The 72,089-nt window shown below is 36.5% G+C and overlaps 5 protein-coding genes and 1 non-coding gene across 6 annotated transcripts; 4 read left to right on the forward strand and 2 right to left on the reverse strand.

The window, feature by feature from the left end:
* Positions 1-11,752: 11,752 nt before the first annotated feature.
* LOC148581133 (small nucleolar RNA R71) lies at positions 11,753-11,859 on the forward strand. Its single transcript, XR_015896996.1, has one exon. It is a non-coding gene; the product is annotated as a small nucleolar RNA R71 (small nucleolar RNA).
* A 14,881-nt stretch (positions 11,860-26,740) lies between these two features.
* On the reverse strand, positions 26,741-27,837 carry LOC148581134 (uncharacterized). Its single transcript, XM_088492311.1, has 4 exons — positions 27,775-27,837; positions 27,483-27,601; positions 26,902-26,998; positions 26,741-26,848 (listed from the first exon to the last, which is right to left on the reverse strand). Exons 1-4 carry the CDS (start codon positions 27,835-27,837, stop codon positions 26,741-26,743), a joined length of 387 nt encoding a protein of 128 aa, XP_088348437.1.
* Positions 27,838-28,900: 1,063 nt separating this feature from the next.
* LOC107620777 (ras-related protein Rab7-like) lies at positions 28,901-29,679 on the reverse strand. Its single transcript, XM_088492312.1, has 5 exons — positions 29,672-29,679; positions 29,446-29,545; positions 29,215-29,361; positions 29,057-29,137; positions 28,901-28,981 (listed from the first exon to the last, which is right to left on the reverse strand). The coding sequence occupies exons 1-5, from the start codon at positions 29,677-29,679 to the stop codon at positions 28,901-28,903; spliced, it is 417 nt and encodes a 138-aa protein (XP_088348438.1).
* Positions 29,680-46,176: 16,497 nt separating this feature from the next.
* Positions 46,177-47,755, forward strand: LOC107623399 (RPM1 interacting protein 13-like). Its single transcript, XM_016325637.3, has 3 exons — positions 46,177-46,543; positions 47,168-47,254; positions 47,341-47,755. The coding sequence occupies exons 1-3, from the start codon at positions 46,304-46,306 to the stop codon at positions 47,476-47,478; spliced, it is 465 nt and encodes a 154-aa protein (XP_016181123.1). The 5' UTR covers positions 46,177-46,303; the 3' UTR covers positions 47,479-47,755.
* A 10,086-nt stretch (positions 47,756-57,841) lies between these two features.
* On the forward strand, positions 57,842-59,403 carry LOC107623398 (RPM1 interacting protein 13). Its single transcript, XM_016325636.3, has 3 exons — positions 57,842-58,311; positions 58,764-58,850; positions 58,959-59,403. Exons 1-3 carry the CDS (start codon positions 58,018-58,020, stop codon positions 59,109-59,111), a joined length of 534 nt encoding a protein of 177 aa, XP_016181122.1. The 5' UTR covers positions 57,842-58,017; the 3' UTR covers positions 59,112-59,403.
* An 11,867-nt stretch (positions 59,404-71,270) lies between these two features.
* Positions 71,271-72,068, forward strand: LOC107620778 (uncharacterized). The gene has a single exon (XM_016322902.2). The coding sequence runs from the start codon at positions 71,271-71,273 to the stop codon at positions 72,066-72,068; it is 798 nt and encodes a 265-aa protein (XP_016178388.2).
* Positions 72,069-72,089: the final 21 nt, after the last annotated feature.

Here is a 72,089-nt window from a genome sequence, read left to right on the forward strand (position 1 = left end):
GAAGGTTGAGCTTGCTGAACTTGTTGTTGATTCAATTGCATCTGCTTCAGCAAGTTTATCATTTCACAGATACTCTGAGCTAGAGCAGCAGTCTCTCTGCTAGAGGATACTTCTGCAACGGCTTTTGAATGGCCTTGTTTCTGCCTGTGGTTCCTAGTAGATTCAGCTAAGTCGCTGATCAATTGCCATGCCTCATCAGTGGTCTTGTACTTCTTCATAGACCCATTGCTAGCACTTTCCAATGTGGTCTTATCTTGGGGCCTCATGCCCTGTGTGATATAGCTGAGTAACACTATCTTGTCAATCCTGTAGTGGGGGCATGCTTCCAGAAGATTATTGAAGCGCTTCCAGTATTCAAAGAGAGTCTCGTTGTCATCTTGAACAATTGTGGAAATGTTTTTCCTCAGTTTATCAGTAACTTCAGATGGAAAGAATTTTTCCAAAAATTCTTTTCTGAGTGTATCCCAGTTGGATACATTCGCTAGGGGTTGAGTGTAGTACCACTCTCTTGCTTTTCCCTCAAGAGAAAATGGAAAAGCTTTCAGCAAAATTGAAGTTTCATCAGCACCATCACGCCTGACAGTAGAATAGGCTGCTTGGAAATCTCTCAGGTGCTTGATAGGCTCTTGAGCAGGTAAGCCATGAAACTTGGGCATCAAATTGAGCAGTGCAGTCTTTATTTCAAAATCTGTAGCCACCGCTGGGTGATGCGCTTGAAACGGTTGCATTGTAAAATCAGGGGCTCCTTCCTCCTGGATAGTAACTCTTCTGGGTACCGCCATGTTACCTGTACGTAAATCAACCGAATCAGTAGAACGGGGGCTGGTTTCTTCTTCAAGTGACATTTCAGATCCGCCCTCAGAGCGGACTAATCGACGCCGAGCTTGCCTTATTCATGAAATAGCCCTTTCAATTTCAGGATCGAATATTAGCAAGCTTGGATAAGGAAGTGAACGCGTCATTTGACGAAAGAAATATGCAGCTCATAGTAGCAAAATAAAATAAAATGCAAATAAATAAATTCTAATTAATAACTTTAGCACTCTATTGTAACTCCCCGGCAACGGCGCCAAAAATTGATGCTAGCAGAAATTGGCGAATTAAAAATTGTTAATTTATATACGTTGCAAGTATAGTTCTTAACTCGCCAGAAATATGCCTATCAATTTAGAAAGGTGTCACAGAAAATTGAAATTAAAATACTGGGAGTATGAATCACAGGTCGTCTCCCAACGAGTTGCAGAAAAGTGTGCTATTTTATTAATCAGATGTTTTCAAAAAGGTTTGAGTTGAGTAAATAGGAAATTAAATTGGTGAATTTGAATAATGTAAATAAAAGCCTTGACTGGGAGTTGATTAGTTGGAATCCCTGTTATTGTTGGAATACTCTCTAGATTAATTGACAATTAAAGGTTGTCCTGTTTAGTTATCCCTTACTAGGTAAGGGAAAGTCAAACAAGTTGGAATGCTATGGCTGTTCACAAGTTGCAATCCACTTAATTAAAAGAGATTGGTGTTAGTGACTAGAAGGCAATCCAACGCTAAACCCAATTACAATTTTTCTTTCAAGCTTTCCAACTCAAGGGTTCCTTTCAATCAACTCCCCATCAAGTTAGGGAACTACTCGCTAATTGTGAATGTAAAATTCGTAGCATATGAAAAGAAATTAAAGAAAGACATTGTAAATAAAAATCAAAATAATCAATTAGAATTAAAAGTGATCCTTGTATCAAATAATCCTAAAAATATTCCAATGGTAAAATTAAACAAAGCAAGGAACATGAAAGAGTAAAGCCAAGTAAAGAAAACGGACTAGAATGACGAAGTCTTGATGAGGTAATAACTCTTCTCAATATCCCAATGCAAAAGCAAGAGAAAATTAAAATCCTAAGAACTATGAATGTGTAGAGAGAAAACCTAGAGGAGGAGTAAACTAGATCTAAAACTAAAACTATGTAGAATGAATGTTGTCTTTGGTTTCTGCATGTTCTCTGGCTCTAGTCTGCTGTTCTGGGCCGAAACTGGGTCAAAATAGGGTCCAAAATCGCCCCCAGCGAATTCTGCAGATTATGCAGATCGCGCATGTCACGCGATCGCGTCATCCATGCGGATGCGTCATTCGCGTTTTTCCTTGCCACGCGTTCACGTCATCCACGCCTCCGCGTCACTTGTGCTTTTTCATTCCATGCGGTTGCGTGAGCCATGCGGCCGCGTCACTGCGATTCCTCCTCTTTCGTGCGGTCGCGTGAGCCATGCGGCCGCGTCACTTCTCGCTGGTTATCTCCTCAATTTCTTGTGTTCCTTCCATTTTTGTTAGCTTCCTTTCCAATCTCCAAATTATTCATACCCTATAAAGCCTGAAACGCTTAACACACAGATCACGGCATCGAATGGAATAAAGGAGAATTAAAATGCATAATTAAAAGTCTTCTAGGAAGCAGTTTTCAATCATGTAATAAATTTAGGAAGGAAATATAAATGCATGCTATTTGATAAACTACTATCTTATGGTTTATCTTGTGCTCAATTGAGTGGTTTTTATCTACTCTTTACCCACTTATTCATAAAATTTGCATGGTTTTATATTTCCTTCCTAATTATGTGCTTTGATGGAAAACATGCTTCTTTGATCTTACATTTGCTAATATTAAATCCTCTCTTATTACCATTAGATGCCTTGATATGTGTGTTAAGTGATTTCAGAGATTACAGGGCAGGAATGGCTCAGAGGATGAAAAGGAAGCATGCAAAAGTGGAAGGAATACTAGAAGTTAGAAAAATTGCTAAGCTGTCCAGCCTGACCTCTTTGCACTCAAATGGCTATAACTTTAGCTACAGAGGTCCAAACGACGCAGTTTCAGTTGCGTTGGAAAGCTAACGTCCGGGGCTTCGATTTGATATATAATATGCTATAGTTCTTCTGACGCTAGGCGACGCGACCGCGTGATCCATGCGGCCGTGTCGCAGTGACGGAAATCAGCGCATTAAAATTCGAAACCAGCGAATTCTGGACTGTTTCTGACCCAGTTCGCGGCCCAGAAAACACAGATTAGAGGCTATAAAGTGGAGGAATACATCCATTCATAAGGAGGCTCTCATAATTCACTTCTCATGATTTAGATTAGTTTTGAGAGAGGTTCTCTCTTCTCTCTCTTAGGATTTAGGACTTCTCTTTGTTTTAGGAGTGACTCTCAATCCCAGGTTCTTTATTTTTATATAATTTATGAACTCTTCCATGTTACATATAATTTTCTTAATTAATGTTATTTGAGGTATTTCAATTCATGATTGCTTTCTTCTATTTACATGATTACTGCTTCCCATCTGAAGACATTTTTATTCCAGTAGATTTACTTTTTTCCTTTTGGTTTTGGTTAAGAAATCAGTAACTCAGAAGTTATCCAATTCAATAGCATAATTGTTAATTGTTATCTTGCCAATTGAACTGAACTTCAATAATCCCAACCTTTTCTTAGGAAATAAATAGGATTTGAAGATCAAACTAATTAGTCCCTTGACTTTCCTTTACTTCAACAAAGGTTAACTAAGTGGAATTAAGATCCAACTTTCATTATTGTTGATAAGGATAACTAAATCTGGACTTCCAATTTCTAATACCTTGCCAAGAGTCTATTTTATTATTATTATTTTATTTTACTTGTCATATAACATATTCTCACCTTACTTCCTAAACCCCAATTTACAAACTCATAACCAATAATAAGAACATACCTCCCTGCAATTCCTTGAGAAGACGACCCGAGGTTTGAATACTCGGTTAACAATTTTTAAAGGGGTTTGTTACTCGTGACACCCAAAACGTTTGTACGAAGGGATTTCTGTCAGTTTAGAGACTATATCTACAACGCGACTGTTTTTATGAACTTCTTTACTGGCAAAAATCCCAACGTCAAAAATGGCGCCGTTGCCGGGGAATTGCAAACGTGTGCCTTATTATTGGTTATTGTAAATATTTTTTTGATTTTTGCTTGTTTATTTGTTTTTATTTTTGCTTTTTCATAAATTAAGAGGTTATTGGTTTTTATTTAGTTAATAAAAAAAATATTTTTCAAAAATTTGTTCTTAGTGTTCATCTTGATCTTCAAGTTGTTCTTTGCGTTCATCTTGACCTTCAAGCTGTTCTTAGTTATTTTCTTTGTTTTGATCTAAAAATTTGAAATTTGGTATCATTTTATTGTTTTTCTCTTTCCACATTAAATTCAAAAATATTTTTTATTATTTTTTCGGAAAAAAAAAATTTCAGATTTTTATTTTTAAAATTTTTATCTTATCTTATCTTATTTCAAATTTCAAATTTCAAATTTCAAAATTTCAAATTTCAAATTTCAAAATTTAATTTTCAAATTCAAAATGTAAATAACCTTTTAATTTAAATTTATTTTTATTTTCATTTTTAATTTTTATTTACTACTATGAACTCTCACCCCTTTGGCTATGAGTCTGGTTACAATTATGTTGCAGGAAGAAGAAATTACAATGAGAACAGGCATCAAGGTTGGAATAATCAAAGATGGGAGGAGCCACAAGGACTTGATCAATCCTCATGGCAACAACCACCTCCAATGGACTATCAACAACCACCACCATATGCTTATGAACCCTTTCCTCAACATAACTTTGGACCACCAAACTCACAAGCCCCTTTCCGCCATTCACCTCCATATGACCCTAACCCTCAACCACCATACCAACCACCTTATGAGCCATATGAACCATATATAGAACCACCTCAATTCTAACCCAATTACTCCCAAGAACCACCACTTCAATATTCATCATCTCCATATCCATCAATCCAAGAGCACTATGATCCTACTTATGAAAGCCGAGTGCATCAAGAGACAAAGGATCATTTCAAGGAAATAGTGGATCGATTTCAGGCAACCACTCAACAACTGGGGCAAGCATTAATTCAATGGGCTTCTAGGCGCTTAAATACACAAAGATCAGCCACAGTCCCATGTGGACAGTCTAGTGAAGAGCGTAGCATGAAGGAAATACAAGAAACCCCAGTGGACAAGACAGATAATGAATTCGTACTAGAACAAGTAGAAGACGCTGTCATTGTTCAAGAAGAAGAAGAAGTGGTTGAAGACTTAGGAGATGCAGAACCTCCACGGGAAAGTCCAGTCATAGAACCTCTTTCCAAGACGATTGAATTTGATGCTGAGGAGGGTGTACAACCTCCAAAGCATATCATAGTTGAAGACTTGGAAGAGGTTGATCAAGAGATGGAGATTCAAGAAAAAGAAGTACAACCTCCCATGCCCTTGAAAAGCAATGAAGAGGAGATTGAACCGGAAGAAAGCTACCAAGAGGAAGAGGTTGAAATTGAAGAATCTTGCAAAGAGGTGGTAATTATCAAAGAAGAGCACAAGGGAGTGGAGCTTGCAATTTCATTAAAAATACCTCCCCCTAAGTTGCCATCATCCTTCACAACATTCAAGTGGGTAAAATTCATATCCCATAGCTTTCTAATCCCACTTGAATATGGGCTACTGGAGACGGATGGTCAACTTAGAGCTCTTTGTGATATTAAGAGTAAGAGGAAGATGGCCAGTGGTAAGAATTGTCCTGCAAGGTTCATCATGGTTGGAAGCTTTAAGTTTAAACGCAAAGGTCCCAACAAAAATGGGTGTAAAAGCAAGGTTTGGGATCCTGGAATCTGTTCTGACATCCAACACCCCGGGAGCCTAAGAATCTTTTTAAAGCTGCTCAAGGGTTTTACATGCCTAGTTTGGGACCCCGGAGGTTATTGAGATCACAAACACTGGTGGAGATTCCTGGATGAGTTCAAGCATAAGCCACCATAACAGGAAGCTCATCAAATGTCCAACTTAAGGACATTAACTAAAAGTGCTAGGTGGGAGACAACCCACCATGGTATGATCGTTCTTTTTCATTTTTATTTAGTTTTATTTTTTTTTGAGTTTTATTTTATTTTATTTTATTGAACCTGGAGTTTTGCATCACATTCATATTAACACTGCATTATGCATATTTTTAGATTAAAAAAAAAAAGAGCGAGCACGCGACGCGACCGCGTCAGCGACGCGTCCGCGTCGCAAGGAGATGGGAGATAATATTAATATGAACAGAGAGTTTCGCAGGAGCAGCGCTGGAGGCGTGCCAATGGCACAAATCACCCCCACACGACCGCGTCACTGACGCGACTGCGTCACCTGGGAATAATGGCCTCCACGCGACCGCGTCACCCACGCGGCCGCGTGACCTGAAAATCGACGTCACCCGGGTGCATGGCCGAAAGTTGAGCTGGAGTTGGGCTGGAATCGTGCTGGAAGCCCAAGCCTCACCACGCGAATGTGTGCCCCACGCGTCCGCGTCATATCCCCATGATGGCCACTCACGCGATCGCGTCAACCACGCGACCGCGTCACCCAAGATTTTGGCAATACTAAGTTTTGAACAGAGAGTTGTGCGACCGCGAGGCTGCACTCGTGCCACTAGCACAAATCAAGTCACGCGATCGTGTGCCCCACGCGTCCGCGTCACCTGACCTTATTGCGCACCACGCGGCTGCGTCACCCACGCGACCGCGTCGCCAGCGTCGCACACCTTAGCCTCATATGCCAAAATATCTTGTCTTTCTCTTCCCCAAATCCTATTTTCTCTTTTCCCTCCTTATTTCTTACTTACTTCTCCTCTTTTTCTTTCCCTTCTCATTTTTCTTATCTTTCATTTTATTTTACTTCATTTATTTGCATATTTCATTCATTGCATTATTTTCACTGGTGTTGGAATCTTATTTGGGTCATTGTGGATTATTGCATAATTATTTGACAATTATATATTACCTTTTTTTAAAAAAGGATGCTTGCATGTTCAATTTAATACTTTCAAATAGCTTATTTACCATACATGCTATGTGTTTGTGAAAACGCCCATATGGCATTATGCTCTTCTCTATTATACTTTATACTATTTAATGCTTGCTTTTCATAAACTCCCTTTACTATTTTAATTGAATATAATTGTCAATACAAACATGGTAATTTATTACAATTAATTCTTGGTCTATGCTACTCATGTCCTTTTCCGGCATGCCAATAAACACCCTACATCCACTTATCTTTCGATGCACTGGCTATTTTTCATTGCTGGCTTTTCACATGTACTCGAGAGCATGTGTTAATGTCAATTACATCCTAATGTGCATCCATCACCACTCTTCCATTCTCTTCCTTGCTATATATCTATTTGAATTTAATTTACTTTCTCTTCCCTTCTTCAGGATGGCCACCAAGGAAGGAAAGGAGAAAGCTACTCCCAAACCGCCGACAAGGAAAGGAACAAAAAAAAGAGCCCAGCTGAGAAACCACAACCCCCATCCACTTGCACATCGTAGCATGCACCGAGGACGGTGCAATCTTTAAGTGTGGGGAGGTCGATACTGATCTCCATGGGTTAGTACTTTCTTGTCTCAAACACCAATGTTTAAATTTTCTTCGTAGATTAGTTGTTGTATTTGCATGTTTGTTTGATTTTATGCATATTTTACCACTTGATTGAAGTAATATTTTCTTTTTCAAGAAAATTTTTAGAGAATTTCACTAATTTGAATAAAATTTAATGTTACACTTGTTTGAAGATATATTATTTTGGAACATGGGTTAGAGCTCGAACACACAAAACCTGTGAGATTTTGAGCCTATTTGAATTGGTTGCATTTTATCAACCAAAAATTTTGTTTTAGTGTGTATTTTTCTCTCTAAAATTGTGATCTTTGTCTTGCTTAATTCTATATTTCTATTGTTTAATGTATGCATACACTTACATGATTGAGGCCTTTGTTTCACTGAGCTTACATACCCATATGGCCTTACCTTTCATTATCCTTTGCAAACCAATTTGAGCCTATTATACCCCTTTGTTCCTTACTTTAGCACATCATTAACTCTAAGAGGAAAACAATAATGTCCTTAATTTGAATCCTTAGTTAGCTTAGACTAGTGATAGTACTCATAAATTAAGTGTGGGGAAGCAAATTTGGAAATATTTGGTTTGAGAATTGAGTATGTTAGAATGTTGAGAATATGTTCATGCATTCAATACTTTAATCATATGCATTGAAAAAATAATAATAATAATAATAATAAAAAGAAGAAGAAAAATAAAGGAGAAAAAGAAAAGAAAAAGAGAAAATAATAAAAGGGGACAAAATGCCCCAAAGTAAGTGAGGAAAGCAATGCATATGTGCTGTACTTGAAATTAGAATGCATGAATAATGTGGAAAACATGGTTGATGGATAGTTAGAATTTGTATTGTGATTACATGGATTGTTTAAGTTAGGTGGAAAGTTTAAGTTAATTAAGGATTCAGATTTTAGTCCACTTGGCCAAATACAATCCTACCTTGACCCTAACCCCATTACAACCCTTAAAAGACCTCTTGATTTGTGTATTTGTGCATTAAATTTATGTTGATTGTTAGATGAAGAACAAGCCTTTGAAAGCAAGGTTGGTGAAGAATTGAGAGAATCGAACCTTAAACACTTGAGTGATTAGAGTGTATACACTACCAGTGAGGGTTCGATGCTCAATCCCTTGTTCCCTGCTTTCATGAGCTATTTTATTCTTGCAAATCTATTTGTACTTCATTTTCATGATTTGAATTAGTGAAATCCAGTTCATATTTCCTCTTGAAAGATTTGTTTACTTTTAACTAAGTAGGTAAAAACATTTTGCATGTAGTTGCATTCATATAGATAGGTTGCATTTCATACATTCTTACCTTCCTCTTCATTTCTTTATAGCTTCTCTTGAGCTTAGCATGAGGACATGCTAGTGTTTAAGTGTGGGGAGGTTGATAAACCACTATTTTATGGTTTATCTTGTGCTCAATTGAGTGGTTTTTATCTACTCTTTACCCACTTATTCATAATATTTGCATGGTTTTATATTTCCTTCCTAATTATGTGCTTTGATGGAAAACATGCTTCTTTGATCTTATATTTGCTAATATTAAATCCTCTCTTATTACCATTAGATGCCTTGATATGTGTGTTAAGTGATTTCAGAGATTACAAGGCAGGAATGGCTCAGAGGATGAAAAGGAAGCATGCAAAAGTGGAAGGAATACAAGAAGTTAGAGAAATTGCTAAGCTGTCCAGCGTGACCTCTTCGCACTCAAATGGCTATAACTTTAGCTACAGATGTCCAAACGGCGCGGTTTCAGTTGCGTTGGAAAGCTAACATCTGGGGCTTCGATTTGATATATAATATACTATAGTTCCCCTGACGCTAGGCGATGCGATTGCGTGATACATGCGGCCGCGTCGCAGTGACGGAAATCAGCGCATTAAAATTCGAAACCAGCGAATTCTGGACTGTTTCTAACCCAGTTCGCGGCCCAGAAAACACAGATTAGAGGCTATAAAGTGGAGGAATGTATCCATTCATAAGGAGGCTCTCATAATTCACTTCTCATGATTTAGATTAGTTTTGAGAGAGGTTCTCTCCTCTCTCTCTCTCTTAGGATTTAGGACTTCTCTTAGTTTTAGGAGAGACTCTCAATCCCAGGTTCTTTATTTTTATATAATTTATGAACTCTTCCATGTTACATATAATTTTCTTAATTAATGTTATTTGAGGTATTTCAATTCATGATTGCTTTCTTCTATTTACATGATTACTGCTTCCCATCTGAAGACATTTTTATTCCAGTAGATTTACTCTTTTCCTTTTGGTTTTGGTTAAAAAATCAGTAACTCAGAAGTTATCCAATTCAATAGCATAATTGTTAATTGTTATCTTGCCAATTGAACTGAACTTCAATAATCCCAACCTTTTCTTAGGAAAAAAATAGGATTCGAAGATCAAACTAATTAGTCCCTTGACTTTCCTTTGCTTCAACAAAGGTTAACTAAGTGGAATTAAGATCCAACTTTCATTATTGTTGATAAGGATAACTAAATCTGGACTTCCAATTTCTAATACCTTGCCAAGAGTCTATTTTATTATTATTATTTTATTTTACTTTTCATATAACATATTCCCACCTTACTTCATAAACCCCAATTTACAAACTCATAACCAATAATAAGAACATACCTCCCTGCAATTCCTTGAGAAGACGACCCGAGGTTTGAATACTCGGTTAACAATTTTTAAAGGGGTTTGTTACTCGTGACATCCAAAACGTTTGTACGAAGGGATTTCTGTCAGTTTAGAGACTATATCTACAACGCGACTGTTTTTATGAACTTCTTTACTGGCAAAAATCCCAACGTCACTATTTTAATGAATAAGTGGGTAAGGATCATGATAAAACCACACAATTAAACACAATATAAACCATAAAATAGTGGTTTATCAACCATCCAGTTGAAGAAAAATACGAGTGGGTTTTACCTCCTCAATTTGAAGCTTTTTCATCACTGAAAGTGGCATGAGATTGATGCTAGCTCCAAGATCACATAAAGCCCTATGAATGGTGACATCTCCAATAGTGCAAGGAATTACAAAGCTCACTGGGTCTGGCATCTTCTCAGGAAGGTTGTGTTGGATAATGGCACTACATTCCTTGGTTAACACCACTGTTTCTTATTCCTTCCAATTCCTCTTATGGGTCAACAATTCTTTCATAAATTTTGCATAGAGAGGCATTTGCTCAAGAGCCTCTGCAAAAGGAATGTTGATCTGTAGCTTCTTGAAGACATCTAAAAATTTAGAGAATTGCTTTTCTTTGGAAGCCTTCTGAAGCCTCTGAAGGTATGGCATTTTTGGCTTGTATTTAGGAGCCTTTGGCAATGTAGGGTAAGTGTCAAGAGAGTCAGGGAACGGGATGTCTGCATGCTTTGGAAGGACGTGCTCCACTTCTTCCTTCTTCTCCTCTGGAGCTTCTCTTTCAACTGACTCTTCATTGACCTTGGTCTCAGAGCCCGCTACTTTACCACTTCTCAATTGAATATCCTTGCAATCTTCTCTTGGGTTCACCATTGTATCACATGAAAATGTACTTGCGGACCTCTCAGATATCTGCTTGCTCAGTTGGCCCATTTGTACCTCCAAGTTTCTAATGGAGGCTCTGGTTTCCTGCATGAAACTTCTCATCATCTCCTAACTAGAATCTTCTTGGGATTTAGAGTTTGCCTGCTGAGGTGGTTGTTGTTGCTGAGACTGAAATTGACGGTTATTGTAATTGTTCTATTGGAAGCCACCCTGAGAATTATTGTTAAAATTCTGAGGTCTCTGAGATTGGTCCCTCCACCTAAAATTTGGGTGATTTCTCCATCCCTGATTGTATGTCTTAGAATATGGATCATTATTGGGATTTCTAGGACCACTCCCCATGTAATTGACCTGTTCAGAAGAGGATTGAGCATAATCATAATTATCATTTTGCACAAAATTACCTGTCATGTCATAAGAGACTTCTTGAGGTGGATTTTGGGTGTTGATAGCTGAGACTTGCATGCCACCCATCTGTTGAGTAAGTAGACTTATTTGTTGAGACATAAGCTTATTCTGAGCAAGAAGAGCATTAAGAGCTTCTACTTCCATAACACCTTTCTTCTGAGGAGCCTCAGAGTTCACAGGATTTCTGTTAGATGAATATAAATATTGGTTGCTAGCAACCAATTCAATCAGCTCAATAGTCTCGTCCGGTGGCTTCTTCTTGTGCAATGAACCACCTGCAGAATTATCTAAGCACTTCTTGGATATTTCACCCAAGCCTTCATAAAAGATATCTAGTTGGGTCAATTTGGAGAACATGTCCGGAGGGCATTGCCTAGTCAGTAGCTTGTACCTCTCCCAAGCTTCATAAAGAGTTTCACCATCCTTCTGTCTGAAGGTCTGAACCTCCACCCTAAGCTTAGTCAGCTTCTTTGGTGGGAAAAATTTTGTAAGAAACTCAGTAACCACCTTGTCCCAAGTATCCAAACTCTCCTTGGGTTGGGAATCTAGCCATAGCTTTGCTCCATCCCTCAGAGCAAATGGGAAGAGCATGAGTTTGTACACCTCTGAGTTCACTCCATTCGTCTTCACAGTATCACAAATCTGCAGAAAATTAGAAATAAATTGATTTGGGTCTTCGTGGGGAAGACCATGATACTGGCAGTTTTGTTGCACCAGGGTGACCAATTGTGGCTTCAACCCAAAGTTGGTCGCAGCTATAGGAGGTACCACAATGCTTTTTCCATAAAGATCTGTAGTAGGAGCAGAGTAAGAGCCAAGCACTCTCCTTTATTGCTCATTCCCATTCGGATTTGCCACATTGGCATTAACAGCATTATTAAGGTCCATAATGGATTCTACAGCCTTGTAAAGTCTTGCTTGTTGCAAACGTCGCCTGAAAGTCCTTTCAGGTTCAGGATCAAAGTCTAAGAGAGGTTCCTTGTCTCTATTCCTGCACATAAACAGACAGAAGACAAGAAAAGATGGAACTCTCTACATCAGAGTGCAGAGAATTCCTAGTGAGGTAACATATGTAAACAAATAAAATAAAAAATACTAAATAAATAAAGCAAACAATTCGAAAATTATAAATAAAATTTAAGTGAAAATTTCAAAAAAAAAATTTCCTTTTTTTCTTTAAAAAAAATTGAACAAAAAAATTAAAATAAAAATAATTAGGTAACACCAAACTTAATTTCAGAACTTAAGAGAAAACTAATTGATAGAAAACTTGAAAATTAAAGCCAAGAAGCAAATAAAACTAATAAAATAGAAAATTAAAAATAAAAAACAATGCAAGGAGCAAATAAAACTAAAATGAAATATAAAAAAAAATTAAAAAAAAAAGCTACGAAAATAAAAGACAAATAAACTAAACATGATAACTAAAAAATTATAAGAATTAATAAGCGAAAATAAAAATTGAAAAGGGAAGTAAAACGAAACAGACACACACAGGGGGGTGTGAACGAAAAGCAAGAAAAATAAATAAAAAAAATTGGAACACAAAATAACTAATGCAGAAAGAAAACTAACTAAAGAAAAAAAATATCTAATCTAAGCAATCAAACAACGAGTAGTTGTCAATCATAGTCAATCCCCGACAACGGCGTCAAAAAAATTTGGTGCGGATTTTACAACCACAAACTAACCGGCAAGTGCACCGGGTCGTACAAAGTAGTACCTCAAGTGAATGAGGGTCGATCCCACGAGGATTGATGGACTAAGCAACAATGGTTGATTAATTTACTTAGTTAGGCAAACAAAAAAGAGTGTTTTGGTATTCAAAAGCATTAAACAATAATTCATAAATTTAATAAACCAAGCAGTAAACAGGTTATGAAATATGTATGGAGAAACAGTTAAGGCTTCAGAGATATCTATCTTCCGGATTGACTTTTCGTACTAACTATTTTAATCATGCAAGATTTAATTCATGGCAAACTATGTGTGACTAGACCCTAATTCCTTAGACCTTTCTAGTCTCCTTTAAAATTCATCAACTGCCAATGCCTTGGTCAATTAATTCCAATTAGAGGGTGAAGTTCAATTCTAGTTTATATGCCACAAAAATCCTAATTACCCAAATATAAGAGGATTATATGTCACGTATCCCGTTAAGTCCAGATAATTAGAAATTTAAGAGAATCTGTTTTCAAGCTGTTGTTCAAGTAAAGAGCTTTTCCAAGTTATACAAGAACGCAATTAGAACAAGGGTCATACTTCCGTTCCACCCAAATTCATAAGATAAAGAACGAAAACAATTCTTGAAATATAAATCAGTACATGAATTAAAATACAAAAATAATAGTATCAATCCATACAATAGACAGAGCTCCTAACCCTAATAGTTAAGGTTTAGTTGCTCATGGTAGAGAGAGAAAATAAGGATTCTGAAAAACTGTAAATTGGGCTGAGGTGGAATGAAAAGTGAACTAATGTTGGAATCCCCAAAAGAGAAGTTTCTTTTCTCTTCTATATCTAATCCTAATTACTTTAAAATCTATTTTCTAAAACTAAAATAATATCTTTTCCTATTTTAAAATAAAAATAAAGTTTAAATCAGAATTAATTAAATAATTAACGTTTTCTGCATTTTCTACACGTGGCGCATGTCACGCGTACACGTCAGTCACGCGTACGTGTCGATGGTCTTCTTCACGTGTCATGCGTACGCGTCAGGTACGCGCACGCGTCGCTGAACAAATCTCTAAATCACGCGCATGCGTCAGGTACGCGCACGCGTCGCCCTCGCTGGTCATCTCCTTTAATTCTTGTGCTCCTTCCATTTGTGCAAGCTTCCTCTCCATCCTCTAAGCCATTCCTACCCTATATAGCCTTCTTCTCTTTTTCTGCGGAAGCTCCATCAAATCCAACCGAATGCTACCTAAAATAAACAGAATTGCACACGAATCAAAGTAGCATCCATAGTGGCTAAAAGATAATTAATTCTTGAATAAAACTCAACAAATTAAATGCAAATTTACTAGGAAAAGATAGGAAATATGCTCACGCATCAGGAGATACCTATCCTGTGATTATAAGCTCTACCTTAGAGCCACAGGAAGAAGAAGCACTAATTAAAGTGCTCAAAATACATAGGACCGCCCTTTGGTGGACTATAAGTGACCTTAAGGGCATAAGCCCAGCCCGATGCATGCATAAGATCCTGCTGGAGGATAATGCCAAACCAATGGTTCAACCACAAAGGCGATTGAATCCAGCCATGAAGGAAGTAGTGCAGCAGGAAGTCACTAAGCTCTGGGAGGCTGGGATTATTTATCTCATTTCTGACAACCCCTCGGTGATCCCTATCCAAGTTGTTCCTAAGAATGGAGGCATGACAGTGGTTCATAATGAAAAGAATGAACTGATCCCAAAAAGGACAGTTACAGGGTGGCGTATGTGCATTGATTACAGAAGACTCAATGACACCACCAGGAAATATCACTTTCCTTTACCCTTCATTGACCAAATGCTAGAAAGACTAGCAGGTCATGCTTTTTATTGTTTCCTGGAAGATATTCAGGATACAATCAAATAGCAATGGATCCACACGATCAGGAGAAGACAGCATTCACATGTCCATCTGGCGTGTTTGCCTATAAACAAATGCCATTTGGCCTGTGCAATGTGCCTGCCACCTTTCAGAGATATATGTTATCCATTTTCTCTGATATGGTAGAGAAATTCCTTGAAGTATACATGGATGGCTTCTCTGTTTATGGAGACTCATTTGACTCATGTCTTGATCATCTGACCCGAGTTCTAAAAAGATGCCAAGAAACAAACCTAGTTCTAAACTGGGAGAAATGCCTGGTGCACGAAATTGTGATGTCCAGGCTCAAACTATTCCTGGCACGTGAGCAACTTGGTACGCGTAATCGTGATTACACATTCATAATTTGTCACAACTTCGATACAACTAACCAGCAAGTGCACTAGGTCGTCCAAGTAATACCTTACGTGAGTAAGGGTCGAATCCTACGGAGATTGTTGGTATGAAGCAAGCTATGGTCACCTTGCAAATCTCAGTCAGGCGGATATAAAATAGTCATGGAGTTTTCGAATAATAAATAATAGAATAGGGATAGAGATACTTATGTAAATCATTGGTAGGAATTTCAGATAAGCGAATGGAGATGCTTTTCGTTCCTCTGAACCTCTGCTTTCCTGCTATCTTCATCCAATCAGTCTCACTCCTTTCCATGGCTGGCTTTATGTGATACATCACCACTGTCAATGGCTACTTTCGGTCATCTCTCGGGAAAATGATCCAATGCCCTGTCACGGCACGGCTAATCGTCTGGAGGCATCACCCTTGCCAATGGCTTCATCTTATCCTCTCAGTGAATAATATGCTCACGCACCCTGTCACGGCACGGCTATTCATCTGTCGGTTCTCGATCATGCTGGAATAGGATTTACTATCCTTTTGCGTCTGTCACTAACGCCCTGCAATCGCGAGTTTGGAGCTCGTCACAGTCATTCATTCATCGAATCCTACTCGGAATACCACAGACAAGGTTTAGACTTTCCGGATTCTTTTGAATGCCGCCATCATTCTAGCTTACGCCACGAAGATTCTGGTTAAGAGATCTAAGAGATATTCATTCTAGCTTATTTCATGTAGAACAGAAGTGTTTGTCAAGCACGTGTTCATAGGGGAGATGGTGATGAGCGTCACACATAATCATCACCTTCATCACGTTCTTGGGTGCGAATGGATATCTTAGAAGCGAAATAAGATGAATTGAATAGAAAACAGTAGTACTTGCATTAATTTTTGAGGAACAGCAGAGCTCCACACCTTAATCTATGGAGTGTAGAAACTCTACCGTATGAAAATACATAAATGAAAGGTCCAGGCATGGCCGAGATGGCCAGCCCCCTTGGTCTAAGAACAATGCGTTCAAAGATGATCCTAAGATCCTAAGATGATCAAAAGATGCCTAATACAATAGTAAAAGGTCCTATTTATAATAAACTAGCTACTAGGGTTTACATGAGTAAGTAATTGATGCATAAATCTACTTCCTGGGCCCACTTGGTGTGTGTTTGGGCTGAGCTTGAGTGTTGTACGTGTAGAGGTCCTTCTTGGAGTTGAACACCAGCTTTTGTGCCAGTTTGGGCGTTCAACTCAAAAGCTGGCGTTCAACTCTGGTTTTGGCTCCTTTTCTGGCGCTGGACGCCAGGTTTGGGTAGAAAGCTGGCGTTGAACGCCAGTTTACGTCATCTATTCTTGGCTAAAGTATGAACTATTATATATTGCTAGAAATCCCTGGATGTCTACTTTCCAACGCAATTGGAAGCGCGCCATTTCGAGTTCTGTAGCTCCAGAAAATCCACTTTGAGTGCAGGGAGGTCAGAATCCAACAGCATCAGCAGTCCTTCTTCAACCTCTGAATCTGATTTCTGCTCAAGTCCCTCAATTTCAGCCAGAAAATACCTGAAATCACAGAAAAACACACAAACTCATAGTAAAGTCCAGAAATGTGAATTTAACATAAAAACTAATGAAAACATCCCTAAAAGTAACTAGATCCTACTAAAAACATACTAAAAACAATGCCAAAAAGCGTATAAATTATCCGCTCATCACAACACCAAACTTAAATTGTTGCTTGTCCCCAAGCAACTGAAAATCGAATAGGATAAAAAGAAGATAATATACTATAAATTCCAAACTATCAATGAAACATAGCTTCAATCATATGAGCGGGACTTATAGCTTTTTGCCTCTTGAATAGTTTTGGCGTCTCACTTTATCCATTGAAGTTCAGAATGATTGGCATCTATAGGAACTCAGAGTTCAGATAGTGTTATTGATTCTCCTAGTTCAGTATGATGATTCTTGAACACAGCTTCTTTATGAGTCTTGGCCGTGGCCCTAAGCACTTCATTTTCCAGTATTACCACCGGATACATAAATGCCACAGACACATAATTGGGTGAACCTTTTCAGATTGTGACTCGGCTTTGCTAAAGTCCCCAATTAGAGGTGTCCAGGATTCTTAAGCACACTCTTCTTTTGCTTTGGACCTTGACTTTAACCGCTCAGTCTCAAGTTTTCACTTGACACCTACACGCCACAAGCACATGGTTAGGGACAGCTTGGTTTAGCCGCTTAGACCAGGATTTTATTCCTTTAGGCCCTCCTATCCACTGATGCTCAAAGCCTTGGGATCCTTTTCATTTGCCCTTGCCTTTTGGTTTTAAGGGTTATTGGCTTTTTGCTCTTGCCTCTTGGTTTTAAGAGCTTTTGGCTTTTTCTGCTTGCTTTTTCTTTTTCTTTCTATTTTTTTTTCGCCTACTTTTTTTTTCTGCAAGCTTTGTTCTTTGCTGCTTTTTCTTGCTTCAAGAATCATTTTTATGATTTTTCAGATTATCAAATAACATGTCTCCTAGTCATCATTCTTTCAAGAGCCAACATATTTAACATTCTTAAACAACAACTTCAAAAGACATATGCACTGTTCAAGCATACATTCAGAAAACAAGAAGCATTGTCACCACATCAATATAATTAAGCTAAGTTCAAGGATAAATTCGAAACTCATGTACTTCTTGTTCTTTTGATTTAAAACATTTTTCATTTAAGAGAGGTGATGGATTCATAGGACATTCATAACTTTAAGACAAAGTTACTAACTACTAATGATCATGTAATGAAGACACAAACATAGATAAGCACATAATATAGAAAACGAAAAAAACAGAGAAAGCAAGAACAAGGAATAAATCCACCTTAGTGATGGTGGCGTTTCCTTCTTGAGGAACCAATGATGTCCTTGAGCTCTTCTATGTCTCTTCCTTGTCTTTGTTGCTCCTCCCTCATTGCTTTTAGATCTTCTCTGATTTCATGAAGGATGATGGAGTGCTCTTGATGTTCCACCCTTAGTTGCTTCCAATAATTGTGTGGAAGAAAATGTATCCCCTGAGGTATCTCAGGGATCTCTTGATTCGCAGTCAAATGTTCTACCACTGAGCTATAGACCCTTGATGGAAGCTTTTGTCTTCCCTTTCCTCTTTCTAGAGGTTTCTCTGGCCTTAGGTGCCATCAATGGTTATGGAAAAACAAAAAAGCTATGCTTTTACCACACCAAACTTAGAATGTTGCTCGCCCTCGAGCAAAAGAAGAAGGAATAGAAGAAGAAGAAGATATGGAGGAGATGGAGGGATGTGTGTATGGATGTGAGTGGTGGATGGAAAACAGAAGGGATGGTCATGAATGAAGAGATAGAGGGTGAGGTGGGTGGGGATCCTGTGAGATTCACAGATCCTGAGATGATCCTGTGGGTCCATAGATCCTGAGATGATCCTGTGGGGTCCACAGATCTTGAGGTGTCAAGGTATTTACATACCTGCACCAATTTAGGCATACAAAATGCCCTTGCACACAACTCTGGGCGTTCAGCGCCAGGTTGGTGCCCATTTTGGGCGTTCAACGCCCATTTGTTGCCATTTCTGGCGTTGAACGCCAGAACCATGCTTGTTCTGGGCGTTCAGCGCCAGGATGTTGCCCATTTTGGGCGTTCAGCGCCAGAACCATGCTCTATTCTGGCGTTTGAACGCCAGGCAGATGCTCCTCCAGGGTGTGATTTTTCTTCTGCTGTTTTTGATTCCGTTTTCAATTTTTATATTTATTTTGTGACTCCACATGATCATGAACCTACAAAGACATATAACTAAGAAAAATATAGTTAGATAAATAAAAATTGGGTTGCCTCCCAACAAGCGCTTCTTTAATGTCAATAGCTTGACAGTGGGCTCTCATGGAGCCTCACAGATGTGCAGAGCTTTGTTGAGACTCTCCAACACCAAACTTAGAGTTTGGATATGGGAGTTTAACACCAAACTTAGAATTTGGTTGTGGCCTCCCAACACCAAACTTAGAGTTTGACTGTGGGGGCTTTGGTTGACTCTGCTTTGAGAGAAGCTTTTCATGCTTCCTCTCCATGGTTGCAGAGAGAGATCCTTGAGTTTTAAACACCAGGGAGTCCTCATTCATTTGGAGGACTAATTCTCCTCTGTCAACATCAATCACAGCTCTTGCTGTGGCCAGGAAAGGTCTTCCTAGGATAATGGATTCATCCTCTTCCTTTCCAGTATCCAGGACTATGAAATCAGCAGGGATGTAAAGGCCCTCAACCTTTACTAACACATCCTCTACTTGTCCATAAGCCTGTTTTCTTGAATTGTCTGCTATCTCTAATGAGATTTTGGCAGCTTGCACCCCATAGATTCCCAGTTTCTCTATTACAGAGAGGGGCATGAGGTTTATTCCTGAACCAAGGTCACACAGAGCCTTAAAGATCATGGTGCCTATGGTACAAGGTATTATGAACTTTCCAGGATCCTGTCTCTTCTGAGGCAATGTCAGTTGATCCAGATCACTTAGTTCATTGATGAACAAGGGAGGTTCAACTTCCCAAGTATCAATGCCAAATAATTTGGCATTCAGCTTCATGATTGCACCAAGAAACTTGGCAGTTTGCTCTTTAGTAACATCCTCATACTCTTCAGAAGAGGAATACTCATCAGAGCTCATGAAGGGCATAAGGAGGTTCAATGGAATCTCTATGGTCTCTAGATGAGCCTCAGAGTCCTTTGGTTCCTCAGAGGGAAGCTCCTTATTGATCACTGGACGTCCCAGGAGGTCTTCCTCCTTGGGATTCATGTCCTCCACTCCCTCTTTGGGTTCGGCCATTTTGGTTATGTCAATGGCCTTGCACTCTCCTTTTGGATTTTCTTCTGTATTGCTTGGAAGAGTGCTAGGAGGGATTTCAGTGATCCTTTTACTCAGCTGGCCCACTTGTGCTTCCAAATTTCTAATGGAAGACCTTGTTTCATTCATGAAACTCACAGTGGCCTTAGATAGATCAGAGACTAAGTTTGCTAAGCTAGATGGGTTCTGCTCAGAATTCTCTATCTGTTGCTGAGTGGATGATGGAAAAGGCTTGCTATTGCTAAACCTGTTTCTTCCACCATTATTAAAGCCTTGTTGAGGCTTTTGATCCTTCCATGAGAAATTTGGATGATTTCTCCATGTTGAGTTATAGGTGTTTCCATAAGGTTCACCTAAGTAATTTACCTCTGCTATTGCAGGGTTCTCAGGATCATAAGCTTCTTCTTCAGGAGAAGCCTTTTGAGTACTGTTGGATGCAGCTTGCATTCCATTCAGACTCTGAGAAATCATATTGACTTGCTGAGTCAATATTTTATTCTGAGCCAATATGGCATTCAGAGTATCAACTTCAAGAACTCCCTTCTTCATAGGCGTCCCATTACTTTGAGTTTGTGCATTTTTGTACCATTTCAGGTATTTTCTGGCTGAAATTAAGGAGCTGGAGCAAAAGTCTGATTCAGAGACAGAGAAAGCACTGCAGATGCTATCTAGATCTGACCTCATTGCACTCGGAAGAGAGTTTCTGGAGCTACAGAAGTCCAATTGGAGCATTCTCAACGGCTATAGAAAGCTGACTTTCATATCTTTCAGCAATGTATAATATTCCATAGTTTGTTTTAAACTAGAAGGCCCAAAACTGGCATCCAACGCCAGCTTCCTGCCCCCTTTCTGGCGTCCAGCACCCAAGGAGCAGAGCCTGGCATCCAAACGCCCAGAGAGGACTCCCTAGCTGGCGTTCCACGCCCAAAAGACCTCATAGCACATGGATCTCATCAAAACTCAGCCCAAACACTCACCAAGCAGGCTGCAGAAGTGGATTTTAGCACTAAAAAGATTGTTTTACCCTTATTAGTCATTAGTTTAGTATTTAAGAGTTATTTTACATGATCATTCAAACTTTTACATCACTTTTACCATCATGCACTTTTTACCATTGTATTACAGATCAGTATGAGTTTCTAAACCTCCTAGGTTGAGGGGAGGAGCCCTACTAAGTCCTAAGAATTAATAAAAGTATTACTGTTTCTTATCCTATCCATGTTTGATTTATTTCTATGATGCATACTCGATCTTCATTGTGGTGAATAGGATGATCAGACAATCAGCTCTGTTCATCACATTAAGATGAACGTGCCTGACAAACACCCGTGTCTACTTGGGTTCGTGTGAATACGTGACTGAAAGCACGAGCCAACAGCTATGTTTATGCATCTCTCAGACGGCTAATCCACGACTTCGTTGGGGACTTCTCAAGACACTAGTTCAGCCGATTTCTGAGGAGATTAGGGTCTCTGTGGTATAGGCTAGAATCCTAAGAAGCAGCATCCTCTGATCCGGAAGATTCGACCTTGTCTGTGGCGTTTTGAGTAGGATCGCCAAGAGAATGGACTACTAAGTGCCTCACCCTTTGTCAATTGGATGACCACGACCAATGGCGTTCGATCTGTAGCAGAGAAGATCAATGACCACGGCCTATGGTGTTGATCACATACAGTTTGCCATAGAAGAAGTCATTCACAAGCAGAGAAGACAGTGATACTAGAATTAATTCAGAAAGACTAAGCATCTCCAATCCTTTACCTCATTCCTATCCCTCTTTTTATAGTTTATACGACTTCTGAGTTCTAATTATTACTTTCCTTTATTCCTTTTTATGCCATTAAAAATAACATACCAACATCTCCTACTCTTTCATCTGCCTGACTAAGACCTGCAGGATAACCATAGCTTGCTTCAAGCCAACAATCCTCGTGGGATCGACCCTAACTCATTCAGGTATTACTTGGACGACCCAGTGTACTTGCCGGTACAATAGTACAAGGGTGTGGAGATTCGTGCTACCAACAAAAACAAACACTGAAACTGCAAGAGACAAAATCAAGAAAAAAAAGCTATAACTACTAAAACATAAGTATAACAAATACCAAAGTTATTCTAAAATCTTCACACTTGGAGTACCTTCTCTGTGGAAGGTATAACTACTAAAAGCTATAACATCATGGATTTGCTCAATAGGGATACCTTGTCATAGAAAGAAATGAACCATGTTAAGCAATCATCTTTTCAAATGTTCTTCTGTTAAGAGTTTGGGCATCAAAATCATCCTTGATACATTTTAAACACTAATTTAAACATTTGAATAGCAATAAATATTTTAATAAAAGAGAATACATTAAAATAAAAAAAGAGCCAAAACACAGAATATTCTTTGATACTTTTGTTTGAACAACTAGAGCATCAAATTGAATCCATTTAAAGTAACCAAATCTTTCAGATATTGAAAACAAAAGTCATCATTGCCAAAAAAAATATAAAATAGTAAAGGTTAGCACCATATGTTTAGATCATGTCTTGAAATGACATAAAAAGATAACTTTTATAATTGCATCTACCTTTGAAGTTTTTGTAGTAATTTAATGCACGACAGTTACATGTAACAAAATGAGTAGATGATTTCAAATCATAAATTATGTGAGATACCTTTTTTGTTAATCATAAGGTGCAAGTAAGGAATATCCTTATGCAATCTCAGGAACTATGTTTGTCCTCTATCAAGCATTTCTTCTTCATCATGTTCTGCAAAAGTATTTGTGTAACAGAGCCATGAAAAACAAATTCTCTTTCTAACTTTGTCTGCATAATTGTTTTAATAAAATAGATAAAACATCTATTTTGTAAAGCAAATATGCATTAAAAATACAAAGTAATTAATTTCTTTCATAATATTCCATACTTTTGAGAGGAAACAAAGTCATTCCCAAATTATTCCAATACAAAAGCCCCATCACACATATCCAATCTAATCAGTATCAGTTTTGCTTTTTTCTTTTCTTCCACACGTGCATCACTTGCTGAAACATTTAGCTGAATTCCAATAAGATAGTAACTGATTGTCAAATTTAATTGAACAAATCATGAACATTTTTATATCAATACAAATGGGAGTTCCATAATATTCAATCACCAACCAATTTCCCATTTTCATTCAAGAAAAAAGAAATGAAGTCAACATTGCATAATACTAACTATTGAACTAAACTAGAGACGATAAAAAGAACTCAGGCAAATAAGAAAAATCCTGATCTCAGGCGTCGAAACCACAAAAATTCATCTAACTTTTCCTATTGTTCCTTTTTACTAGAGAGACCAAAAAACAAAGAAATAAATTAAATTCATCTCAGATTACAAAAAGTGAAAGATTGTAAATTTAATGGACAAAGAACATTAAACCAATTAGAATCAAAATTTACGGAATACAGTGTATAAATTAGCTAAACTCTGATTTTGGATCTCATGTTTTGTATTAAATAACTACTACTAACATGCATGCAAGAAATAGCTTGGAGAATATTCTAAGAAAAAACAACAACAAAATTTTATGTCAAAAAAGACATTAAACATTAGAGAAAAATAAAAAATGAATCAATAATTAAATTCAAACAGAACGAAAAAATTAAATCCAAAAAGATTAACAAAGAAACATATGAATTAATAAGAATAGTAAGTTCAAATTACACTAACACATCAGCATTCTCCACCTACAGTAACAACTGACTAATATAACCTATCCCCTTACAAAGATACTTATCATTGATGAAATAAAAACAAATGCAAATGAACTAACCTTCAATTTCTCATGTGTTTCATTCATAAAATTTTTCAGCATTCCTTTATTTGATGAGTATTATTCATGTAAATGAAATATTGCTGATAGAATGCTAATTTATAGAAAGTAGTAACAAAAGAGTAAGAATAATAACACTTTTTTTAGATTAAAGAATATTGCTGCATTGTTACTTTTATATGGTGGAATTCATTTGCTTATTTTAAGATTTTAGAATACTGAATTACAGAATCATTTAAATAACAGCTGTCGCTAGTATTCAAATTTAATCTAAATGAATAAAAATAAATTAATATAGCAACTAAAAGATAGTATAAATACTTACATCAAATACCTTGGACTCCAATTGTTTTCATTTTGCATTTCTCATAGATTCACCAATTGTTTTCATTTTTCATTTTTCACAACAATAACAAAAGAAAAAGGTGTTTATCCCACTACTGATGTAGTTGATTTGCCCTTTACACAATTAATGCAAGAAAAAACTTGTTATCAATTATTTGCACAATAATAATATTACTAAAACACAACTAACCGCTTAATTTATTCATTTATTTGTTTACTAAAAAACAAAGGTTTTAATGAAACTATGAAAGAGATTATTACATCTGGAAACAACAATATTACTGCAAGATCCAACCTCATTTTTCACTAAAAAGGCAAAACACAAAAAAGAATCATATACTCTATAATCTAAAAACCCATATATAAAATATTCAATTGATTCAAAAGACAAAACAAAAAGGTTTACCAATTTAAGATATAAGTGAGTTAAAAACTTACACAATTGATAATCGCTGGACCTCCTTGGCCTGAACATATAGAAACATTTGTAAATTCTCAATTTAGATACTGCACATTACATAAATGTTTTTCACTATTCTCATATGTCAACTATTGAAACTAAAGAAAAATTATTAAAGCACAATAATAAGTACCATTCTTTAATAAATATATTGTTAAAGCACAACTAAAGAGATAATCCCTTGTAGGAATTACCAAATGACCAATTCCATAGCCTAAAACAAATCAAACAAATAAATCTAGAATAAAAAAAGTAACATATTAAATCAAAATTTCAAATTGAACAACAGGAAGAACATGTATGTGTTTCCTTTAGTCAAACTTTTCAATAATAATTTTATATTTACACACAGATCAAACAAAGCATGGAATGCTTATTAAAGCAAATCATTAAAGGATCTTAAGAAGCACCAATATTATTGCCTATTGGAATGCTTTACTTATAATGATAACTTTTCCAAAAATCTATTGATAGCTAATTCTTTGAAAATACCATTAATATAAAGTAATTCGCTATTGATCACAATGTATATTTTCTTTGAATGTAATTAATTAAATGATGCATATTCAAAGAAAAAAGAATAATTAATTCATTGCATATACATACTTGTAGAATGGAAAAAAGAACAACTTAGTTGGAGTTTTTCTTAATTCTTTTAAATTAAGATTCAGCTATTACATGTTTACATTCATAAACTGAAGTGGTGTAGTGCAGTTGATAAACCACAATTTTATGGTTTATCTTGTGTTAAATTTGGTAGATTTTATCAACTTTTCTCACATTTATTCAATGAAATAGTATAATTTTATGAATTTTTCCTAATTGTGCTTTATGGTTGAAAACACGTTTTTTAGGCTTTTAATTAGTTAAATTTAATCAACTTTGATTCCACTCGATGCCTTGATGTGTTTGTTAGTATTTCAGGCTTAGGAGGCAAGCACTACAAAAAAACCTGGTAATTACGACGGTTTTTTAGGGTTATTACGGCGGTTTGAACCGCCATTATTACCTTAAATGGCGCTCAAGAAAAACCGCCATAATTTGAAGCGCCATTTGGTTATTACGGCGGTTTTTAAAAAACCGCCATAATTACCTGGTTAAAACGGCGGTTCTTGAGTTGGGTTAAAACGGTGGTTCAAACCGCCGTTATTTCCAAATAAAATAGTTTTTTTGTTGGTTAAAACGGCGGTTCAAACCGCCACTATTTCCAGGATAAAACGGCGTTTTTGGTTAGTTAAAACGGCGGTTCAAACCGCCGTTATTTCCAGGATAAAATGGCGTTTTTGGTTGGTTAAAACGGCGTTTATGAACCGCCATTTTTACCTTGGCAGAATGGCATTTTTGGTTGGTTAAAATGGCATTTAAAACCGCCGTTTTTACCGGATTAAAACGGCATTTTTAGTTGGTTAAAACGGTATTTTGAACCGCCGTTTTTACCCTGATAGTGACATTTTTATTGGTTAAAACGGCGTTTAAAACCGCCATTTTTACCATGTTAAAATGGATTTTCATGTTGTTTAAAATTACAATTACAAGTCGCCGTTTTTACCGGATAAAAGTGACATTTTTTATTGTTTAAAAAGGTAGTTTTAACCATCATTTTTACCGTATTAAACAAATAATTTTTTGTTTAAAATTTCACAATAACAAGAAATCATAGCCTATAAACAAAATATTACGTAATTCATAAATAAAGTATTAAATATAATATAGAATTTTTTAGTATTGAAAATCAAAAGTAATAATTTCAATACAAATAAAATATAAAATATAACATATAACATGATTTTTTTAATTCTAAATGTCTTGACTTAGATTGGCTCCAATTTCTAACAGTGTCACATACATCTCATACATAAAACAAGGTAACTAGCTTGGCTAATACCTTGAAAGTAAGAAAAATAACATAATATTATGATCTTGCTGGCTGCCCAATTTCAAAATATCTTCCACCAAAATATCTTTAAACATCTGCTTTTATATGCTCTTTTCCAGAAATAGAGCTTGATACATGTAACTCTTGAAGCAACTTTTTGAGTCTTATCACAGCTTCTTCAACACTTTTCAATGCCTGAGAAATGGCAGAGATAAGGCATAAATTAATTTGGAAGCAAGGAAACATACCTCATCAAATGAATCTGAATCTTTTGCAATTGACTTAACTGTAGATCTTTGTCTATCAACTGTTTTCTTGATCTCTTTTTCTAATGCCTTCTTTTCCCTGCATTTTACATTTTCACAAAGATAAAAATGAAACAATTTTTGGATTAAGAAAATCTAGGTAAAAAATCAGCTTCACAACCCCTGCAACTATACAGTCTCTTTCAGTTGTTCTTACAAAGCTTTCAGCTAAAAATGATTCCAATATCCATAGTTTAGCCCAAACATTTAATTGAAATTTAAATGGCTGATTTTTTTCCAATGAATATGCATATGCATCTACTGGAACACGATTGGAAAAGCAGACAGACAGACACAGGAAAAAAACTAAAATATGTAGAATTTTCCTTGCATCTTACGTTTTCTTAGAACTGATGATACAATGTTCGTAAATACTAACCAAAAATACCTATTAATAATAATTATCTTGGTCAAGTACTACAACAAAACTACTAGTAAGCTCAGCACAAAGCTACTAATAATAAGATTCTTAGAACTGTAAGAAACCTGACATTCTAAAGGAATAACATCAGTAGAAGTTAAACCTGATGAAATCTTCCAGTGGATCATCAAGGGTATCAAAACCATTTGCCAAAAGGAAGGACCGTGTACTTCTTCCTAAAGCAATAAAGAATCCAAATATAGCCAAATCCTTCTCCAAAACCTGCACCATGAAAAAGTTTTATTAAAGCTCTCTGTTACGACAAAGTAAATACATGACAGGAAGATGATTTGGCTACTTTTCTGTTTCAAAATCTAACCAAAATAAAAATTTCAAAAACAATGTCATGAATTGTGGATCTCAACACAATTAAACTAAGGTCAGAAACATTGGACCATAACAAATATATTAATGCCCATCATTCTGCTTTTCCTCACAGCAATATTTTGCCATGCCATTATACTAATAACTTCAAAACTTGGCTGCCAAATTGTCATTATCTTCTATGTTTCTAGGGTACTTGGCTGTGAGACACTACTTTGGATCCTTGTAGTCCTGTGAAGGCAATATTCATAGCACAAGTGAGGGTTTCAACAGAGCTAAGAAATTTGCAAACATTGTTTCTATTACAAAGATTTGAACACATTAAAACTCCTTTTGGAGTTTCTACAACCAATGATGATTTTATATGTAAAAAACAACTGAGTTTCCGGTTGTGAAATAAGAATCATTATTATATTGTGATTTTGTACAAAAATTCTATTTTATATCTGAAGATAACATATAAGTTTTTTGCTGATGAGTATACAGTGAAGTAGTTGTTCAATTTTAGTCTTCATTTTATATAATATGTATTATTAGAGCACTCTGTCTAGTTTGAAAGAAAATAATTTCCTAATATCTTTTGGAGCTTAAATAAATGCAACTTTTCTTTTTGTTTGGAACCAGCAAACCAGATAAAATTGGAGCACTCAAACTGCATATATGATAAATAATGATAAAAAAATAACTCCCATTATTCAAAAAGGATTGAGCTAGTTGGGAGGACATTAATTGATTAGTACTGGTTTTGTTATCTATGATAGATAGACTAACAAGTGGAACATCACCCTCGCTCTTATCCTCTTCTTCGTGCATGATGAAAAAAAACATATATATATATATATATCATGGAAATTGATATAAATCTGTAAATGCATGCGCATATATAAGATATCATTTTAGAAATGCAACTTGTGAAAGAAGTATATACTACAGGTATGCTCTTTGTGGCATGTTTCAAAGTTTGAAGAATGATTTTTCATAGATCTTATGACATCATCTAGAATGGATGGAAAGAAAAAAGACATAAACATAATAATTAGATAACTAAATTAAAGAAATTATTAAGTGCTTTCAATGACATAATCTAATATACAAATTATAGCCCTCATAAACGACAAGTTACATATATATAAGTTGAAGAGTACAGGAAGGAGTCCATGAGGATAAAATAATATGTTTAGATTATCAGGGTCACACCTAAAATGGGATTGAATGAAGAAAGGGGTCTCCAGACTTGCCTCTAGAAGCACACCATTCCCTAGCTTTCTTCTCAGTCACCTGCAACAAGTTGAATGAGATTTCAACTTCAAAACTATGCATATTAATCTCAAAGGCCCAAACTCTTTTTAATACCTTTCTACTGTTCCCACCATCTACATCAACCTTGTTCCCAAGTAACACAAAGGGAAATGCTTCATGATCATTCAAATCTGCCTGAGGCCAAACACCAAAACATATAAGATATAATCTTCATGTATTGCTCATTTAGAAAGGTGCTAAATAGTACACACCTGTTTAATGAACTCATCATGCCAATTGTTTAGTGTGTCAAATGTGTTGTGTGCATTTACATCATACACCAAAACACAACAATCTGCACCTCTATAAAATGCAGCACCTAAACTATTGAACCTTTCTTGTCCTATTGTATCCCAAATCTGCCAAAAGAGTCTCATTTATTGTTTTGACTAAAATAAGAATGTGTTAGTTAAAAGTAAAGTTATCAGATAACTTAAAATTACTGACCTGTAAAGTGACGAGTCATCTACTTGTAGCTCCTTTGTGACGAAATCAGTACCAATTGTGGCTTTATAATGCTGGCTGAATTTTCTATAAACGTACCTAAATTCAAGTGAACAATACTAAAAATTAATAATAATAATAATACCTAAACTTTCGCTCTTTAAAAAAAATTAATAATAATAATGATTATGAACAATACTGAAAATTCAAGTGCCAAATGGATACTGGTTCATCAAAGAAGTCTTCCTAACCCCTGAAATAAGATAGATGAAGAAAAATGAATTGTCTGGAAGAGGCAAGGCAGAAAATTCAAGGCATGCATTTATTTCATCGATTGTAGAACTTATTCAGAATATGTTATAACAATGAGACCTTTTCATTTCTAATATCCTCTGCATCCAAACTAACAGGGGTTTTCATTGCAAAGAGGGCTAGTATTTGAAGTAAGTGATTCTGCATAATATCTCTTATTATACCATAATTGTCGAAGTACCTGCACAGATAAGTAAATAAATGAGAATCCCTTCTATATATTAGAAAGTGTGAATGAAGCTAAGGAAGAATCGTTACCCTCCACGCCCTTCAGTGCCAAAATCTTCTGAGAATATCAACTGTACATTTCTTATGTACTGCCTTCACCATAATGGTTCAAAAATGAGATTTGAAAATCTGAGAACAGAGAGATTTTCCACAAGCTCTTTCCCAAGATAGTGATCAATCATGTATATGATTCTCCATGATTTTAAGTAGTGAAACTTACAGTTTGTAAAGTAGTAGATTACATAATTGGTTTAGGTAGAAAACCTGAAAATTTGATCCTCACGAAGATATTGCTTGAGCGATTTTGTTAAAGCAGCTGAAGATTCTGAATCTCGACCAAAAGGCTTCTCAACAATGACTCTTGTCCAACCATTACCAGAAGATGCTGATGAACTGGCACATTTTACAGCATCTATGAATATGTTTGGAGGAATTGATAGATAGAACAGGCGATTAGAAGCTTTCCCATTCTACAAGCAAAAACCAGATGGCTAAATTAAGATCAGAAAGAAAAGCTTAGAAGAGCATACATAGAATGAAAAGCAAAGGATAAGTTCATGCATCCTTCATATGTTGATCTTGAGTTCTTGACACAAATTAAAATGATGCGCCATAATTAAAATTACCTCATGTTCCTTAAGCTTCTTGTCCAGCTGATGAACGAATTCTTGACGGTTTAGAATTTAGCTAATGAAGTCTCGTTGTGAAGTATAGTTTCCAAACCAATCAAGAATCCTTTCATACAAAAAGTTGTTTGTCACTAAAACAAACCCCTAAATTTATAAACCGAAGTATTCAAACCTCGGGTCGTTCTCCTTAGGAATTGTAATGAGGTGGTTTGTTATTGGTTGTGAGTTATTTTGGGGTTTTAAGATTTTGTACAAGAAATATAAATGGCAAAGAAAATAAACTAACAACTAACAAAGCTCTAGGCAAGATATGAGAACTAGAAATCCTATCTTAGTTACCCTCTTCAATTGTGATGAGAATTATTCATTGCTCCCACTTAGTTAACCTCTAACCATGGAGGAAAGTCAAGTGGATGAATCAATTTGATTCCTCAAGACCTAATCAACTCCTAAAGGAAAGACTAGCTTTAGAGGCATTCAAATCAATTAGCAATCTCTAATTATCAATCAACAAAGGAATTAGATAACTCAAGAGTCACTAATCACTCTACCTAGGCCAAGAGAAACAAAATCTATACAAAAATCCAACCAAACATTTCATCAAACACTCGGAAGGCACAAAAGAAAAGTGTAGCAAATCACAACAAGAATGAATTCTAACTACAATTGAATACAAAGAATTAACAACAACAACCAAGGAAATCACAATTATCATGAATGACCTCAAATTGCATTATTGAAAGGGAATAAAAGAAACAACAATCTATTCAAAACAAAGTGAAGAATCACAAGAATTAAAGTACATAACTAGAGAGAGGAAGAGGAGAAGATTAAGAATTGGCAAAGGAGAATTGAATTAAGACATGAATTAAACCTAGATCTAAGAAGAGAGATTAACCCTAACCTAATCCTAATCCTAGAGAGAAGTGAGAGCTTCTCTCTCTAGAACTACTCTAAACTCAAGCTATGACTAACTTCTAATCTAAGTATTATATCTCCCCTTTAATCCTTGATCCTTTTATTCCTTTCTATCAGCAATTGGCGCCAAAAAAATGGGTTCAGAAAACCCCCAAATCGCCAGGCACGTGTTGCTTTAATGAAGTCATGTGCAGACATCGACGCGTGCGCGCACGGTACGCGTGCGCGCACGGTACGCGTGCGCGTACCTGGCTGATTCTGCAATGTGCGCACGAGCGCCTTGTGCGCGTACGCGTGCTTGGCCGTGATCAATTCTTTGGCTTTTTGTGCTTCCCTCCACTTGCATGCTTCCTTCCTTGCTTCCTTTGATCCATGCCTGGCCTATTTCAATCTTGGAATTACTAGCAAACATATCAAGGCACCTTATGGAATCAAGGAGAAATAAAAATTCATCAAAATAAGGCCTAAAAAGCATGTTTTTACACTTAAGCACAAATACGGGAGAGATAACAAAACCATGCTAATTGATAGGTTAAATGCGAGAAAAGGTCATCAAAATACTCTAAATTCAATACAAGATAAACCCTAAAAATGGGGTTTATCAACCTCCCCACACTTAAACCTTAGCATGTCCTCATGCTAAAATAAGAAGGAACTAAGGGGTATGACATTTATTAAATGCAATTAAACCATATGAGTCCTATCTATATGCAAGTACCTAAAGCAAATGGAAATGCTTAGTTCAAACAAATCAATTCCCAAGAGACATGTGTAAGCACAAAAGCTAGGCAATAGGAATTAAGCCCAAACCACAATTGTATTGAAATATCAAAAATCCGAACTTGCAAGAATATAAATAAGATGGGTGAACACATGTATTTGAACTTTCGAACCCTCACCGGATGTGTATCCGCTCTATTCACTCAAGTGTTTAAGGGTTAATTCACTCAATTCTCTTCTAGTCAAGCTTTCCAAAGTTTGATTTTCTTCTAACAATCAACATTTATTCAATGTATGCATAGATTCATCATGAGGTCTTTCATTTAGGTTGTAATGGGGTTAGGGTCAAGGTAGGATTATTTATGGTTAAGTGGGCTAGAGTTTAGATCTTTGATTAGTATAGACTTTCCCACCTAACTATATAATAACCTATACAAATTTAAACTACTCTAACTACCCTATATAATAACCTATACATATTCATGCATCTTATTTCTTGATTCATGACACTTATGCATTGATTCCCTTTTGTTGAACTTCACCTTGGGGCATTCTATCCCCTTTTATTATTTTTTTTCTTCTCTTTTTTTTTTCTTCTCTTTTTTTTTTATATATTTCCTTTTTTTTTATACTCTGTACAAGGACATCAATTGCATAAGGTCTTATACATTCAACCAATACATGAGTATGTTCCTAATTCCTAAATATGGAAGTGTACTACCCCTTTTTATCCCATCCAATGTTCCCAAGCCTCACCAACTTTGAGTAATAAATACTCTCACTAGCCTAGGCTAATCAAAGATCCAAACAAGGACTTTTCGTTAGTTTTCTGCCTTGGGCTTGTAATGTGCTAAAATGAGAATAAGTTGGTTAAGCATAGGCTCAAAATTGGCTAACAATGGAGAGTAAAAAGGTAGGCTAATTGGGTAAGTGAGCTAATGAAATAATGGCCTCAATCATACAAATGCATGAATACAAGAAATAAATGGACATATAGAATCAAGCAAATCAAGGATCACAATCATAGAAAGAGAACAATTGCACACAAGAATGGAAAATAAGTGGTTATAAAATGTAACCACATCAATAGGCTCAAGTCTCACAAGCTTGTGTTCTTAATTCAATACATGCTTCACAAAGTATGAAATTCAAGCAAGTTGCACCAAAAGTTTCCTTCAATCAATTGGGTTGGTGCCCTATGTCCTATAATTAAAATTCTTGGAAAATCTCAATATTTGACTACGCATTGTTGTGATTGAAAAATTCAAAAATTTTCCTTAGTTTACCCTTTTCTTTTTCACTTAAAACCAATTTCCTATGAAAAAAGGGTGACTAAGTTTTCACAATTCCCAACATGGTTTCTAATCACAACCATAAGCTAAAAAGAGAAATATGAAAAAGTATATAAAGAAAAATTCAACTAAAAGTATGGAATCTAGCATCTAAAGTATCTAAAATATCCAAAAGCATCCAAAACATCTAAAATCCAAAATAAGCAGTAGGGGTATCCACAACGAACCAAAATAGTAAGAGTATCCAAAATAAACTAAAAATGCATCAAATATATACAAAAGGTATGAAAAGTAAGATAACTGGGAAAGCAGCCAAAATGTTCACCGGTCTTCTAATGATGCTACCGGTGACCTCCCCACACTTAAGATCAAGCATCGTCCTCGATGCTAAACCGGAGGATCAGTGGAAGGTACAACCATAGCTGCGGAATCTGTCTGAGGCTGTGGAATCGGCTCCTCATGGGTCTGTGGAATCTCTGTAGTGTCAGGAGCAGCTGGAGGTGCATCCTGCTGAATCGGCTCATCCGCATCCTCCTCTTGATGATCCTGCTCATCGGAGGCCGGAGAGTCTGGAAGCGGAGGTAACTCAGCGCCAAGGGAGATGAGTGCCTGATCCATCCGATCCAGTCGGCGTCTGACATGGAGTCTCTCGCACTCCAAAAACCAAAACAGACGCTGGACCAGTAGGTAAGTGGGCTCGGGTGCTGAAGGAGGTGGGGCTGCTGTCGAAGAAGATGGTATAGGTGCCTCGACTGCCGCTCTAGCTCGAGAACGGCGGCTAGATGGGGGCTTCTCGTGTACCCATACACCCCAGGGAATAGTAACTTCCTTGTCATCGTCATCTGGAGGTGGTGGTGTCACGTCATTGTCCTCCCACGGGACATCAGCTAGCTCAGCTAAGCTAGTAACCAGTGTCGGGAACGGTAACAAGCCGCGAATATGAGCTCTCCACATGCTATGCCTAATCAGTCGGGGAAAATATACCGCCTTCCCCTCCATGACACACCCAATCAAGACTAGCATATCCATCGGAATCTCTGAAAAGTGAGTGGTAGGGAAGACATAGTGGGCAAATATTTGTTGCCAAGTCCTAGCCTCCCTAGTCAGATATGCAAATAGCATGCCCTTGGGCTTTGTGTTGCTCGAATCCATCACCCAGGAAGCATCTGGTGTAGCGATCACGTGCCTAAGCGCCTCATAGTCAAAAGTCATGGAGAGGAGAGCTACCTCTGCCTGCTGGTAGGCACATGTCTCAGGAGTACCAACTCTGCAGAGCAGTACATCCTGTAAGGCATCCTCAGTGATCATAATCTCTCTACCCCTCAAGTATACTAAATCCAAGTTTTGTAGGAAGAAGTTACAGTAAAATTCCTTGACCCACGAGATGTTAATCCGTCCCAAGTCCCTATCGACGAAATCCAAGCCCAGCTCAGAAATACGGGCGTTTATGGCACGCCTCACATCATTGGGAAGATTCAGCTTCTTCTCAATATTCAGATTTTTCTTTGCATAACGGGAAAGGCGTAGCTCGTAGTAGAGATTTGGAAACTTGGTTGGATCAGTGGATGGAAGTAACTAATTTTCTTTCTCCTCATCATTCAGCGGATTCTTAGCATAGTTAGCATATGGTGAGGGTGTAGAGGTCTTGGAGCGCTTCCTCTTTTTGGAAGCAGTGGCTATAGCCTTTACTTTATCCGACATCCTGAAAACATAGATAATATAACATAAGCCTATAGCCAAGTAGATACAAAGCACTCAAAGCAAAGCATATTCATGAAGTGAATAAAGGAAGAAGGTTTCTTGGAAAGCAAGCAACAGAATACAGAATTCAAATCGAACTTCAAACCAAGAATGCAAACCATGTCTTGCACATTATTCATTAATTGAGGTCAGAAAGCACCATATCCAAAAGAATGACATAAAGAGTTAGGTTGAAAACCAAAAGAAGTTAGTTGGTTAAACGAGTTAGAGTTAGAAATTAGTTTGAAAATTAGTGATATGGTAATTACTATCTCAATTTGAAAAGAGTGAACAAAACAATGCTGTAAGCACGTTCACAATCATGAATTGCAACAAGTCATTGATGATGAAATATGATATTGCTAGAAAGCAACTAATATGAAACAAACCATCAATCAATGTGAAGGATCACTAGTAATGTATAACTTCCAGAGAACTACAAGCAATGGTCAATCGAAAAGCTTATTCAACCATGCAATGCATAGAAGCAAATCAACATGAATAACAAGCAGGAATATGGAAACATGACCAAAGAACTTGTTCTTGAGGAGTTTTCAAAAACCATATAGGCAACAGAACACTAATTGAACAGAATTCATCAACTAGGGTTGTTACATTCATCCAACAAGATCAATATAAAAACTGTGGTTAATGAAAATCCGGCAGCATTTCAGCAGCAAATTGGCTAATCCCCAAAATTAAACAGTCGCAACAAATTCCATATGGATTCATTAACAATGAAGAACACAAAACCATATGTGAGTTCATATAGAAGCAGCAGACAGTCAATAGTTTAACAACAAAACAATTCAAACAGCACAAAGGGTATAAGCAGTCGCTACAATCAACAATTCCTTCACCAATTCATCATAAATGAGCAGCATTAACAGAATACATGAGCACAGGGCAATGCAGCAGAACAGAGCAGTTTCATATAGCAACAGAAAATCAAACAATGCCTAAATCCACTACTCAGCCCAGATTCGCTAACCACCTAAATCAAACCAAACTAACTAACTAGGCTAATTCTAACTACACTAACGTAATTAACAAAAAGTAGCGAAACAAAGTAAAACAGAGGAGAGGAGGAACCTGGGTGCAGAGATTGAACCGAGAAAAAGGAAGAAAAAAAGTGAAGTGAGGCGGTGAGAGGAAGAACTGGCCGGAGCAGCGCGGCTGTTGGGTTGCACCGGCAGCGATGGTGGTCGCGGCGGTTGGCACAGAGGCAGAGAGGAGGTCAGAGGAGTAAGAGAGAAAGGGAGAGAGAAGAGGGGAAGAGAGAGCGAGGTTATGGCGGCGTTGGCGACGACGGCAACGGAGCGCTCGCCGGAGGATAGCCGGTCAGGAGAAGAAGAAGGTGAAGAATGGTGGGAGAGGGGAAAATGGAACGTTAGAGGAAGAGAGAGTTGGGGTGCGCGAATGCGCTAGGGCTCACGTCTCTGGGGTAAGTGAGAATTCAAATCCACGCGTTCGCGCACTTTGCGCGTTTGCGTGGGTGGAAGAAATGGAAGAATGGCGCGAGAGCGCCCTACGCGCTTGCGCGTAGATGAAGAAATAGGAACGCGCGCGGATGCGCAAGGTGTGCGTCGGCGCGGATGTGCTGGGCTGAAGGCACAAAAGAGGCCCAGAGTTGGCACAACTCTCGGGTCCTTTGGCCTTGGTGATGCTAATACGCATCGACGCGCACGCGCACTGTGCGTGTTCGCGTGGATGGCTTGAACTTATTGGTTGGGCGCGGAGGCGTGAAGTACGCCAACGCGTGGACAGCGAAACAGAGAGGGGTGCGGACGCGTGCAGCGTGCGTTCGCGTGAGTTGAGTTGAGCTAGGGGCTTAAAGTTGGCCCAGATCCAGCGCAACTCTCTAGAATTTGGCCCAGAAGTTATAGCAGCGGATCGACGCGTACGTGGCAGGTGTGCGTACGCGTGCTTTTCCCTATAGCTGTATGGACGCGCACGCACGTAGTGCGCGTCAGCGTGGAAGGAATTGGGCTTAAGGCACAACACTGGCCTAAGAGAGGCCCAACTCTCTGGAATATGGGTGATGATGCATCCGCTCAGGGACGCGTGCGTGTACGGTGTGCACGCGCGTCCTCCCCTTTTTTTTTCATGCAGAAAAAATATGCTCAGGTGCTCCCTATACTGCTCGCAACTCTTTATTCAATCAACCATCATACAATTCACAAAAATGCAATTTGATATTATTCATCTACTACTAAACACAACATACACGTGACTAAGCTAACAATTAAATTGTACAAACAAATTATGTGAAACATCTACCTATAATGGCAACTCAAATCACTTATTAGGCAAATTTAAAAGAGAATGGAAAGAGTTTACCATGGTGGGGGTGTCTTCCACCTAGCACTTTTAGTTTAAGTCCTTAAGTTGGACATTTTGAAGAGCTTATTGTCATGGTGGCTTATGTTTGTACTCATCCTTTAATTTCCAAGGATCCTTGCTTCTCAATTGGTTGACAGAATTTCCAACCAAATTCACCATCCTTGGGCAAAGTTCTACCCAAGAAATGAGCTCCCATAGTTGGTTGACATGCTTCGATCCGGGATCCCATATCTTATTCTCACACCCATCTTCTAGTTGATTGTCATGATTCTTCCATCCGGGTGGTTGAGACATAGAATTCTCTTGAGTATACCAAGTCTTCCTCCTAGACCAACACAAGGTAGCATGCATCCAATCATAGTTCCCACATTTTGAAGCTTTGACCTCAATGAGCTTAATTCCAAACTTCCAACCACTACACAACCCCTTTCTACTCTTGATCTCACAAAGAGCCCTAAGTTGCCCATCCATTTCAATCAAACCATATTCAAGTGAGAAGGTGAAGCTTGAGGGTAGGAGTTTTATCCACTTGAACGGTGTGTTGGATGGTGACTTGGGGAGGAGGACCTCCCCACACTTGGACAATGCAAGGTCTACTTCCTTAAGCTCTTCTTTAGTTGTTTCCACCTCTTCGCAAGCTTTTTCAATTTCAACCTTTTTCCTTTTATCACTTGGTTTGGTGTTGTCTTCAAGAACTTCGATTTCTTGCTCAATGGGAGGTGATTCAATTTTGGATAGGAATTCATTGATGAATGAATCAATCTCTTGATCAACCTCTCCATATTCTTCAATTTCAATATACACCAATTCAACTTTTTCCTATTGGTAGCTCTCTTCCGATTCACTCTCTTCTTCATTGCCCATCAAGGGTATGGGAGGGTGTGCACATTCTTCTATAATTTCAACTCCGTGTCCAATGGGAGAAGATTCCATTGTAGAGAGAAATTCATCCATGATTGAATCCATCTCTTGATAAACTTCTTCCAAGTCTCCAACGACGGTGTGCCTTAGAGGTTGCGCACCCTCTTCAACATCAATATCAAGCTCCTTGGAAGAGTGCTCCATGGTGCTACATTCCCTTGGACTTTTAACATCTCCTAAATCTTCAACCACTTCTTCCTTTTCTTCAATGATTATAGCTTCCTCTAGTTGCTCCAATGCAAAATGGCATTTCTCATCCCCCACCGGAGTTTCCAATCTCTCCTTCATGCTTTGCTCTTCTTTTGCGGTTCCACATGTGGCTACGGAAGCACCTCGAGTATTCAAACATTGGTGGGCTAAAGTGTGCATCACCTTGGTCAAATTGGTCACAAACTCAAGTGTATCCTGCTTCATAGCTTCTTGTCCTTGAAGTAACAAAGTGAGAGAATCGTCTATTGGGGCTTGGGATGGGTAGGAAGGTTCATCATCTTGGAGAGAGGGTTCATAGTAGGAAGGTGATTCTTCTTGGTAAAGGTATGGAGATGGTGAGTATTGAGGTGGTTCTTGGGAGTAATCTTGATATGGTTGTGGTGATTCTAGAGGTTCTTGCTCATAATGGCCATAAGAATATGGTATGGATGATTGGTTATATGATGGATATGGATCATAGGGTGGTGCTTGGTAATGAAAGGCTTGTGAGAATGGTTGAGGTTCATGTTGAGGATGAGATTCATAGGCATATGATGGTGGTTGTTGAGTGTCACAAAAAGAATCATCATAGCCATTGAATTGACATGTATTAGGATGGTAATTATACCTATAAGTATCCGGAGGTTGTTGCCAATAGGAGTGATCGATTCCTTGAGGCTCTTCCCATCTTTGTTGGTTCCATCCATGGTACATGTTGCCATTAAAATCCACATTTCCTACAACACACTTAGAACCAAACTCAAAGCCAAAGTGAGAATTCATAATGAGAGAACAAAATAAAACTAACAAAAATTAAGAAACAAACAAAAGATAGACCTATTCACAATATTCACATATGTACAATAACCAATAACACAACACCATTGCAAAATCCCCGGTAACGGCGCCATTTTGACGAACGAATTCTTGACGGTTTAGAATTTAGCTAATGAAGTCTCGTTGTGAAGTATAGTTTCCAAACCAATCAAGAATCCTTTCATACAAAAAGTTGTTTGTCACTAAAACAAACCCCTAAATATATAAACCGAAGTATTCAAACCTCGGGTCATTCTCCCTAGGAATTGTAATGAGGTGGTTTGTTATTGGTTGTGAGTTATTTTGGGGTTTTAAGACTTTGTACAAGAAATATAAATGGCAAAGAAAATAAACTAACAACTAACAAAGCTCTAGGCAAGATATGAGAACTAGAAATCCTATCCTAGTTACCCTCCTCAATTGTGATGAGAATTGTTCATTGCTCCCACTTAGTTAACCTCTAACCATGGAGGAAAGTCAAGTGGATGAATCAATTTGATTCCTCAAGACCTAATCAACTCCTAAAGGAAAGACTAGCTTTAGAGGCATTCAAATCAATTAGCAATCTCTAATTATCAATCAACAAAGGAATTAGATAACTCAAGAGTCACTAATCACTCTACCTAGGCCAAGAGAAACAAAATCTATACAAAAATCCAACCAAGCATTTCATCAAACACTCGGAAGGCACAAAAGAAAAGTGTAGCAAATCACAACAAGAATGAATTCTAACTACAATTGAATACAAAGAATTAACAACAACAACCAAGGAAATCACAATTATCATGAATTACCTCAAATTGCATTATTGAAAGGGAATAAAAGAAACAACAATCTATTCAAAACAAAGTGAAGAATCACAAGAATTAAAGTACATAACTAGAGAGAGGAAGAGGAGAAGATTAAGAATTGGCAAAGGAGAATTGAATTAAGACATGAATTAAACCTAGATCTAAGAAGAGAGATTAACCCTAACCTAATCCTAATCCTAGAGAGAAGTGAGAGCTTCTCTCTCTAGAACTACTCTAAACTCAAGCTATGACTAACTTCTAATCTAAGTATTATATCTCCCCTTTAATCCTTGATCCTTTTATTCCTTTCTATCAGCAATTGGCACCAAAAAATGGGTTCAGAAAACCCCCAAATCGCTAGGCACGTGTTGCTTTAAGGAAGTCATGTGCAGACATCGACGCGTGCGCGCACGGTACGCGTGCGCGCACGGTACGCGTGTGCGTACCTGGCTAATTCCGCAATGTGCGCGCGAGCGCCTTGTGCGCGTGCGCGTGCTTGGCCGTGATCAATTCTTTGGCTTTTTGTGCTTCCCTCCACTTGCATGCTTCCTTCCTTGCTTCCTTTGATCCATGCCTGGCCTATTTCAATCTTGGAATTACTAGCAAACACATCAAGGCACCTTATGGAATCAAGGAGAAATCAAAATTCATCAAAATAAGGCCTAAAAAGCATGTTTTTACACTTAAGCACAAATACGGGAGAGATAACAAAACCATGCTAATTCATAGGTTAAATGCGAGAAAAGGTCATCAAAATACTCTAAATTCAATACAAGATAAACCCTAAAAATGGGGTTTATCACCAGCGCTGCAAAGTTTTCCTGAGAGTCATACTGACCAGAATGGTAGAAGCATATCTTAAGAAATTCATCCATCTTTTCACCGCAGTTCTCTCTGAAAATCAATAGAATAAGTTTTCATACATTAAACATGTTTCTTAAGCATGACAAATAAGGAAATCCCAATGGAAAATTTATTCTCCATTATGAACTAGTTGACAACTGAAGATGATTATAATCACACTGCAATAGAAAAAACATTAGTTGATAACATAAAGTAAACTTTTAAATAACCAAAATAACCTCTTAAGAAGATCATAGTTATCACCTGGATAACCGGAGAATCAGGTTCCAGTTCTGTCATAAAAGCATTGATAAGGGCAGAATTTAGTTGAAGTATTTCATCGAGCAGGTTGTGTGCTAGTAAAATAAAAATGAATTTTAAAGCAAACAAAATTTAAAGCTTTCAACAAAACAATCCACCACATAGTAAGATATAAAGCATGAGCTTTCATATTAAGAATGAATGAAAAATTGAAAATTACAAGCAACATTAGAAGTACCAAATTATATCACATCAAATGAAATAAAAGAAAAAGAACATAATCATTATCAGAAGTCAATGGTTGAATAGCAAAATTGAACATTTATAATGTAAGAATGGAAACAAATCAATAATCATGGATTCACTTTTTCTTTTCTTTTTTTGGAAGAATTAAAGCAAATTTGATATGGATAGACAAGAATACTCACAGTTAGTGTTGCCATAAATGAACCAAAGAATAACAAATTAAGAAGAAAATTGATGCTTCACTCACCAGGGCTTTCTCCCATAAATTTTCTGCCAACTTCATGAACAAATAGAACAAATTATCAAGAATTTAAAGAATGTACTTTACAATTTACATCTGAAAAGAATTCGATTGTTAACCACCAATTTAGAAGCACAATAGAAGCTGATATACAAAAGTACCAATTTAGATACATTAACCATCACACACACATAAAAACAAACACATGGTGCTCAAAACACAATAAGCTACAATTCCTGTCTCTCAAAACCCTAACAATCATACAATTAAGATGTCATGCTTAACCTTAATTATTAATCAAATTGAACCAGCAACACAAGAACAAATAGTAATTAATTATATTGTTATACCGCAAAAATAAAATAAAAAATTAAGGAAGGTACAAGAGAAAGGATGAGAGAGATCTATAGTACTTACAGAAGAACAGAGGAAGCAGGGGAGAGTTGTGCTTATTCTGTTTGTGATGGCTTGGATTTACAGATCTTCAATAGAGAGATGTCATCGAAAAAGACGCTGAGGGAGGCGCTGAGGATTTTGGCAAAGAAGACGCAGAGCTAGGATGGAAAGGAGAGGAAGCTGGAGGTGACATCACCGGAGGAGATTACCATGGGAAGAGATATGACCAAAGGAGGTCGTCGCCAGAGGATATGTCACCGGAGAAGATCCGAGATCTGAAAGGAGATCCACTATCGTCGTACAATGGGAAAACAAGGTGTGTGGCTTGGAACCTTTGATTCTGTTGAAGAGGAAGCGATGGTGGAGGGTGAAAGTGGCGGTAGCGATGGATTGAGCACGAGGACGAGGGAGAGATAGAAGGGAGATTGAGCGAGCCATCGTGTGTATATGCACAGTGTTTCAGTTAGGGATTGCACTTTTTCCTTTTATATATGTGGGATAATGGCGGTTCAAAACCGCCATAATCACCAGAACTGCCATTAAATACACAGTTAATTATGGCAACAACCAAAAACGCCATAACGTCTGGATATTATGGCGGTTCTTTAAAACCGCCGTAATATAAATGCCATTTTAAACCTTTTTTTTGTAGTGAAGGATTGGATCAAAGAAGTGAAGAAAAATTATGCAAGGTGGAGAATTCATGAGGAAATGTGGATTTGGTTAAGTCATGGCAACGAGTATGTGTGAGGAGGAATTCGCCAAGCCATGCGTACGCGTGACAAGCAGCACGTGACCAACTTAATGAACCACACTGGGGGCGATTTCTGCAGCTGCCAAAGCCCAATCCAACTCATTTCTGAAACTATTAGAGGCTAAATTCAAGATGGGACAAGGTGGAGAGCAATGAGGATAGTTTAGTAACATGCTTTAGGTCATATTCTAGAGAGAGAAGCTCTCTCTTCTCTCTAGAATTAGGGTAGATTTAGGTTAGATTTCTCTTAGGTTAGGTTTAATTCTTGCTTTGATTTAGTTTTTCTTTTAATTTCTTGTTGCTACATCTTTGTTGTTTTAATTCTTCTTGTTAATTTCTTATTTTAGTCACTTTTGTGTTTATGAACCTTTGTTGATTTTGATTTCCTTTAATGCAATTTAATGTTGCTTTCTTGCTTTTGGTTTAGATTTTATTATTTCTTGTTATTTTGCCATGCTTTCCTTTTATGCCTTCTAAGTGTTTGATAAAATGCTTGGTTAGATTTTAGAGTAGATTTTGGTACTCTTGGCTTGTGATTGAGGACTTAGGTCCCTTGAGATTATTGATGTCCAGTTCCATTGGTGATTTAGGGTTGTTAATTGGTTCTAGGACCAATTATGTCCACTTTACTTTCCTTCAATTGTTAGAGGATAACTAAGTGGAATTAACTCTTTGTAATTACCATGTTGTGGTCAATGGTCCAAGATAGGAAACCTTGACTCTTGATCCTTTCCATGTGTAGCTTTTAGCATTTACATTCTTTAGTTGTTAATTTCAATTTCTTGTTCATTAAATCCAAAAACCCCAAAATACTTTTCCATAACCAATAATATGCACACTTGATTGCAATTCATAGGGAGAACGATTCGGGATTAATACTCTCGGTTATTTTGATTTATATTGTGACAACCTTTTAAACTTTGATTGAGGATTAAGTGTTGGTTTGGACTATGCTTGCATGAAATTCCTTTGAGAAATTCTAGACCGACATTTATCCCACATCAAGTTTTTGGCACTATTGCCGGAGAATTGCATATGTGCGCTTGTTATTAGTTATTGTATATATGTTGATATTGTGAATAGCGTGATTTTTTGGTTTGTTTGCTAGTTTTGCTAGTTTTAGGACTTAGGACATTGCTGCAAATTTCTTCAAGAGTTAGGCATCAATTAAGAGAAGTTTGTGTTATTTTGTGACAGTCAGAGTGCTATCCATCTCAGTAAGAATATGACGTTTCATTTCAGATTGAAGCACATAGAGGCAAGGCATCATTGGATACGTCAAACGCTTGAGATGAAGTCATATGCACTTGAGAAGATCCATACTGATGATAATGGTTCAAATATGATGACTAAGAGTTTACCTGCAGTGAAGTTTGATTCCTGCAAAGAGAATGCGGACTTGGTGGAGTAGCCTAACCCCACTTGAGTTGATGAGGGGGAGATTTGTTGGTAGGTCTCCAACCTCAAGTGCGGCCCACACAACTTTAAAACAAAATAAATAAATAAGTGGCAAAAGCCACGAGAGATATAGAGAGAAGCTTTATTCATTTTGAATGAAAGAAAACGAAGCAGGGCTTCGATGGAGAAGAGAAGAAGAAATTTAGGGAAAAAGTGCATGTCATATTGATCAGATTAAACCGGTAAACTTGCTCTATTTCTTATGAAATTTTAGTATGTTATTCCTGTTGTAGAGATAACATTAGGATATAACTTGCTAGTTGTATTGCCTTCTCTTTTGTCTGATTTGAGATACCCACTTTGTGGAGAGTTTATGTTGATTCCATCAGTTTTGATGTATTTTGTTAATTGTTGAGATGTCCTAGTGCTACTAGGAAGACTGATTGTGTACCCATTATTTTGATAGTGAAAGATTTTACTGGACTAGGTCCCGTAGATTTTTTGTCCCTCTTTTCAGATTTTTTCACAATAAAATTCTGGTGTTTGATTATTTAATTTCTGTCATTACATTTGTTGCTTAGAGTATTTTTGGTATTACCTATTTAATTACACAGATTGTGGAAAAATTATTTTTGGTAATTCTGCTGTTAGATAAATTCTTATTGAACCTCAATTTTTCTAACAATTATGAATGCAAAGAAAAATAAAAAAAGCAGCGTTTAAGAAAACCCAGAAAGTAGAAAGAATTATATCAACAATAAATAGTTTGTTAAAGTAAAAGAACACATAAATCTTGTACAGAAAATATTTAAAAATACAAACATATTCAAAATTAAATGAATAATATAAACACATTTAAAATTAAGTATTGACACATCTAAATTATATTAATCTAACAAATTTTAAATTAAACAGAGTAATGCAAAAAGAAAATTATTAACATAAATACTTCAAAAAAACAAAAAACACTACGGACACATTCAAAATTATGTATAGTTAAAAGGATAAAATCTTTTATTAAACGAAAAAAAAAAAGAAAAGATAAAAAACAAAGAACTCTACTAAGAAAATGTGAAGGAAATAGTAGGGAAGAGGCATGTACAAGACGTATTTTTGGTACAGAGGAGGTGGGAAAGAAGAAGAGTGTGCTAAAGAAACGTGTTTCTGGCGTAGAGAAGGTGGCAAAGATAAAAATTGCGTTGACGGATGAGGCGGTGTGGAGGAGGAGTGTAATGATGGAGGATTTGGTGGAGATAAGGAGCTTCTGAATTTTAAAATTGTTTTGGGATATTAGGAATTGTTTGGAATGTATTATTGTTTTGGGATTTAAAACTTATTTGAAGGTAAATATCGAATTTTTGGATTTTAGTTTTTTTTTTTATTTTTATTTTAAATTTTTGAAAAATTAACATTAAATCTGTTAAATGTGTTTGATTTAATTTTTTTAAATTAATATAATAAAAAAATGATTAAAGAAATTATTTAAAGGATGACGTTTTTTTATCTTGTATGATATTGGGCCGAAAATTGTTTTAATAAAGATCTTGCCCAAAAAGTTTAGACATTTCACATTTGTCCAAAATCGAAAGAAGTATCCAGTATCCAGAGACAAACGACCTCCTCCCCTAGCCCTTCAAAAAACAAAACTCGAGCATTCACAGGAGCTGCAACGGCGTCGTATTTGATAGGGACGCTAAAGGACATCAGAATTGAAATTCCCAATTTCGAATTAGTTGCTAAGTTGAGTATCTTCTTGTTCTTGGCAGCCAAATACGCAACTCAAGAAAGCAAGAAAACGAAAGACGGAAAGAGAGAAAACATGGGAGAAAATGACGCTGAGAAAAATTTGGTGGTTTGTTCCGAAGAAGAAGAAGAAGAAGATAGCCCAATAAGGGCCATAGTTTGTCTTAAATGTAAAGACGACATAAAGCGCTTCGAGAAAACCGAGGATTGCTTCATCCTTGACTTTGATCCATCTCAGTCCCTTGACTTCTCCAAGATTTCCCTGCACGATAATGATGCCGCCGTTGATGTCTCCGTTCTTGCCCAACTTGGTCCGGTAACTACAAAACCGTTTTTTTTTTGCCACTTCTTAATCGTTATGCACACTTCTAATTGCTTTCGTTTTTCTTAAATAACAGTTACATTTTAGGATAAGAGATTTAGCGGGCACTTATTAGACATAAAATCATTGACAATGACGTGTGTGTTGTAAACCTGTTTGTTTTAACTGAAATTTGCAACTTCTATTTTAGACTCTGTGTTTGTTTGGCTGAGCTTTTAAGAAAAGATTTTTTTTTAGTTATCTTTTTTTAAAAGATCTTATAGAGAAGTAAAAGTAATTTTATGTTTGGATATCTCATGTAAAAAGGTCTTTTTATCTATCAATTATGTTTGGGTATAACAATATAAAAGTACTTTTTTTTTTTATTTATTACATGAAAAACATCTTTTTTTAAGGAAAAAAGATCTTAAAAAAAAAAAGATGTAAATTACAGCTTCTCAAAAAAGATCTTTTTTTTATTTTACTAGTGCTTTTACTTTTACTACTAGAAATTTGTCAAACACGTTAAAAAATAAAAAAAAAGATATTTTTTCATTGAAAAAAGATCTTTTTTTTAACAAAATAATGGCGCCCAAACATACACTCTATAGTGGCTAATGTTGTGTTGTAGTGATATAGGTAGCTTGCAGGGATTATCCGCACTCAAGGCATCTTTGTCTTGAATTTCCATTCACTACAAAACCTCATGAGAGCTATTGTGAGATGGTAATAATCAACCATAATTATCAATGGGAATTACATTTTTCTGATTCTTGCCTTTGACTTTGTGGAAATCTTTGGTGCAATTGCAGTGCTACTGCTATGTGTGTGATTCAGCAGCTCCTTGTAAATATTGGACCCAACCTTTATCCCCGCATTGTGATGCAGATGGTTCTAGTTACTGGAAGGGCCAGAGGAATGCCATGAGACTGGTAGCTAAGGCTAACTAGTTGTATAAAAAGATTAACTTTGAAGTTTGCTTTTTGGATATACTTGTTGAGTATTAGTAACATAACATATATCATGTAAGCTTACATTTTGGTGAAGGATAGAGGGTACTATAGTTCTGGGGTGTCTGCAATTATCATTGTAAGCATTAAGCACAGAGTATATTGTAATTTTGGAACAGGAATATCCAATATGATGTTTTTTAGTATTTTACTCAGGTAGTTTGCAACTTTGCTGGTACGAAGAGTCTTTTTCAAAGTATACCAAGGTAATTCCTAATTGAATTGGTCTTATTAGCTAAATTTTACTTGATGGAAGTGACAAATTATTCCTTCTTGATTCCCCATATCACGCATAAAGTTTACTTGAGATTATAATTTGCCTTTTGATTGCGGTATTGAAATCCAATCAAAATTGTGAAACCAATATACTGCATCTTATTATGACTGCCCTACATAAAACCAAAACAACTTTAGTGGGCTTCTGTTTAAAGCTTAGATATTATATTCCAAAAAATGAAATTTCTGAAAATAATTCTTAGACATACTTTAAAAATACTTATGTATTCATTGAGAATTTGTTTGGTTTACAATACAATTTCTCGGCAATATATAAGAAATTTCAAAATGTCCCCAACATAGTTAATTATATGTTGAGATTATTATTATTTTGAAAGATATATTGGTATGTTTATAGATGAAACTTATTCCCATGTGTAGAGAAATTTTGTATTCCTAAATTTTTAGAGGTTTAATTATTCTGTTGGTTCCTATAGTTTGACTAAATTTATAATGAGGTCTCTATACTTTTTTTTTTCTTTTCAATCGGACTCCTACTTTGCTTTTAATTTTGTAATTAGGTCTTTGTTATTGTAAAAAATATTAGATTAACGGAATATTTTTTGGTAAATTGAAAGTATTTACAATTAAAAACTAAATTAGATATTTGACCACATATTTTTTAAAAATAATATTCCATTAATATTAACATTTTTAATACGAAAAAGACCTAATTATAAACTTAACTGTAGTATATAGACCTAATTAAAAAAAAATATAACAATTTAATTATAAATTTCATAAAACTATAGAGACGAACAGGATCATTAAATTTTTAAATGAAAAGACTAAATTTGTAACAAAAAATATTTTTTTCTATCTTTAAAACAAAATCAGAATAATAACATATTTCCTAGTCATTATTTTCAAAAAAAGAAAATTATAGACTTTAAAACAAACACCAGCTTATGAAATTGAAACTTATTTTATCCTGTTATAAATATTTGTTTAATTCTTTTGGTTTTTGTAAATATCATCACTTAACATGAGATAGATTTGTTCATTAAAACGAGAAAAGAGAGATAGCTACAAAAACTTAATAATTACAAAGAGATGAATTAACATTTGAAAAAAAAATTATTTGATCTAAACTAAAAAAACAACATTTCTCTATATTAGGAAGTAAAACAACTATAGTATAATCCTTAATTTTTTTTATATATATGTTACGTATCTTTCACATATAGAAATATATCAATATCAATTATATCAAATTAAATGTATGCTCAAAATAAAACCTTTTTTCCAATAACATTCAAATGAAAAGTTTTCAAATCCGAAAGTAATATTTTTTTTTGGTGTCTAATCCGAAAGTAATATGCTCTGTCAAAGAAATGACAAATATTTTCTCTATCTGGAAGGTCATTATAGTATAAATAATAATGACAAAAATAAAGTAATTTGTACACTTTCCAGATAAAATGATTGAATGTAAAGAGAATTTATTGACGGTATGACTATATTAATAATTTTCTTATTAGAAATTTCCCCAAAAGTTAATTTTAATCATAAGGAATAAAATTAAATACAATATTCTCGTCCTTTTCTTTTTATTTGTCACTTTGACTTAATATATAATTATTTTGTTAAAATAATCTAAATAACATCTATTTTCTTCCGATATATTTATTTTCTTAGAACCAAAAGAGAATAACGTATTTATCATATTTATGAATTATATATTTCTTATTGTGACACACATTTAATAATAATAATAATAATAATAATAATAATAATAATAATAATAATAATAATAATAATAATAATAATAATAGTAGATTAATAGACAAATCAATGAGCTTGATTTACTAGTGTTAAGAGAATATTTTTTTTTATGGAAGTGTTTTAAGAGCAAAATTGATAGTAAAATAACGAATAAAAAATTTTTTTGGGTTTAATTTTGAACTCTAATAGTATAAAAGAAAAGTTTTAGATGATCATCTATTTAGTATTTACATTGTTGCATTTAGAAAATTTTTCAAATAGTAAATTTAGAAATCAATTAACATGTTAATACACAATTAAGTATAAGTGCAAAAGAAAACTTTCTTTCACATATTCAAATTACATTCTGATATTTTTAACTACAATTGAATTTTAAATTTTTCTAGAACTTGTTTGTATCAGTTTATAAAAAAAAGTTTAAGTAATTATTTTAATAAAAAAGTTTAAATAAATAAAAATAATTTAATATTTAAATATTTCATATACATTTTTTATTTAATAATTATATTTAAATATAATAATATAAAATTATTATTTATTTATTTATTATGTTAAAATAATTTTCTACAATAAAATGGGAGATCATTTAAAAAAAATGAGAATCATATCTCTTTAAAAAAATATATGAAAAACGATAAATAGATTTATAACTTTTTAATTTGAAGATAAATAAGTTATTGACCAATTAAAAATACAAAAATATTTTTTACCTTCCAGATAAGCGAGGCATCTAAGGAGCTGATTGATTTGTGAAAATATTTTCTGCTTTTTATTGTCTGTTTTCATTTTCTCAGAATGAAAACAGTAACTTTTTCGCATTTTAAAAAATTAGTTAGTGAAAAGAAGATTTATTTTTAAGTAGTATTATTTTCGAGAATTTTGAATTTTGAAATGGAGAGTGGAGAGAGCGGGGGAGAGTCTTCGAGGGTGACACATGGCGAGGCAGCCGGCCATGCCGGCGAGAGCAATAAGGGGGAGAGTGGAGGTGGGCATGCATCAGGTGAAAAGGAGGGAATTAAAGGAGACAATAACAAGATTCAAGGTCAGCGGATATCGTTCAGAGATAAAGTTGTGGGTGCCTCAACAAGGAGAGCTTTGGAGGTTGCTGATTCTCTTGATGGGGATAAGATGGCTACAGTAGTTGGTAAGCAAGGCGATTCGGAGATACCAACTGTGACGTTCACTGAAGAAGCAAAGGAGATATTGGCAGAGCCCTACAAAGATGCCATCGTGATCAAAGTTCTTGGAAAAAACTTTAGCTATACGGCGATCACGCACAGGCTTAAAGGAGTCTGGAGAACCAAAGGAGGATATGAGGTACTAGATGTCGGTTTTGGCTATTTCTTAGTTAAATTTGATCTCTTGGAGGATAGAGAAAAAGTTCTCCTTGGAGGACCGTGGATGATTACTGGTAGTTATGTTGCGGTTAAACCTTGGAGTTCTTCATTCAGACCTTGTGAAAACACTTTTGGATCTACCATGGTTTGGATAAGAATTACAGGTTTAAACATTAACTATTATCAAGAGAAAGCCATGAAAATGATTGCGTCAGCTGTTGGTAAACCGATCCGCATCGATTTAGCCACCAAGTCTGCAGAGAGAGGAAAGTATGCAAGAGCATGTGTGCAAATTAACTTGGGACTTCCAGTCATAAGAAAGATTCAAGTTGATGGTCATATGTATGACATAGAATATGAGCACTTGAATTTAATTTGTGAAAAATGTAGCTGCTTTGGGCATGTAACAAGAGAATGTGCGAAAGAGAACAACAATGACATTGGGAAGGAAACCATGGTGAAGGAGAAAAATTTGCCGTCACTGTTTTCGGTGGATAATAATGAGAAAACGGCAGAAGGTAGTCAAATCCCAGTAAAAAATCAAAATTCAACTTTTGAATTTGGAATTAATGCCAAATCAATTCCAATTATGGAGAAGCATGGAGCAGCGGGTCTTGTGCATGATAATTTACAAGAATCACGCATGGATAGGGATACTCAAGCAAAAGAGGATGAATGGGTTACAGTTAGTAGAAAAGGCAAGGAAAAAGTGGGTAAAGGCCCCAATGTAGTGCCAAAAAAAGCCAATGTAGCAATATGCTCCAATTTGGGGAGTAAGAAATTTTCTTTTGGGTCTAATAAAATGCATGCTGGATCCTCATCAAATGCAAAGGTGAAGTCTTTATCAAATGCAAAGGTGGAGCCTAAGGAAAAGAAAGATCCTCCATCCACGCTTGGCTCTTTGGGAACAACTCAGGTGGCTTTCAAGGATCAGAGTACTCCTTTTTTTAAAGTAGGGCACAAAAGGCAGCGTCCTATTTCACTTCAAAACTCACCTATTGAAGCATTGTCAACGGATTCTCGAGTACAAAAAGAGCTTGATAAAGCTAGTGTAACAACAAACTTGGAGAACCAACCTCAACAGAAGAATGATGGTTCTGCGACGCAAGTCCACCAGAAGACAATTGGAGACAGGGGTCCATCAACGTGAGGTAGAATGATTATAAATTCCAATTATTTAATTTATTTTTATGGATTGTGACCATTTAAATATTATTAGTTGGAATGTAAGGGGAGCGTCAAATAAGATGTCTCGGGTGCACTGTAAGGAGTTAGTACGAAAATTTCAACCAACTTTTTTTATTTTGGTGGAAACTCATATTGGGTTTGAAACTATGAAAGAATTTTGGGGGAGATTAGGCTATTATCCTGTAGGGATTGTAGATGCTGTTGGACATAAGGGAGGAATTTGGTTCCTCTCTGCTAATTTAAAATTTTCTTGTAAAATTCTTTGGGTTATGAATCAATGTGTAACTTTGGAAATTGATGGTGGTGGGCGAAGATGGATTTGCAGTGCGGTTTATGGCAGCCCTCAAGCCACTAATAGAGTAGAATTATGGAGTCATCTGCTTGATATTGGTTTGTGCATTCAGGACCCATGGGTGGTGGTTGGGGATTTTAATGATATTTTGAGTGTTCATGAGGTGAAGGGGGGTAATTACTATTCGACTCGCAGTAGTGTCTTTGCAAGTACTCTAGATTCTTGTGGTCTTTTTGATCTGACAACCTCTGGAAGACGGTTTACTTGGTTCCGTAAAATTCAAGGAAACAGAGAAATTGCAAAGAGATTAGATAGAGCTTGCTGTACTGCAGAATGGCGTCTTCTTTTTCCAGAAGCTTTTGTTGAAGTTCTCAGCCGTTCCCACTCTGATCATTGTCCCCTACTTATCCGATGTCAAGGAGTTCCTATCAAGAAAGGAAACCGGCCTTTTAGATTCCAAGCGGCATGGGCAACGCATCCTGATTACAAGGCCATTGTTCAGAAATCTTGGAATAGTACAGACTTTGGCATCCATAGGAAGTTGTTGGGGGTTCAAGAAGCTTCGTTGGAATTCAACTCTACGGTCTTCGGCAATATTTTTATTAAAAAGAGGGAATTGGAGGCTTATTTGAATTGTATTCAACGAAAAATGGAGGCTGACGATGATCCGATTTTGAAGCACAAAGAAGAAGAATTGAGAGCTGAGTATAATCTAGTTTTGGCCCAGGAAGAATTGCTTTGGTACCAGAAGTCAAGAGATCAATGGGTTCGGTATGGTGATAGAAATACTAGCTTTTTCCATATGCAAACCATCATTAGAAGAAAATCTAACAAGGTTCATGGGTTGCTGGTCAGTGATGGGTCCTGGTCTGATGATCCGGAAGTTTTGCAAAGAGAGGTCGTTCATTTTTTCAAAAATATTTTTTGCTCTACTGAGCCTGTTGAGGTTAATTGCATGGGAGAAATTCCTATGCCATCTCTTAGCCAGGATGCTTGTGATAATTTGTCTAAACCAGTAACAATGTTGGAGGTTAAAGAAGCTCTGGATAATATGAGCTCGTTCAAAGCTCCTGGGCCGGATGGTTTTCAAGTTTTTTTCTTCAAGGAATATTGGGATGTGGTGGGTCATGAGGTGTGGCGTACTGTTCAGAAAGCATTCTTAGGGGAGACTTTAAGCCATTCTTTGTTAGAAACTTTGATTGTTCTTATCCCTAAATGCGACCCTCCAACTAGATTGAAGGATTTTCGGCCAATAAGCCTTTGTAATGTAATTTATAAGCTAGTGACTAAAGTGCTGGTTAATAGATTACGACCTTTTTTGGATGAGATTGTTAGCCCAACTCAGGGAGGGTTTATACATGGTAGAGGAGCGCCTGATAATATTATTGTGGCCCAAGAAGTTCTTCACTTTCTTAAGCGGACAAAGTCTAGAAAAGGAGCTATGGCTTTTAAGATTGATTTAGAAAAGGCTTATGATAGAGTTGATTGGAATTTTCTTGAGCACACTCTTGAATCTTTTGGCTTTCCTTCTCTAATTATTCGGCTTGTAATGAATTGTGTTCAGGCTTCAAATCTTTCCATCCTTTGGAATGGGAATAGATTGGACAGCTTCCAACCTCGCAGAGGGCTCAGGCAAGGAGATCCAATTTCTCCTTATTTATTTGTTTTGTGCATGGAAAGATTGGCGTGCTTCATTTCCAAACAAGTTGACGAGGGTATTTGGGATGGTGTGGCTGTTTCTAGAGGAGGACCTAGAGTTTCTCACTTGATGTTTGCAGATGACCTCCTCCTTTTTTGTAAAGCAAAGAAAAATCAAGTTCGGAATGTTGTGCACACCTTGGAGTTGTTCTGCAAAGCTTCAGGTATGAAGGTTAACATTGAAAAATCTAAAGCTATTTGTTCTAGAAATATCTCTAATAGAAGGAAGGAAATGTTGTCTGGTGTTTCTCATATTCCTTTTACTAGTGACCTAGGCAAATACTTGGGGGTGAACCTTAATCATCCTCGAGCTGCTAGGTCTATTTTTGCGGACTCTTTAGAGAAGATCAAGAATAGGCTGGCTAGTTGGAAAGGTCGGCTCCTTAACAGAGCAGGCAGGCTTTGCTTAATTAAATCTGTTGCTTCTTCTCTTCCTATTTATCAGATGCAAGTGACTCTTTTTCCTACTTCAATTTGTCAAAAGATTGATTCTGTGCTTAGACAATTCTTGTGGAAGGGAAAGGTGGGGGAGCGATGCTTAAATTATGTCAAGTGGAGCAAAGTTGTCACTCCAAGAAAATATGGAGGCTTGGGAATTAGAGATACCCAGTGTGTAAATTTTGCTTTATTAGGAAAGCTTGTTTGGCAATTACTGCATAATAATGATAAGCTTTGGGTAAGAATTATGTTGGCAAAATATTTATCTGGGAGGTCTTGCTTTTCATCCAGTTTTTCTAATAATGTTTCAAGCACTTGGCGAGCGATTTATAAGACAATAGAAAAGCTTCGTGATGGTTTTGATTGGTGTACAGGCAGGATGTCTCAATCCTTTTGGTATCATGCTTGGCGACCATGTGGAACGCTAGCTCCTTTGGTTCCTTTTGTGCACATCTCTGATTCTCACTTGAAGCTAGAAGATGTCTGGTACCATGGACATTGGCGGTGGGATATTCTTTGCACAATGATTCCGGAAGAAGTTAAACTTGATTTGATGCTCTTTGATCCTATCAAGCAGGCAGGAGATAAAACAGGTTGGTTTTGGACAAACTCAAATACTCTCACCTACTCGACTAAAAGCGGGTATGAATGGCTATTGAAGAAGAAATTTGGCTGGAACGATAATGAAAATTGGCTTTGGCTTTGGCGCTTAAGAATACCGGAGAGGATAAAGTGTCTGCTCTGGCTTTGTCTCAACAACGGAGTTCCCACAGCTAGTTACCAGTTTCAAAGAGGTCTTGCTACTTCTGATTTTTGTCAGCGATGTTATCTTGCTCTAGAGGATATTAACCACTGCTTTAGGACTTGCCAAAAAGCTCGTCAGATTTGGATTAGCTTAAATTTGGGAATGACCGCTGAGGACTCTAGTTTGGATTTTGTGTCTTGGATTCGTTCTAACCTCAACAAAAATGAGTTTCTCTTTGCAGCGGCCTTTTGGTGGATTTGGAGGGATAGGAACAATGACATCTTCCATCAAGATGATCCATGGAGTAAGGAGAAAATTGTTCACTTAGTTCAACATGCTGCTTGCGATTTCTCTAAGGTTGTTACTAACCAAAAACATATTATTCCTTCCTCTTTGCAATATAACTGGGAACCACCTCCAATGAATGTCTGTAAAGTGAACTGCGATGCAAGCGTTTTTGAAAATGGGCAATTAGCGGGCTTTGGATGTATTATTAGAGACAGCATGGGAATTTGGATGAAAGGTTGTTCTGCCAGTATACCTCTTTCTAGTGTTCTCTCTTGTGAGCTTCATGCTATTTGGAGAGGGCTTGTTATGGCTTGGGATTGCGAGTATAAAGAGGTCATATGTGAAACTGATAATCTTGATGCATTTCTTCTTGTTTCGCGAGGCACAACCAGCATGATTACGAATGACTCTGATCTGCTTGGCAAAATCAAAGAGATGCTTCAGCGCAATTGGACAGCTACTTTAGTGCTCATCCAGCGTACAGCAAACAGAGCGGCTGATTTAATGGCTAAGACTGCTGCTTTAAACAAGCAAGTGTATCTAGAGTGGTTACAACCCCCTAATAATTTAGACATTATTATTAGAGAGGAGTACTACTCTTTCTCTTAGGTGTTTTTTCTTTGTGTTATGTTTAGTCACCAAAAAAAAAGATTTATTTTTAAGTATCGAAAATAATAAAAATATATTTAGTTGGTTTATTTTCAAAATGTAATTTCAATAGTCTAAAATCACAAAACTATATTTTTATTAAATGTATAATTTTAGTTATTTAATTTTTTATTAAATTAACAATTAATTTTTATACGGTATCAATATGAAATAAATTATTATGTTATTATACTATTTTAGAAAATTTTGGTATCTCTCAATAAAAACAAGATTTTATATTTTTTATAACACTATATAACAATAAAAACAATATAGTACGTACTCAATACTAAATAAAATAAAAAACTTAATAAATACATATTTTAATTTTAATTAGAGCGCTTTTTTTTTTTAATTACTTTGTCTATGTACTCAAAGATACAAAGATCAAAGCTAAAATAAAAGATTGAAAGGGTTAAATAAAATAAAAAATAAAAAAAATTTCACATTTTCAAGAAATATATGTATAAATTGAAGGTAAATATGGATATACTAATAACAAAATGTATAGAAAAAGAGGAAAAGATAAAAAAGAACCAGCTAAATACACTTGGTAAATATAGTGAAATTTGAACATATACAAAAGAGTAAGAGGGATTTGAATCTTTGTCCCAAAACTAAAAACACCATATCTTGATTTAAAAACATTTTCAAAAGTTAAAACTGACTGAAAATATGAAAATAATATTTTTAACTTTGTTCTATTTTTTTTAAATGTTTTTGTTAAAAATATTTTTAAAATACTTAATCAATGATATGTTTATGTTTTATTTTTATTTTCATCGAAAAAATAAATGAAAACGGTTAAACTAATCGGTCCCTACATCTCTCTAAAAATTTATTCATTCTCGTATATTTTAAATGGAAGAACTTAGATGTCTCAATCTTAAAAAATGAAAAACATATACAAAAGAGTAAGAGAGATTTGAATTTTTGTCCCAAAACTAAAAACACCATATCTTGATTTAAAAATATTTTCAAAAGTTAAAACTGACTGAAAATATGAAAATAATATTTTTAACTTTGTTCTATTTTTTTTAAATATTTTTGTTAAAAATATTTTTAAAATACTTATTCAATCTTATTTTTATGTTTTATTTTTATTTTCATCGAAAAAATAAATGAAAACGGTTAAACTAATCGGTCCCTACATCTCTCCAAAAACTTATTCATTCTCGTATATTTTAAATGGAAGAACTTAGATGTCTCAATCTTAAAAAATAAAGAATATTTTTATATTTTCAATTAATCAGCAATTTATTTACATTTATATTTATAAGAATTTTACTTACAATAAACATATATTTTACAAATATGAATCAATTCAGTTTGTATTCATAATTTTTCAAAATTTATATGCATAAATTAATAAAACTTATTTATTAAAGACAATTTAATATTTATAATAATCAAATAATAATTAAAAATATTAAAAAATACTGACCTAAGAGTTTTTCTTTATTTTTTCTCAAAATATATTTTTAATTTTATAGAACTTTATTTATACTTAAATTTTTTTTTCAAACACCTACAATTTTAAAAAATGATTTTTTTTCTTAATTTTTTTCACTATGACCCACGTATAAAGATAAGGATGATAATATTATAAAATAAAACAAAATTAAGCCAAATTCTTTAAATAAAACTTTTTAATTTAGTTCCAATGCCGAACGGTAGTCTGGGGCGATGTCTTGAATTCCGAAAATATCCCAATTTGAAATTCGATCCTACTATTTAAACTGAGACTGCATCCCCCACTTTCTCCCTCACCCATTCTAAATTCTCTCCATTTCGAATTGATCAAGTCGGTGACAACACCAGAACGCTGCTTGTGTTCGGTGTTAATGGCAGTGAAAAGGAAGAAAACGGAGTCGTGCAATTCGAGCGGGAAAAGGGGGGAAGCCAATGAAAAGAAGCAGAAGAAGAAGGAGGCTTCTCCTTCTCCACCAACACCACCACTACGAGAACGAGATGATGGAACACCAGTGAGGGCCATTGCTTGTCTCAAAATGCACCATGATATGAAGCGATTCGAGGAAACCGATGATTGCTTCATCCTTGGATTCGATCCTTACGAGCCTGTTTCCCTCTCGCAAGATGACGGCGTCGATATCTCTGTTGTTGCTGAAAAGGGACAGGTATAACTACAACCTAGTCTTCTGTTTGACTCTCACTTGAATCTGTGTTTTATGTTTGGATTGTTTGACTATTTCGAAAAGGTTTTGATTTTGATTTGTGCAGATTTACGTGAAGGTATAAAATGAGTTCAATTTTTAAGTTCAAAACGTTTAGTAATGAGATAAACATGGATTCTTTTTGAGATGCTGGTTGTGAAAGATTTCCAAGATTTTTATTTCTGATAACAGTAAATAAGGGCATGTAATTTGCAAATTCTTGTACTGCTATAAATCTCATATTCTCATCTTATTTAATTGACTGCCCTAATTGATGTCTTGTTTAATGTTATTTCAATACTTGACAACATATAGTGCAATACAATAATCCCATACTATCAATTGCAATCCTTCTAGATAGCAACTTGGATATCTAGATTCTCGAATAAATGATATATTATGGTCATAACAAACAGGTGGCTTGTAGAGATTACCCGCATTCAAGACATCTGTGTATCAAGTTTCCATTCAAGACAACATCTCACGAGAAACACTGTGAATTGGTAATGCAACTTGCTCTTTTCAAAATAAAATACTACTATTAGTTCAATTTTATCCCATAAATCACATTGTGAGAATAACTTGATTTGAAATTTGGCTCCATCATGCAGTGCTACTGTTATGTCTGTGATATTACTGCACCTTGTAAATACTGGAGGACCATTGAGGGTCATTGCCATGCAGAGAATACCACTGTCTGGAAGGATGTAAGGCAGGGTATGAGGCACAGCAAACGTAATTCACAGAGGTCAAATGGTATTTGATGTATTATGCAGCTGTCAAACTCTACCTTAGAATTTGTCATTATGGTGGGTTCCCTGTAATTTTGGGATCTAGGGTACAGGATGGGATGTATAAGGTTCTCCCTCAAGATATGATTTCTAATCCTAATATGAAAAGTTGGTATGATATATATCAGGGTCTCAAGTTATATTCTTGTGCTTATATAGAGGTGTAGTATAAATCTTAGACTGAATGCCAAAGCATTATAAAATGAAAAATGTTATGCATAGAATATATCATGATGAAATGTGGTATTCAGTTGGATTAAGTTTATATCTCATGTAACATTTTACTTTTTGGTATACAACACAACTCAAGATAGATTTCAAGACTATAATTGATTTTAACATTAGGAGCACTGTCACACGAAATAAAGCTGCTTTACTTAAATGTTATATATCAATATAAAATATAAGATTTAGAGCATTTTATATTGGTAATATTTTGTTTCGGATAAACTTTATGTTGACTAAGTCTAAAAATGGTTTTTGAGATTAACCGCATGTATCTAAGTGGTCATTGATATTTCAATTGCACTATTTATATTTTGAGATAGAGTTGGGGGTTCACACTAGTCTTGAGGTCCATTTCCAACCATAACTCAAGCTCCATTTCTGACAATGACTCACTAAATGGAGTGATGAGTTGGTAGATGACAATGGAATTTTTTAGGATTGGTATTTCTATCTCTATTTAGAGTAAACTACCATTTCTACCCACGAAAGTTGAAAACGCTGATACATCTACCCATAAAAAAAAAGAAAGTTACTATTTGTACCCATAAAACATGAGTTCCATATAACAAAATTATTCGAACACTAAAAAATCACATAAAAATCCCAAATTACCCTTATCATCATCTGCATCATCTTTTCCCCTCCACCATTACCACCATTAACCCCATCATCTCTCTCTCTTTCCTTCCATTTTCTGAGCTCGTCGCCGTCGCCAGAGTCCGTCAACTTTGCCAACTCCTTCCTCTCTCTCTCTTTCTCTCTCTTTCCTTTTGTATTTTGCTTCTCTCTCTTCTACTTCTTCGAATAATGGTTGCGTGATGTAGGTTCAATGGTCTCTGGGTTTGTAGACTGGGGAAGAGCGGGTGGAACTACGGACTGGACAGGGGCTGGAGCTCTGTGTCAACGAGAGATGGAAGGCTAGCTGGAACGGGTTGGGACAGCGGTAGTGATCAGACAACGGCAGTGGCTCTATGGTTGTAAAAGGCGGCGAAAACAGAAGGCGACAGTGGTCCTGGGCTCGCGGAGGTAAGGCGAGGGGAAGAAGAAGAAAGAGAGAGGGAAAGAGTGGAGGAGGAAAGAAAGGGGGGAAGGACGTGGCGGCGGCGAGTGGAGGTTGGGTGGGACTTGACAGCGCCAACGACTGTTGAGTGCTGCAGCGGTGGTTACGCAGAGGAGCTAAGAAGGGGTGAGAGAGAGGAAGAAGAGTGGAAATCAAGTGAGGGGGAACATTTTGATGTTCGCCGGTGGTGGTGCGGTGGTCTCAGATAATTTACTTTTTCTATTGTTGTTATTGTTGCTTTATGTGAAGATGATAATGGAGGTATAATAGTAGTGGTGGTGATGGTAGTGATGAAGGAAATGAGGTGGTGGTGTTTTTGAATTGAGTGATGATGGTAATTAGGGTTTAGGATGGTGGTGAGAAAGAATTTCGGTGGTAGGTTTGGGATTGGAAAAGTGGTGGTGTGGAGTAAGTGGTAGTGGTGGGGTAATTTGGAAATTTCAAATAATATTTTTGGATTTGGATAGTTTTGTTAGCAAAAGTTTATATTTCATGGGTATAAATGGTAATTTCCTTCTTCTATGAATGGATATGTCAGCGTTTTCAACTTTCATGGGTACAAATGGTAGTTATTCCTCTATTTATCATGATGCTCCTTAAAGGAAAAGTCTAGGGGCCAGCAACTTTTCCAAATTCTGGCCAGCATGTAACCAGCAAAGAAAAGTGAACCATTTGATGAAATCTCACACCATTAAAATCATTATTGATAACTATTTAATGCCTACAAATCACAAAAGTTACTGGCCCCAAGCACTCCTCCTCCTTAAAAATCACGAATTTCTATTTATCGATCTCCATGAAGATAGCAGATTCTCTCAGAGATCCATGAGTCCTAATTGATTTTTTTAACAAATAAAATCCTCAAAGCAAGACACAAAATAATTAACATAACATAATATAATTTAACATAATTTAACTTAAAAGATAAAAATTCATAATTTATTCATTGAAAAACACAAAATAAAGTTAAAGTATAATATAAAAATATATTCATATCATTTAAAGGTTAAATCATTTTAAACATGTAAAATTATTCATGTATTTTATTTTTATCAAATTTCTATGATAATATTGTCTAGATCTCATATTACCAAATCCAATAATAACTAGAATTATAATTTTAGACTACTATATAAATGGAATTGAGGATTATATTGTTATTTTACGTCATAGAAGTTTTCTCATTCTTGTTCTTATTTATTCTTAAAGACGAGTACCCATTTTTCGTGGAGACTTGATGAATTTTTGTTTTTGTCCCTGTCATTAATAATACCAGTAGATATTCATTTTAATGTGTTTTTCTCGCCATCTCTAATCATCATTGTCACGTCAGACACTACAACAGTTATTTGATGTGATAAATGAATATTGATGACCCAATATAGTCCCTAATCTTTTTATAATCCTAAGTACAGTGAATCCTCTCTAAACCCTAAATTGAATCAATTTGTGTTTTATACTTGTTCATACTATGATATTGAAAACGTATGTATGTACAGGTGGGTGGTTGTTTTAAATGTTGTTTCATGTGTAAGTTCATAAGGTCTTTTATTTTCTTTGTTCCTTAAACTACACGCTCTCATCTCCTTTGTCGACGGTGTCCTCTTTCCCTTCTACTTTTTCTCTTTAAAAACCCAAATCCATCACACGACATGCAGAAAACCTCCACCTCCTCGTCAAAACGAAACCCGACTCCAGCTCGAGTCATCTGTCTTACTAACCGACTCTTTAGCTGCCACCACCACACTCTCTTTGTCCAAACGGCGGAGAGACTTTTTTCAGGAAGAGCGAAAAGAACTCAAAAATACATAAACAATAGCGCAAAAGAGAATTCGAGCTCCTTGCTGCCTAACTCCCATCCTTATCATGGTTCCAAAACTGAAAGGATATATTAAGAATGAAGAAACTATAGGAAGCACAAGTATAAAACGCAAACTGATTAAAGATGGAATTTAGAGAAGATTCACTACATTAAAGGCTATAAAAAGGATTAAGGCTATATTAGGTCACCAACATTCACTTGCCATATAAGGTCGTTGTAGTGCTGGCGTGGAAGTAATAATATCATCTCATAATTGTGTTTAGTGATTCATTACCGAGAAGGGCTTTAGGACTACTTTAGTGCAATTAGAATCTCTAAATAATGGATGTACGCAACCAATTTTAGGGACATTTTGGAGCTTTAGTTCTCTAAGTTAGTAATGACAGTACTATAATATTAGTAGTGATGTGAAAAAGAAAAGAGTGAAACCTCATCTTGACCTCTGGTGATTTCACAAAAATCCCTATTCGCACCCTAAATAAAGTTTAATGTCATCACGACTCCTATCATTCACTTCTGTTAGACATTATGTATAACATCCTAATTACTCTAAGTCTTACCTCATGTCATAAAACAAAGATTAATCAAATGTTACGACAATTCTAAGACTTATATAAAGGATTAGTAATACGAGGAGCCCGATGAAGAAATAAGCTAAAAAGCAGAGTTTCAAAAGCGCAAAACGTTCACACGAAGCTACAAGCATAAAGGTACAAGATATAGATATAAGATAATAGGGCATAGGTAGATATAAGAGTATAGTAATCATAAGATACTAGCTTCAGTCCACGAATTTCGGCTGACTAGTTATATACAGACATACAGAATTTTGAAAGTTACAACAGTATACAACATATCTCTCTCAAAGTAAGCCTCTAAGGTAAATATAAATACAAAAGTGAGAGTACTGAAGAAAAGTAATCAAAAGATTCCAAAAGATAATCAAGATCCTCCACTCTGTCTCCATCTTGCAACTCACCGAGGTGGGTTACGACCTGCATCTGAAAAACAACAACAAAATATGGTATGAGAACTGGAGGTTCTCAGTATGGTAATAATGCCCAGTAACGTAAGATATAAGATTTCGGGACGCCAGAGGTAATCCTACAACTTCATATCAATCATAATATTCAAGCTTAAAACATAGTTAAGTTCAAGACCACCACTTAAAACCATAATGAACGGGGCATTCTTTCTTAAAGGAATTCTAATCTAACAGTCACGCCGCTGTCCCACAGCCTTCACCAGCCTAACCTCCATGCGATCCCATTGTCATCGCCTACCGATCCTCCTCAATCCCAGTAGAAAACACAAGTAATAGCAATGCAAGTAAAACACAAGTATAATCACGTATATCAAGTAATTCAAGAAACAACTAAGCATGTTATACAATTAGGCAAACAATGCAAGTCGGCAAGCAAGCAAACATATAGAATATGCACATGATGAATGCCTGCCCTATTTGGCTGTGATATCACATCGTCGGTTCAACTGCCAACCCGACACATCCCCATAGAGATGTCGCCTTTCGGTCACGAATAAAATGGGAACTCCCTGGGATATCGTTCCTGGCACACGGTCTAGGATATAGTGCCTGCACACTCTTGTGATTCTGAAAGGATGCGAGTGGGATATTCTGCCACAGACTTCACATCTCAACGTAAGCAAGATTAGCCACTGTCCTTACGCCACCGCCGCAACCTCGATAAGCGGGATTAACCACCGTCCTTGCCAAACGTATAGCGTCTCAACAATCTCAGTATAAAACAACATATCAGTGGTTTTCAAAATTTATTTTCAGTACTCAGTAAAGTCAATATTTTAACCTCGAGTCCTAGACTCGTCTCAACCATCAGTAGTCCATAATTCCACAATCCATCACACAATCATTATTACAGTACTCCGCCATCTCACCCAACTAATCCATCCTCAGTACTCCAAAAACTTAAGTCTCTGTCTTCTAGATTCATGCGGAAATTCACTAAATTAAGTTACTAACTCACCCTTAGGAGTATTAGGACCTAATTACTAGATAGTATTCCTAAACAGTACTTAAAGAATGTTTGGAAAGCTAGAGAACCTTGAAAACGAGGAAAAACGATTTTTCAGCAAAACAGGGCATCCGCCTACGCATGCATGGTGCCGTGTACACGCGGTCATTGAAATTTCCCATGTCGTGTACGCACACGTGTGCCGTGTACGCGAGGAGGCAAGGCAGGAACGATCGCCCGCGTACTAAGTCATGGGGTCGCATACGCGTGCGTGAGTTTTGGCCCATCCTGCGTACACATGCATATGCCACGTACGCATGGAGGCCAGGCAGAATTGCACGCTCGTGTATGGGGTACCCGCATACGCATACACTCCCAAAATTTGAAAATTTTGTAAAGTTGCAGAATTTAGTTTTAAACACCAAATTTAAACGTTCATAACTTCCTCTACAAAAATCTATTTTCATCAAACTTTATATCAATTTAAAACTCTTTGAATCATCTTTAATTTTAAACAAATTCCAGCCAATTTCAAAAACAGAGGCTCAAGTTATGATCCATCAAAGTTCACTAAAAACTGATTTTTACCAAAAGTTAGCTAGGTTCTCAAACTTCTAAAATTCACAATCAAGACCAATTTATCATATAACCAAAATAGTGCAATGTGCCAAAATCATGTTCATATATCTTCCAATTCATTCCACAACCTACCAATACACATTTTCATCATTTTTATCTAAAGATTCCTACTTACACATCACCACTATTCAATAATTAACAACTCAACATCAATTCAACAATCCTCAACATTCATCAATATCAACAAGCATCATAATCCATTTATCACTCCTCAAAATTATCATTATGCAACTTCAATCTCAAAATCAACAACAACACCAAAATTCAAGATCAACATTTATCATAATCATCAATTCCATCATACATAATCAATTCAATCCTATCCTATGGTCCACTAGCCTAAATGTCCAGAAATATTACATATTACATAGAGGAAACCAAAACCATACCTTGGCTGATTTACAATATGCTCTATACACTAAATTTGTGTCCAAACCAAGCCTCCAATCACAAGAATTAGCTCCCAAGGTTCCAATTCCACAACTTCAACTTCCAATTTGATTTTACACCAACAATATTTAATCTAAACCACATATATCACTACAATTAACCTCTAAACTCAAAATCTAAAAAATCCACTAGAGGGTTAGGGTTCTTACCTTCTCCAAATATCATAGGATCACAAGCCAATAATCTCTTCAAGTTAGATTGATCCTAAACACATCAAAACATCAAAATCTTAAAACCCCAAGCACTAAATTTTTGGATTTATGGAAAGAAAGGCTGAGAGAGAAATCGATACTTTTTCACCAGTTTCTTGGGTGGATTTTGTAGAGCTCTTCGTGGTAATTGCGTGGCCGTAAACGGTGCGGCAATTGGAGCTCCGTAGCTCAAGTTATGAGCTTGGGAAGTTAGAGGTGAATAGTAACAATGGAGGGTTTCTCTCCTTCTTCCCAACTCAGCTACATGTGTTGTATTTGTGGCTGAGTATGGTTCATTAATGTGTGTTATATATGTTGGACTTGGGCCCAATTTAGGTCCGGTCCAACCCGTTAGTGTTTTTAGCCTGTTTGGCCCAAATTTGAGCCAAATATTTAAAATTAGTGCCCGGTTTTCAACTTTAATTATTTCCCTAAGTTTTTCTATAGTTTTTACTGCTCTCACACAGTACTAGAAATATTTAAGCTGGTACTACCGGCTAATTTACTGGTATGCATTTTTACATAATTTTTCGCAGAAAATTACATTTTTCAACTCAAAAAAATCTACTGAGTTCAAAAATTATATTTAAATTTTCTAATTAACATTCTAAATTTTTGAATCCTATTTTGGGCAATTAGATTATTTAATTAAGCGGTTAATTAATCGCGGTTCTTACATTCTCCCTACCAAATAAGAAATTTTGTCCTCAAAATTTAGTGATTACCTGAGAATAGCTCGGGATAATCTTTTCGCATCTCGAACTCCAACTCCCAAGTATGCTCTTCCACTCCCGCTCTTCTCCAAGCCACTTTAACCAACATAACTTTCTTTCCACACAACTTCTTCATACTAGTGTCGTCAATTCGTACTAGTGTTACTGGAAAAGTCAGATTCTCCTTCAACTCAACCAACTCGGGCTCTAACACGTGAGACGTATCCGACGTGTACTTACAGAGTTGTGACATGTGGAATATCTCATGTAAGTTAGACAAACGTGGCGGCAAAGCTACTTGATATGCCACCGGCCTGACTCGCTTCAAGACTTCAAAAGGTCCAATAAACCTCGGATTCAACTTCTTAGTTTTGATCACCCTTCCAATCCCAGTTGTCGGAGTAACCCACAGAAATACATGCTCACCCAATTTAAATTCCAACAGTTTCCTTCTTTGGTCCGCTTAACTCTTCTGTTGGCTCTGTGCAGTCAAGATTCTGGCCCTAATCTGTTTGATCTTCTCAGTGGTCTCTTCCACCAAATCCGGCCCTAACATACTTGCTTCACCGGCTTCATACCAACACAGTGGAAATTGGCACTTCCGTCTATACAAAGCCTCATACAGAGCCATTCCGATGCTCACATGAAAACTGTTGTACGCAAAATCTACCAATGGCATGTAACGGTCCCAACTTCCCGGTTGATCCAAAACACATGCCCTTAGCATATCCTCCAACGTCTGAATAGTCCATTCTGACTGTCCATCCATTTGCAGAGGATATGCTGTGCTGAGACATAGTCTCATTCCGAAAGCTCTTTGGAATGCACCCAAAAACCTTGATGTGATCGGGGATTACGGTCTGACACTATCGTCTTAGGCACAACGTGCAACTTTACGATCTCCTTGATGCACAACCTCGCCAATTCCTCTAATGAGTAGTTCACTCGGAAAGGCAGAAAATGAGCGAATTTAGTTAAGCGATCCACGATCACCCAAACCGGTCACAAAATTTATTGCAATTCCTTCCCACTTCTACTGAGGAATCTCAAGTGGCTGTAACATTCCTAGCAGTCTCTAGTGCTCTATCTTCACTTCCTGACGCGTCAGACACTTAGATACAAGTGTAGCTACGTCACTTTTCATCCCAGGCCACTAGAACATCTTCTTTAAATCATGACACATCTTCGTACTACCTGGATGAATGGAGAATCCGCTGCTATGAGCTTCTGACTATAACTCTTTGATGAACCCCTTTGTATAGAATTTGGGGGTTTTATCAATATTCTATCACACTTATCCATATAAAATGCATAGTTTCATGTCTCCTTCCTAATTTTGCTTGATGATTGAAAACATGCATTTTAAGCCTTAAATATACTATATTTTTATCTCCCTCTATTACCATTCGATGTCGTGATCTGTTTGTTAAGTGATTTCAAAGTTTATAGGGGCAAGAATGGTCTAGAAGAGAGGAAGGAAGCATGCATAAGAGGAAGGAGCATGAAAAATGGAGCTTTGGAGCATTAGCATCGACGCGAACGTGTGGGAGCTTGGATTTGGGATTGGTGCGCAAAAGCTGACGGATCCGCATGGTTGGGCAGAAATCTCATCGACGTGTACGCACGCTTGACGCGTATGCATCGCTCGCAAAAACCCAGACGACGCGTACGCGTGACGCTCGGCACGTGACTTCATTAGTGAAATCGTGGCTGGCGATTTCTGAAGAGCTCCAGGCCTAATTTGAGCTGAATTCTGGAGGGAAAAGACCCAAGGGACCAAGGAGGAAAGGGAGATTCACACATTAGAGAATTTTCTAGCTAGATTTTGAGTTTATGGTTCTAGAGAGAGAAACTCTAACTTCTCTCTAGGTTTTAGCTTTCTCAATTTCAATTTCACTTGGATTCTTTGGTTAGATATGAATTTAATTCAATTTTACATTGCTCTAATTTGTAGATCTCACTCTCCTACTCTCATTTAGTGTTGTTCTTACTCTAGTTTTTTTGGATCTAGGATTTGGATATTGTTTACATTGATTTCTATTAATGCATTGAGGAATTTCATGTTCATTGTTGTTAATTGCTTTATTGTTGTTCGTTGCTTATAATAGATATCTCTAATTTTGAATTCTCTTCTCAATTGCACAATGTCTTTCATTCTTGTTCACCAAGTGTTTGAGAAAATGTCAACTATAGCTATGGAGTAGATTTTCACTCTTGGCTTGGGGGTTGGGTAATTGGAGACACTTGAATCGTCAAAGCCTTTTGTTGATTGATAATTAAAAATTGCTAACTGATTTAAATGACACTAACTCTAGTCTTTCCTTAGGATTTGACTAGGACTTGTGGACTCAAATTGATTATCTCCACTTGACTTTTCTTCATAGTTAGAGGTTAACTAAGTGGAGCAATAACCAATTCTTATCACAATTGATGGAGGCAATGAGGATAGGATTTCTAATTCTCACCCCTAGCCAAGGATTTTACATTAATTGATAGTCATTCACTTGCTAGCTTAAGTTCTTGTTTTCCTTAGTTCAATTGTTAATTTCTCATTGCTTTAATTCATGTTCATTTACTTTTTTTGTACTCAATTTCAAACTACCAATAGAACTCCTAACCAATGATGTGCATCTTAGAGCAACTCCTAGGGAGAACGACCCGGGATTTTACTCCCGGTTATTGATTTTGAATTGTGGCGACACATTTTCTAAGTTTGATGCGTTATAGCTTGTTGGTTTAGACTATACTCATGACATAATTCTATTGGAAAATTCTATACCGACAAAATATCGTGCATCAAAATGGCGCCGTTTCTGGGGAGTTGCATATGTGTGCCATGTTGTTGGTTAGTGTAAATATGTTGATATGTGAATACTTGCATTTTTTCTTGATTGTTTGCTAGTTCAATTGTTAGTTAGGATTGATTTTTGTTTAGTGCATCTTGTTGTCATGAGCTCTATGCTTCTTTCATTGAATGATACGTTCATTACCGGATCCGAGCTTAGCCCCTTTTGATCTGGAAATTGTGAGAACTATATTACATCTTAGGCAAGCTCGGAAACGGTTAGCCTTTGGAGGTGGTGAAAGGGTTCCTACCAATTCACCAACCGTACCCGAGGTTGAATCCGAAGCGTCATTTGAGGAAGAAACCATCTACTCTTCCATTGATACTACTAATACCTCTTCCATTGATCTAGGTACCGATACTATGGCCGCTCCAAGAAGAGTCACTCTTAAGGAAGCCGGTGCTCCGGACTTTGTTCTTCAACCGCTTCAAGTGCGTCATCCGGAGTTAAATACTAATTTTGAACTCAAAACCGCTTTGATTAATCTTCTACCTAAGTTCCATGGACTTCTCGCCCAAGATCCTATTAGACACCTTAGGGACTTCCAAGGTGTATGCTCAACAACTAGGCGGGAGGGTTCCGATGAGGTTGCTATTTGGTTGTTTGCCTTCCCATTCTCTCTTGAGGGAAGAGCTAAAGAGTGGTTCTACACTTTGCCCGATGAGATTGTTGGTGATTGGGATTTGCTTAGAAGAGAGTTTTTAGATAAATTCTTTCCTCCGGAGGTGACAGATAGGTTGAGGAAAGAAATTTCATGCATTGTCCAAGGTGAATTGGAAACACTTTATGAGTATTGGGAACAGTTTCGGAAGCTTCTTGACTCATGCCCTCACCACATGATTGAAACTCTAGTGTTGATTAGCTATTTTTGCCAAGGAATAAAACCTCAAGATAAGATCCTCTTGGATGCTTCAAGTAATGGTTCCTTGACAAAGTATAGAACGGCAGAGGAAGCATGGCAACTTATCACTGATTTGGCCGATTCCACCAAACATGCTAGACAAAGAAACAACCATCCAAGAGCCATAGATGAAGTTTCTTCTAGTGGTTAGACCACCGCCCTTACCAAGACCTTAGGAGAAATGGCAAATATTCTCAAGCAACTCCAACTCAATCAACAACAACCTCCACCTCCTCAACAACAACAATGTCAATAATTGGTTCCTCAACGAGTGTGTAGAATTTGCTCTTGTTACTCTCATGACACCGATGAATGCCCAAGTCTCCAAGAGGACAATACCTTGGTGGCTACCAATGCCTACTACAATCATCCAAACCAAGGTTATCACCAATAAGGAGGCAACTATAATCAAGGGGGTAACTATAATCAGGGTTGGCAAGACAATTCCAACCAAGGATGGAGGGACAACTATAATCAAGGAGGAAGGGACAATGGTGGGAACCAAAGGTGGAACAACAACAACCAACAAAATCGGTACCAACAAAACCCTCCATACCAACAGCAAAACCAAAGAAGCACCTACCAAACCTACCAACCACCTCATCAAAGGCAAGCACCTCAACTCAACCAACCACAAGTGCCCCAAATCACTTACCCTCCTTCTTCCTCCAACCAAGATGAGATACTCCGTTCTATTCTTAAAGGACAAAGAAAGTTTCAAGCCTCGTTTAACTCTAGCATCAACGGTCTTACCTCAACCATCCAAGCCCTTCTTTCCCGTATGGAACCAACCTCTACCTCTAATGTTCAACCCTTAAGCTCTAGTGCACTACCTTCTCAACCTTTACCCAACCCCAAGGGTGGCATCAATGCCATCACCTTGAGGTCTGGCACTAGATTGCAAGAGAAGGGTCCCGATGAGCCAAGTTCAAGAGATGTCACTCAAGATGATGATGTGGTGGAGGTAGAAGACATGGAAGAGGAGGATGAGGTACAAGAGGTAGTTGAAGAAGTGATTGCTCAACCAAGGAGCGGAGTTCTTAAGGATGGAAGTGTCTTGCAAGAAGCTACTCCAATTCTATTTCCCACATTGGCAAGGAAGACCAATAAGCAAGTTGAGTTAGATCCCAAGATGGTGGAGATATTCAAAAGGGTTGAGGTAACCATTCCTCTTTTTGATGCTATCCACCAAGTCCCTAAATATGCAAAGTTTCTAAAGGATTTGTGCATGAACAAGGAAAAGATCCACTAATTAGAAACTATTCCATTGGGAAGCCCAATTTCAGCTTTGATGGGTGATATACCGGAGAAGTGTGGTGACCTCGGCCCTTACCTAGTCACTTGCACCATAGATGGGATACAATTTGTTGATTGCATGTGTGATCTAGGCGCCTGTGTGAGCATTATGCCTTTGTCTATTTATAAGGTCTTGAAGCTTCCACCATTGAAACGGTTGTCTTGCTGGTTTGTTTTGGCGGATAAAAGCATAATTTCTGTAGTTGGTATTGCGGAGGATGTTCTAATGAGTATAAAGGGGTTGGTCTTTCTGATTGATTTTCATATTCTTGAGATGCCCCCTAGTGATTCCGGAAGGACTTCATCTATCTTACTTGGGAGGCCATTTTTAAAGACCTCCTGGTTCAAATTAGATACTTTTTCGGGTACCTACTCTTTTGAGATCGATGGAAGAGCGGTGAGCTTTAATCTTGATGAAGCCATGAGACATCCACCGGAGGACCATTCTACTTTCCAGTGTGATATAATTGATAATGTGGTGGCCGAAGTCTACCATGATGGTTTTGATGAGAAAAGTATGATTCAAGGTCCAAGTGTGGGGAGTTTCCATGTATGTGAAGAAGATGCCTTATCACCTCCGGTGTTGCCGGATGACCGAGTGCCAAGTCATGAACAAAATGTAGATTTGAAACCACTTCCACCCTACCTAAAATATACCTTTCTTGAAGATAACCAAAAGCTCCCAGTGATTGTTGCAAAGGAGCTCACCTCCCAACAAGAGGAGAAGTTGCTTAATATCTTGAGGAGAAACAAAAGGCTATTAGGTGGAGCTTGGCGGACTTGGTTGGCATAAGCCCTCAAGTATGTGAACACC

Source organism: Arachis ipaensis, chromosome B10 (assembly GCF_059453495.1).
Source record: "Arachis ipaensis isolate K30076 ecotype BB chromosome B10, ASM5945349v1, whole genome shotgun sequence".
Classification (NCBI taxonomy): Eukaryota; Viridiplantae; Streptophyta; class Magnoliopsida; order Fabales; family Fabaceae; genus Arachis; species Arachis ipaensis.

Coding starts and splice junctions, on each gene's coding strand:
- LOC148581134 (XM_088492311.1), bottom strand. CDS start 27,837: ATGGCATGGCAAAATATTGCTGTGAGGAAAAGCAGAATGATGGGCATT. Junction 27,602..27,774: donor GCATTAATATATTTGTTATG/GTCCAATGTTTC, acceptor TTCATGGTGCAG/GTTTTGGAGAAGGATTTGGC. Junction 26,849..26,901: donor ATTCAGATTCATTTGATGAG/GTATGTTTCCTT, acceptor GCCATTTCTCAG/GCATTGAAAAGTGTTGAAGA.
- LOC107620777 (XM_088492312.1), bottom strand. Junction 29,362..29,445: donor ACTCGTCACTTTACAGGTCA/GTAATTTTAAGT, acceptor CTCTTTTGGCAG/ATTTGGGATACAATAGGACA. Junction 28,982..29,056: donor ATGGTGGGAACAGTAGAAAG/GTATTAAAAAGA, acceptor AACTTGTTGCAG/GTGACTGAGAAGAAAGCTAG.
- LOC107623399 (XM_016325637.3), top strand. CDS start 46,304: ATGGGAGAAAATGACGCTGAGAAAAATTTGGTGGTTTGTTCCGAAGAA. Junction 46,544..47,167: donor TTCTTGCCCAACTTGGTCCG/GTAACTACAAAA, acceptor GTAGTGATATAG/GTAGCTTGCAGGGATTATCC. Junction 47,255..47,340: donor ATGAGAGCTATTGTGAGATG/GTAATAATCAAC, acceptor GTGCAATTGCAG/TGCTACTGCTATGTGTGTGA.
- LOC107623398 (XM_016325636.3), top strand. CDS start 58,018: ATGGCAGTGAAAAGGAAGAAAACGGAGTCGTGCAATTCGAGCGGGAAA. Junction 58,312..58,763: donor TTGTTGCTGAAAAGGGACAG/GTATAACTACAA, acceptor CATAACAAACAG/GTGGCTTGTAGAGATTACCC. Junction 58,851..58,958: donor ACGAGAAACACTGTGAATTG/GTAATGCAACTT, acceptor TCCATCATGCAG/TGCTACTGTTATGTCTGTGA.
- LOC107620778 (XM_016322902.2), top strand. CDS start 71,271: ATGGGTGATATACCGGAGAAGTGTGGTGACCTCGGCCCTTACCTAGTC.